Source organism: Talpa europaea (genome assembly GCF_964194135.1).
Source record: "Talpa europaea genome assembly, chromosome: 10".
Lineage (NCBI taxonomy): Eukaryota > Metazoa > Chordata > Mammalia > Eulipotyphla > Talpidae > Talpa > Talpa europaea.
The window spans coordinates 69707602-69778807 of record NC_140077.1 but is presented as its reverse complement, the minus strand read 5'-3'; the positions used below and the strand labels follow the sequence as shown (position 1 = coordinate 69778807).

At 48.4% G+C, this 71206-nt stretch overlaps 1 protein-coding gene across 4 annotated transcripts; it reads left to right on the top strand.

Annotated features, from left to right (window-relative positions):
- Window positions 1–25958: 25958 nt before the first annotated feature.
- RCOR3 (REST corepressor 3) lies at window positions 25959–65086 on the top strand (the record flags this gene model as incomplete). 4 transcript variants are annotated; one of them, XM_084246321.1, is made up of 12 exons in its annotated part: window positions 25959–26115; window positions 26369–26425; window positions 34281–34358; window positions 36698–36750; window positions 38540–38701; window positions 40113–40237; window positions 40920–40998; window positions 46159–46377; window positions 48099–48176; window positions 57117–57174; window positions 63933–64174; window positions 64555–65086. In XM_084246321.1, the coding sequence occupies 12 exons, from the start codon at window positions 25959–25961 to the stop codon at window positions 64897–64899; spliced, it is 1653 nt and encodes a 550-aa protein (XP_084102447.1). The 4 variants fall into 4 exon arrangements, with proteins under 4 accessions (XP_084102447.1, XP_084102446.1, XP_084102448.1 ...); XM_084246320.1 differs by having other exon boundaries at window positions 25959–26118; XM_084246322.1 differs by lacking the exons at window positions 57117–57174; window positions 63933–64174 and having other exon boundaries at window positions 25959–26118.
- Window positions 65087–71206: the final 6120 nt, after the last annotated feature.

Sequence of the window (71206 nt, the reverse complement as noted above, 5' to 3'; positions counted from 1 at the left end):
CTGATCACAACCACAGGACCAGAGAGAGGGCATGGCGGCAGGGCTGTGGGCCTAGGGCTGCGGAGCAGAGAGACTGAGGACTGAGGGGTGGAGGGACTGAGGGCCTGAGGGGCTGAGGGGGTGAGGGGCTGAGGGGCTGAGAGTAGACAGCCCAGCTTGTGGAGGGAAGATGGGCAGGACCACACCAGCTGGCTATGCTTGAGGGGTCCTTCCTCCCCACAGTTCTTACCACCTAGGAACTGGGAGCTGGAGCTGCTAAGTTAAAAAGAACATCAGGCTCATTCTTACTCATATTAGTGTCTTCCCTTAAAATTAAGACCATCCAAAATAGGCCAAAGGCTTACCTTCCCCACAGTTGCCCCCCCTGATGTCTGGACTTGCTCCCCATCATTCATCTGGCCCTTAGACCGCTGGGAGCCTCACCTCTGGAACGTTGGTGAGTATAAAAGGAAACCAAAAGTAAATGCAGCAAGAGTCTGGAGCTAGTTCGAACATCACGTACTTTCTCTCTACCTAGATAGAGAATGTGAAAATTAACATTACACTTAATCCTTACCGGGTTTTCCCTGGCAGCCACACAGGAATGACTGAACAGAGAAAAAAAAAAAAAGTTAAATCATTCTGGCAACTTCTAGAAGTTACCATAGAGAAGAGTGATGCCACTCAGCCCAGCAAACCACACGATTCAGACCCACCACCGGGGAGAAGACAGCACAACTTTGAACTGAGATCCACCAGCAGCCTGGAAAATTCAGGAAAGAAAGCTCGATGTTATCACAGACAGACTGACCAGGTGTCCCGCTACCACTGCGTGCTCAGGGCCTGGAACAAGGCAGCTGTCAGCCAGCGGTTGCAGAGCCCTATGCTAATGCCAAATCACAAAAAATGTAAATAATTATGACAAGTGTGTCCTCGTGGCAAGTGCAGAGATGTGTCAGTTGCATCTTGAGAAGCCGCTATTATGATGCACAACTGTCTGAGGCTGTCCAAGGTGGGGTTGGAGAAGGTGCACCCATGCAGGGGACCACTGATTCTCAGCAGACAAGAAGATTTGGTGACACTATTTGCTGAATGCAGAATAGTGTTTCTGTCTCCACTGATCTATTGGCAGCTTTGTCTGGTTGCTCTTCAGAGGGCCTCTGCTGGGATGGGTGTAGCAGTGGAGATAGATGCATAATGAACAGTGTGACGTGATTCTCCGGGGTGAGAACAGAAGAGATCCACGTGAAATTTTGAGCACCAACTGGTATTGGTGCTAGAAGATGCTTAAAAGAATGTCTAATAAATGGCAAATGGAAATGGTACGGCTCTTAAAATAACAAAAGGCTGATAGGTGTTAGACTTCTACTCTTTAAGTCTAAAGTTAAGCATTTAAAGAGAATCTCTGGTCAAAGTAAGACTTCCATCAAGAACAGCAATAAAGAACAACTATAAAGCTAGATAAAATACCCAGAAGCTCAGTTATTTGAAAATACTGAAGAGCAGCCAGTGTAGCCAGGTCAGGAAGTAAGATCCTAGAGGAAAGGGAGACAGGGTGGAATAAACACTTTCTCCACCAATTTGCCCCCTCAAGGCATTCTCCATGCTGTATCTGGGTGATACAGCAAGAGGCTGCAGCAGAGATTTAATAACCGCCTGGGCTGGGGTGACAAGAGGCGGGATTCAAGTCAAATGGTGGTGCCAGCATCCCGGCAGGGGCGGGGGAGGGGGGAGTTAGAAAGGCATGTGACACTCTGAGAAGATGTTGGCCTCAAAAAAATTCTAATATCTGGGGAGTGGGGGAGGAAGTAACAGTAAAAAAACAAACGAAAACCTTGTGGTTGTAAGATGTTTAAAAGAAAGGCAGAGACTCAGGCAGTCTCATAAAGGTAAAAAGGCAAAAGTAGGAGCTCGGAATCTGCAGTGGAGGAGAGAACCTGCACAACATGCCAGCTTTCAAGCAGAGAGCCCTGAGTGCTGTGCTGTAAGATAAAGGCTACAGCAGCATTTCATCATCCTTCACTAGACTCAGACCCTGCCTCCAGCTGCCCCAAGCTTGACAGAGTCAATGCAATGATGACAAGAAAGCACCATCATCCTCAGAGGGAGATATCTGCCCCCTGTTTCCAGACAGTTCACATGCAATGCCTAGTGTTCAGTTGAAAATTTACTGATCCAAGTCATGACAAGCAAAATAAAAACAGACAGTAGAAATAGACATGCAGATGACCCAAATTTCAGTTATCGGATATGTCATTTAAAATAACTTTATTATATGTCCAAAAATATCATGGGAATGATGGAGAAAACATGAAAGTATGGGGAATTTTACTAGCGAAATGAAGTATATAAAAATAAATTCAGTGGGAATCCTAGAATTTAAAATTAAAATTTCAGAGATAAAGTACTCAATACAGATTAATAACAAATTAGACATATCAGAAGAAAGGATAGTGAATAGATCAGAAGAAATTATACAGTTTGAAATAAAGATAAGGGTAGAAAATAAAGAAAGTCTATTTTACATAGACTTGTAAAACATGGTAAAATAGCCAACATATATTTAAATGAATTTCCAGAGGGAAAAAAAGAAAGATAATGGGCAAAAATAACACACTTGAAAAGATACTGTTTGAAAAATGTTCAAAATTGAAAAATGAAATGTATTTGAAATGAGCAATATTAAGCCACAAATTTATAAAGTTCTAAAAACCTCAAGCATAGAGGCATCCCTGGTGGCACAAAGGGTTAAGTCTCAGCACTGTGAAGCTATCAGCAGCCACTGCAGCACAAGTTTGATCCCTAGCCAGGGAACTGACCCACATGGTGCAACATAACTCTCCCGTCTCCCCGCTGCTCCCCTCAGCAGTGTATTTCAGTAGATCTGTCTCTTCTGCTTCCCACTCTGTGTCTGGGAAATCCTCTCACCCCCTGCACCTCTGGCCTATACCCCAGTTCTTGTGTGCATAAATAAATAGAAATAAATCTTAAAAAAAAAAACTTCAAGCATAATAAATACTAAAAGACATATCTAGATACTTTATAGTAAAATTACTTTAAAAAAATAAGGTAAAAGAGGGCCTCCCCGGTGGGGCAGCGGTAGACTGCTGGGTTGCGAAGCTGCCCGCAGCCTTTGCAGCGCTGGTTCGATCCCCGGCTGCTCCCGGCCACTGGAGGAGGGTCCCACATGGCACACAGACCTCTCCTGCCACCCACTGCTCCCCTCAGCAGTGTACCTCGGTCCTTCTGCCTGCTCTGCTCCCTACTCTGGCTCTGGTGAATTCTCTCACCCTCCCGTGCTTCTGACTGTACCCAGTGCTTGTATAAATAAATAAATAAATCTTTAAAGAAAATAAAGAAAAGGAAAAACTTAAAAGCTGCAAGGGAAGAATTTTAAATGAATACTATAAAGCTTATTGTGGGGTCTTTAAAGTAAGTATAGAATTGAGAAAACAATGGAATAAAATTTTCTAATAGCTGGGAACTAATAGGCAACCTAGAAAGTTATATCCAGTTAAAATACCCTTCAAAGGCGGAAGTTAAATAAAGTCATTTCTTTTTAAAAAAATATTCATTTTATTTATTTATGCATAGAAGAACTAGGGTCTAAATCAGAGGCAGGTGTGTGTGGTAGTGGGTGGGGGGAAGTGAGAGGATTCACCAGAGACAGAGTAGGGAGCAGATCAGATAGATCCACTGAAATACACTGCTGAGGGGAGCAGCGGGGAGAAAGAAGAGTTCTGCTGTACCCTGTGGGTCAGCTGCCTGGCCAGGGATGGAACTCACGCTGCAGTGGTTGGCGATAGTTTGATAGCACTAAGACTTAACCCCTGCGCCACCAGGGAGGCTCTGAAGTCATTTTCTGACACACAAACCTGGGGAATTTAATGTCTGTGCATCTCCACCAAAGAAACATCAAATCAGTTCTCTAAGTGAAGGGAAATTAACCCTGATTAAAGCTCAGTAGCCCAAAGTGCAACAAAAGAACACAGAATGTTAAAACAATATCTTCTTGAGGTTAAAATACGTGTGAAGTATGTGTAGAATTAAAATATATGGCATTGATGATAAAAATAGATGTGGAGCATTTACTATACAGTTTTTAAAAAATAAAGGTAAAGTAATAAAACATGTTCAGTCATTAGTGGGCTATGGAAGTTTAGTACTAAGAAACTTCTGGTGAAAAGACAACTACTGGGTATTACTTTGTGAAACCAAAATGACCCCAGAAAGACATAGTGAACACTATTAGTAAACATTTGGTGACTTTAAACACGTATTGACTGCTAGAAGAAAAGAAATTGGGAGTGGGAAGGATATAAAGTTACTAATTTGAGAGGGTTCAAAGGAAGACAGAACTGGGCCTCCCTGGTGGCACAGCGGTTGAGCGCTTGGTTGCAAAGCTGCCCGCAGCCTCTGCAGCGCCGGTTCGATCCCCAGCTGCTCCCCGGCCACCGGAGGAGGGTCCCACATGGCGCCCAGACCTCTCCTGCCGCCCGCTGCTCCCCTCAGCAGTGTCCTTCGGTCCTTCTGCCTGCTCTGCTCCCCGCTTTGGCTCTGGTGAATTCTCTCACCCTCCCGTGCTTCTGACTGTACCCAGGGCTTATATGTATGTATGTATCAATCAATCAATAAATCTTAAAAAAAAATAAAAGAAAAAATATAAAAGAAGACAGAACCGACATGGAAATGGGCCAAGGTAATTGAAAATTAGAGCATTCTGACTTCTATTTTTTCAGGCTGTTCGTCCTTCTGAAATTTTCTATTTTAATGAAAGCATTATTTTTCTAATTGGGCTAAGCGATAAATGTTGGGGTGTTTCTAATTTTCATTGTTGTTAATGATAGCATTCTACATATGGAGAATGATTTACTGTAAGATTTCAAATAATAGATCTATAACTATAGACAATAAAATTGAGGTTCAAAGAGTCAGGCAAACCAACCATACACCAAGTTTAAGATGAACTGGAGGGGTGGGGAGGGCTCCCTGGTGGCACAAGGGGTTAAGTCTCAGCACTATGAAGCTATCCGCAGCCACTGCAGCATGGGTTCAATCCCCAGCCAGGGAGTTGACCCACATGGTGCAGCAGACCTCTCCTGTCTCCTCGCTGCTCCCTTCAGCAGTGGATTTCAATGGATCTGCCTGTTCTGCTCCCCACTCTGTCTCTGGTGAACTTTCCCACACATACCTCTGGCCTGCACCCCAGCTCTTGTATGCATAAATAAAACGAATATTTTTTTTTAAAAAAAGATGAACTGGAGGGTTTAGGGGCCCTCTCCTCCATTCCCATGCTGGATCAATAAAAACACGTCAGTTCTTCTATCACATAGTTACATTATACACCATAATCAGGATGTGCACTATTTTTAAGTTGATTTTTATTCCTCCCCTCCCCTCAAAATGAAGGGAACTCAAGAAAAAGAGCAATAGGCAAGTTACCTTTTAGATTTTTGTCCATGGTCTATGAAACCAGCTAACAATATTACCTAAGAAAGCTACTCCCACTCTAAGTGGAAACTAATTTTTAAAAGTTCTGTGGAATGATGGCGTTAGGGGGAAAGGATGTCCTGAGCAAACTCCACACAGGTTTGTGGACCCCATCCCCACTCCAGAACCAAGCCATCAAGACACCGAGGACTACAAATCCCATAATGTTGTCACTACTGAGGGGAGGGTGCTGGGAACTGAGGGTGGAGTTAACAGCTAGGCTTGGTATAACCAGACATGTGGGCATTGTGGGCCTTTTGGCTTTTCCCTGTCTTTCAGTGTGCTGTTGGAATTCCACCTAGGGGGAACTGGTAGGATGCATTTGCGAATTTATCTGGCCCTTTCTCCTTGAGATATTCATTTCTTCATTTCCTCTTCTTTTGTAAATAAACCCTTTTGTGTGGCCTACAGTCAAGTCTCATTATAAATCCCTTTTAAATGCACATGTGAGGACCCACAAGTCAGGCCACCCCATTTCACGTCGGGGGTGCCCTGGAACAATACTCCCACCTGAACCTGCATTTTCAGGTCCTTCCACCCTCGAAGACCTCGCCTGTGCCTCCCTCTCCTCCCATCACCATCTTCCAGCGTAGGGTTTGTTTTTGTTCCTGCAACATTCCAACCCCCTTGATAAGGATTCCCCTGTCACCTTATCTAAAATAGCACCCCCACTGACAGCCCTCATCCTAGCTTTCTGTATAGTTCGATCATAACCTGTAAGAAGCCTCATGTATTAAAAACAAGCAAAGCTTTTGTTGTAGAGTAACCCCGATACAAAACGGGGTGCCTGACTGTGGGTCCTCACCGCGCGCTTATCAGTGCTCTATTGATCAGTGCTCTACTGCAGGCACACGCGAAAGGTTAATAAAAGGTTTATTTACAAGGGAAGGGGAAATGAGGAAATGTACAGCTCGGGGAGAAAAGTGGGAGACAGAGTTTTAAATGACTCCTACCCCATCCACCGATCAGGAATCCCAAAATGGCACTCTGAGAGCTGGCCGCCAGCCAGGAGCCGTGAAGCCAGGAGGCAAGCGAGAGAGCGAGCCACCCCAAGGCCCCCGTGTTTGGTTTTTATACCCACCTGGCTGCCCAACTCCACCCTCAGGTCCCAGTCACCTTCCCTTTGGTGGTGACGGGATTTGTCTTTCCCAATGTCTTGATGGCTTTAGTCTGGAGTGGGGGTGGAGTCCACAAAGCCTGTATGGGATTAGCTCAGGACATCATTTCCCCCGAACAATTCCCCCCTTTCACTTCAGCCTCACCCACTAGGACAGGAGCTCCTTTTTTAAAAATCATGCTTGTTGAGGCTATAAATGTTGATTTATAACTCTGTGTATGTTTTAGGGTACAGGTCCCCACCTCTGCAACATACGCGACCACACTGTTACAGGGCAGGGAGAGGGGCACTCCAGACCCCCCCCCCAAACCTGCCTGCTCTAAATGGGTTCTGCCATCTCCCACACCAACACAAAACATGAGACTTTAATGGGAAGCAACTTTAATACAATTAGGAAACAATACAGGAAAGGCAAAGAATATAGTTTCTAAATCAAGCACCCAAAGTTACCCGTCCCCTCGTGGGTAAAAGTCCATCCAAATGGGATTGGCCCAGAGCAAGGCCCCAAAGCCTGCCACAAGTCTAAAGCATCTTCCAGTGGGGACCCACAGAAAAGGGTCAGAAACAAGCAGACACGTCTGGAGGGAAAAGAGCAAAATCAAAACTAAGACACAAACTGCCATTGTCACCTCCCCACGGGTCTCTCACCCACATTTGTGTCACCCAGTCCACGACCAAAAGACAAGTGGTTTCTTCACACATCTTTCGGCTCCATGTGCCTCGTCCAGGTCTCCTTCTGGCTCTCCATCCTGCTTCCTTCCTTTCGCAGTCTCCTCTACAGCTTCTTCTCTCTGCTCAGCTCCACCCTCCCTTGGGTGGTCGAGAAAACCTGAAAGCTCCCCCTTTCCTGGGGACCACGCTATTACAATACCACACTCACCCCATAACTCTCTGCCACAGTCCCCTGGGCCTGGAGTAGGAGCCTCTGTCTGCCCCCAGCCCCTAGCACAGTCTGTGACCCTTAAGAGCGGTCAGCAAGTGTCAGCAAGTGCCCCCCGAGTCAGTGAGTAAAGCTCATGTTACATGACAGTAAGGCCAAGCACCCAGCACTTTGGCATAGCTCATTTATAATTTTTGGATGCCCAAATCTGCTAAATTTGAAAGAGAACTGTCTCAGTGTATGTGCTGTTTGTGTTACTGATGGAAATCTTAAGAGCAGAAGCGCTTAGGGTGGACAGTCTCAGAGGACAAATACCAGAGGCAGGGAGAGGGATGATCAGTGACTCGTAGCCTGAACCTGGCTATGGAACTTTCCAGGAGTCTAAGGTGGGGTCAGAAAAGGTTATCAGCCAGAGGTGGGGGCAGAGAGGATTATCGGTCTTAGAAGAGCGATCTATCCTGACCCCCAGGCGATAACTCCACAATAATTCCTCCCAGAACACTGTGAAAGAGCACCCCGGCCCTGGAGACAAGCAGGTCTTGCCCCTTGAGGCTGCCCGCCCTTGTCTATGCGGGTGTCTCTTTCTTTTCTTCTCCTGAGTAAACTTGCCGTGTGCTAATGCATGGGAACACCTGCTGACTTCTTCCTCAGAGCAGCACCATCATGTCCACACACTGAACCCCATCATCTGAATTCCATCATCAAAAATGGAAAAATAAATTTGCAACAATCTGCTGACCACAGCAACAAGGGAGATTATAATCTTCATCAACCATTTTTTTCCTGGAATGTTTTTCAAAATGTAATACACATTTACTTACTGAGGTCACTGACCATGTTTACTTGCGCAAAAGGGATCACTCTTGCTCCGTTTGATAGGAACAGTATGTCTAAGGTGACCGTCTGCTTAGGGACAGGAGATTCTCCCATTGTTCCAGGGCAACCCGGATATGAAATGGGTGGCCTGCTGTGGGTCAGGCACTAAAAGGGACTTATAAGACTGAACTGTAGGCACACACAAAAGGGTTAATAAATGGTTATTTACAGAAGAAGGGGAAATGAAGAAATGAATAATTCAGGGAGAAAAGGGGAGGTAAATTGGTGACTGTGACTGTGTCCAACTGTTACAGGGCAGCCCCGATACAAAATGAGTTGCCTGACTGTGGGTCCTCACCCGCGCGCTTAAAAGGACTTATTAATACTCTACTGCAGGCACACACGAAAGGTTAATAAAAGGTTTATTTACAAGGGAAGGGCAAATGATGAAATGTACAGCTCAGGGAGAAAAAGTGGGAGACAAAGTTTTAAATGTGTCCTACCTGATCTGCCGATCTGGAATCCCAAATGGCACTCTGAGAGCTGGCCGCCAGCCAGGAGCCGTGAAGCCAGGAGGCGAGCGAGAGAGCGAGCCACCCCAAGGCCCATATGTCTGGTTTTTATACCAAACCTGGCTGCTTAACTCCACCCTCAGGTCCAGCCACCTTCCCTTTGGTGGTGACGGGATTTGTCTTTCCCAATGTCTTGATGGCTTTGGTCTGGAGTGGGGGTGGAGTCCACAAAGCCTGCATGGAATTAGCTCAGGACATCATTTCCCCCTAACAGTACCAGTTATGCTGACCTGGAATCCCAATGGCACGCTGAGAGGTGGTGAAAGACAAGAGCCAAGAGGACCCCCAAGGCCCACATGTCTGGTTTTACACCAAACCTGGCTGCTTAACTTCACGCTCAGGTCCCAGCTACCCTCCCTTTGGGGATGATGGGATTTATAATTCCCTCTCTCTCTCTCTCTCTCTCTCTCTCTCCCCCCTTTCTCCCTGAGTTATTCATTTCTTCATTTCCCCTTCTTGTAAATAAACCCTTTATTAAACTTTTTGTGTGTCCCTGCAGCTGAGTCTCATTATAAGTGCCTTTAAGCGCACAGGTGAGGACCCACAGTCAGGCAACTCACTTCATATCAGGCTTGCCCTGGAGCAATTCCACCCAAGACACTATGAAAAAACACCCCTGGCCCTGGCAACATGAAGCTCTTGTCTTTTCAGACTGCCCACCTGTGTCTACTTAGGCGTCTCTTTCCTTTTTTCTTTTCCTCAGTAAACCTTCTGATGAAGGAATACCTGCTGACCTCTGGATCAGAGGGGCCCTGTGGGTCTGCTAATCCTAAATGGCCAGTTTTGCCACCATTCTGTTCCCTGTGGTTCTGCATTCCTGTACAAGGTCAGAACTGCCCAGTCAGTCACAGGAGCCCAACCCTGTGAGGTGCCTATCAAATCAACCAAGAACAGAAAGCTTGGTCACCCTGGGCAGGGCGTGTATCACAAGGCATGAACAGGAATGTCTGGGGAGCTATTGACTGATGTATGACAAGGGACCCCAAAGCTGATCAGTGGCCACCTTGTTGATAAGATTGAAACCCTGGCTGGGGATCTAGTGCTTGATTGCAATCTCAATAAGAGTCATCAAGCAGTGAGAAGTGCCTGGGGGCAGACTCTCGGCCCCTGACACTACAGCTGACAGAGCATGTTCTAGCTTCACCCTCCCTTTCCTCTCTGTCCTCCTCCCACTCAAAACTGATGTGATTGTTCTAAGAATCAAGAGGCCAGAATCTCGCCCTTCAGCAGTGTCCTGCGCTGTGCAGCCAGCTCCATGCAAAGCCCGAGTAGCAATGTGGTGTTGCCGATGCAACAGGGCCAAGAACCCCACGCACCGAACCCCAACAGAAGCACAGAGAATGAACATTATTTGAGAATAAACATTTTTTCGCTTAACACTTTCACTTGGCATGAGATTTGGGATATTCATTCATGTGGGAAGTATTCTTTTTAATGAATACCCGTGGCCTAAGATAGAAAGACACTAGGTGAAAGAGTTGATTTATATTAATTTTCCTAACAAATATTTCAAATAGAGTATGTGCCTCAGAAATGCTCATTTCCCTACTTAACGCATAATAACATGGGTGCAGTGAAGCGATCATCACCTACCTGCTCCGCAGGATACTACACAGCCACTCACCTTAGCTTCCATGGACTGAGACTAACAGGAAATGCTCACATCCTGATGTGCAGTGAAGTGGAATCCCTTCACCAAGTCTGCTGGTCTAGCAGCCTTCACCACAGCCTCCTCGGTGGCTCCGTGGCCACTCCCGAAGACTAATGGAGAATGCCCCCAGGCCCAGTGCCCTGGGCAGGGCCCTCTGGGGTGGGCGACCAGGGCCAGGGCAGGGGCAGTGTTGCAGTGTGTTCTGCACTGGCCACACTGGGGTGTGACCAGGCAGCCTCAGTGCACCTTCACACACCGCATGTCACTTCAGCATGTGACATCTGCACTCGGGGTGTTTCACGTGCCAGTGGGTCTGCAGGCACCTCCTCACCTCCTGTCACCTGTGTCTATGCAGCTATCAGGACTTACTCAGCTGGTTCTGGAAGCTTCTGCAGGGGAGGGTCTTTTCTCACTGGTAAGAGGCTGGATTCCTATCAGCCTAAGTCAGGAAGCTAGTGTGAGCAGGCAGGGCCCCCTAAACCTGCCGCTCTCAGTGGGCTTTGCCACCCGCTACATCAAGATGAAACATACTCTAGTGAGGAGCCCTTTAAGGGAAAGGAACTTTAATACCATAGTGTGCAATGGAGAGAAAAGAAAGAATAGAGTTAAAATAGTTTCCCCATGAAACACCCAAAGTCACCCATCCCTTGTGGGAAAATGCCCAGCCCAACAGGGTGGCCCAAAGCGGGGCCTCTGAGGCCCGAGAGCCTGCTACAGTCTAAGGACCCTCTGGTGGAGCCCACAGGAACGGGGCAGAAGGCCAGGCGAGTCTGGGAAGAAAAGAGGAAAAATCAAAACCAAGTCAAAGTAAAGTCTGCCACGGGGTCACCCCCGAGGGCCTCTCACCACATCTCTGTCTCTTTCAAGTGTCCCTTCCCTGTCCCCAAGTCCCTGGGGCAAGTCCAACGCTGAGAAACCAGCAAGGCTCCTCCACACGTCTCTGCTCCACGAACCTGCTCCATCCTTCTCCCTCTCTCTCTGCTCCTTCCCTGCTGGCTTCTTGCTCTGATTCTTCTTCCTCAGTCCTCTCCCCAGTCCTCTCCAGCTTCTCCTCCCTGCCCAGCTCCACCCTCCCTTGTGGGGCAGGGAACCTGGAGCCTCCCTCTCCCTGGGGGTTACCCAGTTACACAAGGTCTAGGAAACAGGTGTAGGGGTACAGAAGTAATCTCTCCCCAATATGTCTTTGAATAAAGGTTGATTTCACAGAAGAGGTTCTGGAGGCTGGAGGGAGGGGTAGCTTTTGCAAAAGACATTTCTGTGTAAAATTCTCTCTGGATGGGCCTCTCCCAGACAAGGAAAAGATAACTGAGATCTGTGCCTTTGTCTGCCATGCCTCAGAGGGCCTCCCTAGCAACCACCCCCTTCCCACCAGAGTCCTTCTGTCTCAGCGGACCTATTTAGACAGTGTCTGAGCCCATGTGAGGAGTCACCCAGTCCTGCGGGCCTGCCATGTGTGCAGGAAGTGGACATATTGTTATTAAACTTCTTTTTGACTTTTTCTTGTCTCAATTATGTCTGGTGTGTTTGCTTATTTGCCAGCCTGGAAGAGCCCAGGAGGGCAGGAGGTGGTTTCCTCTGTGCCCCACATGGTCTCTGGTCTTCAGGAAAAAGATCCCTGGGCAGAGAACCTGTAGTTCTTATGCTCCACACAGCCTCCCTCTAAGTTAAAATCGCGTCCACTTTTTTGGTTAAGATTTATTTATTTATGCATACAAGAACTGGGGTACAGGCCAGAGGTGCAGGGGGTGAGAGGATTCACCAGAGACAGAATGGAGAGCAGAACAGGCAGATTGAAATACACTGCTGAGAGGAGCAGCGGGGAGTCAGGAAAGGTCTGCTGCTCCCTGTGGGTCAGCTCCCTGGCTGGGGGTCAAACTCAGGATGCAGTGGCTGTGGATAGCTTCATGGTGCTGTGCTTAACCCCTTGCACCACTAGGGAGGCCCCAACACTGCGTCCTTCTTACCTAGGTACAAGGATGGGCTTGTTAGGCCCACGTGAGAGAATTCTCTGCAGTTACAGGGTAATCGGCCAGGGGGCACTACAGATAATCTGTGTCTAGAAGTGGTAAGGTCTTTTGCAGAATTTCTTTTGCTATTTGAAATGTAAATTTATTCTCTACATGGAGGCAAATTCAATTTCCAATACAAAAATAGAATTATTTCCTAGGTTCAAATCTCCCGTCTCTTTGATGCCCCCCACCGCGTATTCTCTCAGCCACCGAGATACATAAAAACCTGGAAGCAGCCAGTCCACGAGGCTTCAGGTTTTGGAAGAAAGCTTTTCAAAGCCTGAATCATTTTTCTTAAAAAAAAAAAAAAAATCAACCTAATTTAACTCTTTGAGTTATAAAATGTTTTGGTTTTTTTTTGTGAAAAGCACTGCAAAAGAGACTTAATCAAAAGCCAGAAAATTGTTAAACCTCTTTTTCCTCAGCCTTATGCACTGTGCACTAAAATGCCTAAGAACAGGATGGAGCCTTTGTTCTTCAGCGACCCTCGGGGTCACTGCAGACTGGATACTTAAGTCGCCTTAAAGTCAAGGTGGGGAAGAAGTCTCTTCTTGTTTCTAAGCCCTTCCAAATCAGTCTCTTGCCAAAGCCTCTTGAGATAATATGATGATCAATGCAAGAGAAAGTAAAAATGGAGAGCTCATTAGTATTTCAAAAGCATTTTCTCTTTCAAAGGACCCTATTTTTTTTTCAATATTATTTTGAGATGAAGTATTGGGTCCTCATAATGACGTGGTATTGACCAAAAAGGTTACTCTCAAAAAAAATTTTGGGAAAACTTGAGAAAATAATTTTCTTACCTCATTTAAAATGTATTAATTTTTATGTGCCCCCAAACTATCAAGATTTTTAAAAAAATGTATTCATATGGCTAGCCCATGGCTGAGGGCACCCAGGGATCCCAAACTGTTGAGAGGTGCCTGCTCTAAAAAGGATTCAGGGCCTCCCTGGTGGTGCAGGGGCTAAAGACAGTGCTATCAGGCAATAGGCAGGCTCTGTAGCAGGAGTTCTATCCTGGCTGGCCAGGGACCTACCCACAGGGCAAAGCAGACCTCTCCTGTCTCCCTGATGCTCCCCTCAGCAGTGGATTTCTGCCTGTTCAGTCTGCCTGTTCTGATCCCCACTCTGTCTCTGGGGAATCCTCTCAGCCCCCACACCTCTGTCCTGTACCCTAGTTCTTGTATGCATAAATAAAATAAATATTAAATAAATAAATAAATAAATAAATAAACAAAAATAAATAAATAAATGGGATTCAGTAATGTACACACACAGGCCAAGGATGCAGACTCTTAGTATGAAAGATTTTAAATAGAATTGGTGGGCGGGGGGTGGGGTGGGTGGGGGTCACAGGGAGAAGGCGGATGAGGAGAAAGAGGAAGAAAGGATATTCCTAATAAAACTCCCCATATTTCCCATCCCCTCCTGGGCAGACGCCCAAACACATGCAGCCCACACCACAGCCTCTGAGCCAAGGCCTGCCGCCAGTCCACCCGTTTGGCAGGGACACTCATGCACTAGGCAGGTCCCAGCAATCTGGGGCTGAAGGAGAGACTCAAACTTCAAAATCTACTACATCGAGGTAGCAGCCTCCAATGTCTGTCTCTGTCGCGGACCAGGGCAGCCTCCCCAGCGTCACCCGCGAGTCTCTTCCAGGTTTCCCCAGCAGCACCAGGTTCGAGTGGAGGCCAGAAAGGCAAGAGCACAGGCCCTATTTCTACACAAGGAAATATTCACTTTGTTCATGATCCGCTTCCTTGCACACCCCAACTTAGTATTGCTATGTAACATTACATATTGGAAGCCATGATAAGAATTCTTTCCGCAACTTAATTCAACCTAAGACTTCCCTATTGCAGCCATTTCCATCCTAGCTCAATCTAGAAAATAGTGTATGTTTCCCAAAGGCCCCAATTTTGCATCATCAAAGAGCTTTTATTTTCAGGGGCCTCCCTGGTGGCGCAGGGTTAAGTCTCAGTGCTATCAAGCTATCAGCAGCCTCTGTGGCCTGAGTTTGATCCCTGGCCAGGAAGGTGAACCACAGGGCGCAGCCAACCTCTCCTGTCTCCCTGCTGCTCCCCTCAGCAGTGGATTTCAGTGGATCCACCTGTTCTGCTCCCCACTGTGTCTCTGGTGATTCCGCCCACCCACTGCACCTCTGCCTACATCCCAGTTCTTGTATACATTAATAATAAATTTTTTTTTTTTAAGAGCTTTTATTTTCACAATGAGCGTCATGGCTGGGATGTGATGATCCCTAATGATCATCTCCGTGCACAACTCCCACTACTGTTCCTCCGACTCTTGCCCTCTTTAGGGTTCTCCATTTGAGCGGGCTGCCAGTGGGAAGGTCAGAGAGTTGGCGCTGTGTGGTGGGTCACCCTCAGTGATCCCATGTGACAGGAAGGGGGAGGCTTTCTGGGGCCGTGCAGCTGTGTCTGCGCTGAGCAGAAGTGGCCACACAGTGAAGCCCCCACACTGGGGCAAGCGAGGAGAGAAGACATCCTGCCCCAGGCCTGCTCCCCGCTCCCGCCACGGGCGCCCAGCCCGTCTGACACCAGAGTCACGGAATCGGAGCCGTACAGCTAGGGCGCTGTGTCCAGAGGGAAGGGGCATGATAGCGCCCTTGGAACAGTTTCCTGTTTACAGGCTAATAAGTCCAGGTCTTCCGGGAGCCTCTGCCTTGTTACCCCAAGACCATTTTGCCGCACAAGTGGCCATTGAGTGCCTGGGGATGCCACCACGTGGCCAGTTCTGGAAAGGTCTGGTGGCTCCATTTCTGAGCTGAGTTAATAACAACAGCATGGACAGTCGGCCAGGGGCTGTGCTTCCGTCACAATGTCCAAATTCTGAATTTAAAGTTGAGTCCACACATCGTGTTACATTATTTCCAATCTTCAGGAAAACGTCCTAGGAGCGCTCATCTCAGATTTCTGAAACATCTTTAAATTACTCTCCAGGGTTATTTCCACAAATCAATTTAATGTCAGTTTGCTCTCATTTCTGAGTTTGCCAGAACTAGTCGCCAAATGACTTCATCATTTGGCTCCCGAGGCCCCTATAGACTGACCTTAATGAATACGTCCTTGGCACACCTTTCTGAAACAGAACAAACAGTTAACTCTGATTTGTGAGACAGGAGCTGATGAGTAAGGAAAGGCTACAACGGACCGGGATGGAGATAAGATATAAACGTTCATCTTCTCACTGTCTGATCTTTTCTTTCCCTTTCTCCAGCCAAATAAATCATGACAGAATCATATTGATAGGATTTAGAAATTTAGTAAATGGTGTTAATCACCTGCCTGCTTTTAGAAGACTATATACACATTCAAATATAATTCTCCCAGAGGATTAAAATCTTACTATTTTAACAGACAGGGAAATGCCACAGTCTTCTTTCATAACAATTCCAGGGTTTAGGGCCTCCCCTGTGGCGCAGCGGTTGAGTGCTGGGTTGCGAAGCTGCCCGCAGCCTCTGCAGCGTTGCTTCAAGCCCCGGCTGCTCCCCGGCCACCAGAGGAGGGTCCCACATGGCGCACAGACCTCTCCTGCCGCTCGCTGCTCCCCTCAGCAGTGTACTTTGGTCCTTCTGCCTGTTCTGCTCCCCGCTCTGGCTCTGGTGAATTCTCTCGCCTTCCCCACGCTTCTGACTGTACCCAGTGCTTGTATAAATAAATAAATAAATAAACAAACAAATAAATAAATAAATATTAAAAAAAATTCCAGGGTTTAGAAAAAAATCTTTACTTCTAAACAGAATTCATTCACTAGACACATGCACGTGCTAGGCACTGAGCCCAAGGCTGAAGAGGTTGTCCCTGGTCTGGAAGAGAAAGGCAGCTACTCCCAGCGGCAAATGTCTACAGCTGAGTTATAGATGGAGGTGGGTAGGAGAGTGATGCATTATAGATGGATGTCAGGTGGGAAAGTTAGAATTCAAAAAGTTCTCAAAAGACTCAGATAAGGGCCTGCCTGGTGGCACAAGCGGTTAAGACACAACCTATGAATCTGTCTACAGCCTCTGCCACACGAGTTCCATCCCTGGCCAGGAAGCTGAACCACATGGCACAGCAGACCTCTCCTATCTCCCTGCTGCTTCCCTCAGCAGTGGATTTCAGTCTGCTTGTTCTGCTCCCCATTCTGTCTCTGGTGAATCCTCTCACCCCCTGCACCTCTGGCCTGTACCCCAGTTCTTGTATGCATAAATAAATAAATCTTTATTAAAAAGTCTCAGATAAGCTAAGATGAACCCAGTGATATTACAGGGCATGTGTATACACTTATTTGCTGGGAAGGGAGGGAAAAAATAAGGAAACTCAAAACCCACTGAGGTTAATAGAAACTAAGTAGCAATCACCAGGAGGGAAATGCATGTGTTGGGGGTGGGGAACCCCTGAGTGAAAAGCATCAGTGGTGAAGGAAGGAAACCAGACGCAGGGTGGCAAACATGACCTGCTATTGTGGGTATGGGCTTTTTACCTGGGCCCTGACACTCGTGTTCTAATCCAGTGTCACCTCACTGCAAAGACACACAGCCCCAGGGTGCGCAGGACGGAGGTGGGGGGTGGGGTGGGGGGGGTCGGCTAGGAAAGGACACATGGAAAAAAGCCTCAGACAATATGTTGACTCCGACTACTAAGTGTGTATGTTTGTTTCCAAGAAAGCTAGTTGTAGGATGGACTCATCAAAATACGGTGCCAGGAGAGGGGCCAAGATACTTCCAAGGGGCTCACACCAAGAAGTGGCAGGGGCGGAGACCTTATTAAAGTGCAGGCAGAAGTCTATGGTAGGACAGTCGAAAGGGAGCAGGATCTGAAAACAGTATCAGTGAGGATTTGTAAATAATGATGTTTAGTCTGAGAAGCTGAAGCAGGGTCAGCGTGACCAAGCTTGCTGGCTCCCTGCATCATTTCCTCTTCTGTCCTCAGCCACAGAACTCTTTCTTTCGCTCCCTCTCCCCTCCCTCCCACCTCCCCTCCCCCTCCATCCCTCCCCCCTCCCTCCTTCTCTCTCTCTCTCTCTTTCTTTTCTCTCTCTCTCTTTCTTTTTTTGAAGATGTATTTATTTATGTAGACAAGAGCTGGGGTGTAGGCTAGAGGTACGGGGGACAAGGGGGTGAGAGGATTCACCAGAGACAGAGTGGGGAACAGAACAGGTGGTTCTATTGAAATCCACTGCTGAGAGGAGCAGCGGGGAGACAGGAGAGGTCTGCTGTGCCATGTGGGTCACCTCCCTGGTCAGCTGGGGATCAAACTCAAGCCTCAGTGGCTGGTGATAGTTAGATAGCACTGAGACTCTAGCGCTGACTGTTCCAGGGAGGCCCGTAACTGTGATTTTTTAACAGGGCCTTTTGACACTTTTCTCTGCTGCCACTGAGTTGGTGGCAGGGAGACAGAGAGCAGGGCGTGGTTGTGGCAGTGTGCACCGCTTCCAGAGAGCCTCCGCAAGTCGATGTGCCTGCCTTTCTTCTTCCATCCAAATGCATGGAGCGAGACCATGAAGGCCAGGCCCGTTAGCAGCCGCCTTCCTTACATCACAAGGGCAAATGTGTCAACCCTGGAGGGGTGGACAGAGGGGCAGGGTCACTGGTGCACTTGTCACTCCAGCACAGGACTGTCTACCTCTGGATACATTTTACATAAAAAGAAATTTGTGGGCTCCCCTCGTGGCACAAGGGTTAAAGACAGTGCTATCAAGCTATCACCGGCCACTGCAGCAGAGTTCGATCCCCCATCTGGCAGGGAGCAACCCATATGTGCAGCAGACCTCTCCTGTCTCCCCGCTGCTCCCCTCAGCAGTGGATTTTAGTCACTCTGCCTGTTCTGTTCCCCACTCTGTCTCTGGTGAATCCTCTCACCCCCACACCTCTGGCTTACACCCCAGTTCTTGTATGCATAAATAAACAAATCTTTAAAAAAATTTTACTTTGCTTAAGACATTGTTATTTGGGATTTCTCTTATATGTAGTTGAACCCGAGAGAGAGAGACTGAGACTGAGAGAGAGAAGCTTTTCTCAGCTCTAGACATCTTAAAAAACAAAACATGTTCTGGGGTGCATGCTTAACTGTCTTGGCATATGTTTAAGTGGCAGTTCAAGACCAGCTTCGGAAATGGCTGGCATTGCAGGTGTGAAGACAAAGCATCTTCCAGACCCACAAAGTTGCTTTCAGCATTTAAATCATGCAAGTCCCCACCCCACCCTTGGGGATCAGCAACTCTAAAACACAAAACCAAAGCAAAAGACAAATGCCTCCCTGCTGTAAATATGTCTCCGCCCCCCTGCCCCGGCCCCCATATCCCCCCAGGAGTGTCCGTGCTGAATGGGCTCCTGGACTTGGTTCAGAGTTAAACTTCTAAAGTTCTGACCTCCCAGATAATGCCAGCCAAGCCAAGAGCAAACTGATAAGCCTATTAGCAGTAGCGGCATCCTCACATCAGTCAGGACAGATGAACCCCAGGGGGCTGGGCCCAGGTCCTCTGGGTGTCCAGCGAAGTCAGCGAATCGGGGTGTAGCCCCAGGAGACCGTCCCGCTGGGATCTTGGTCTCTTTAGTAAAATAAGGATAATAGGTCTTTTGTCCCCAGCTTTTCTCTTCCATTCTGCCTCCTGACCTCTCTTAGCTGCCACTTTGCTGTTACATTATTTTAATATTGCTGTTGCATAAACAATTCTCTGTTTTGCCTATTAGTGAAGCCTGTCTTTCCTTGAAACACTAATGCACACACACGGCCATGGTTGAAACACACAAGGGAACCCAGAAGAGCAAGTTCCATCCCAGAGGCAGATGTGAACCCCCAAAACTGTTCTTGCAAAATCTTTTCAGAAATACTGAGCACACGCAGGCAGCTGAGCACGTGCGTGTGTGAGGAAGGGCACACTGTGTAGTCTGAGTGCTTGCCCCCAGGACTTGCTGAGGTCCTAGCCCTCAGAGTGGGTGGCATTCATAGGTGGGCTCCGGGAGGTGCTGAGTCTGGTGTGCAGCCGCCCTGGATAGGGTTACTGCCTTCCGGAAGAGGCTCTAAGGGACCCCAAGCCCCTTCCTCTGCGTGAGGACATTAGCAAGAGACTTCAAGCTGGAAGAGGGCCACACCCCGCCACCTCCAGCCTCCCGAGCTGTGAGCGAACATCTCTGCTGTCCTACCAGATGGTATGATATTTGTCACAGGAACCCCAGTGGACTAAGTTTCACACCCCCAAACACACAAATACGTAAATATAGAAGGAGTGTTAATACACTGGCATCCCACACTTCAAATCTTCAACAGGCTCTCTGTTGGCACACACAGGCTTTATTCTTTGAAAAGTTCTCATTTATTGTCCATTGTGTGTATGTGTATTGATTTCAAAGGCTAAAAACCAACAGAATTAACATTTAAAAAATACAGATGGAAAAATAATTTTATTACAGAAAAAGTTCTCGGAAAGCTTCAATTTAGAGCTCAGAACATTTTGTTCAGATCAACAGTCACTCATTAAGCATCTACATGTCTGTGGTCCTTGGCAGAACCTGGCAGCTTGAACTATCCATCTGACGAGAGGGGACGTAGAAGCATTTGGTACTTGACCCTCTGAAATAGCACACTCCTGACACCTGCCTCTAGCTCCCCACTTGGCTGTAGACACAGCAAGCACCTGTAGTTCCTCCTCTGCTCACCCGCACAGCTGGCTGCGCTCTGGGCAGCTCATTGTTTCCAGCTCCTTCTTACTTCACTTCCCAGGCCACAGCGGGTGGCTTCAGCCATAGGACACTCCTAGCCTGACTCTTCAAGCCACTGACCTCGACCCCTGCCCTGCCCATCCTGGTTCTAAGCCTTTGCCTTCAGTAAGTCACATTCCCCAGTGCCCTTGCTCTGCTATGTCTTCTCAGCCTCACAGATTTCTCTCTCTTTTTTTTTTTAAGGTTTATTTATTTATGCATACAAGAGCTGGGGTACAGGCCAGAGGTGTGGGGGTGAGAGGATTCCCCAGAGACAGAGTGGGGAACAGAACAGGCAGACTGGCTGAAATACACTGCTGAGGGGAGCAGTGGGTGAGTCAGGAGAGGTCTGCTGTGCCCTGTGGGTAGCTCCCTGGGCGGGGATTGAACTCATGCTGCAGTGGCTGTGGATAGCTTCATAGGTTGCCTCTTAACCTCTTGGGCCACCAGGGAGGCCTGGATTTCTCTTACTTGTGACCTGCAGGTCTGACTTCTGCTTTTCAGCCTCTGCCACCCTTCTCATCTCACTGGCTCTTCCTGTGTGATCCAGTTAGTCTCCTGACCTTCATCAACTGCAATCAACTGGTAATGAACCCCTCTCCTGTCCTGATGGTAAACACAAAGCTCAGTCTCAGTGTCTCCCCACGAGGGCCCAGCGCATGGAGAAATGAGTTCATCCTCCGTGGCCCGAAACTGGCAAGTCTGCAGGCTTCATTGAGGTTTTGAAGGTTGTTGGCACAGAAACCCAGAAATCCTGGCACCAACTCAGACCTCTCCTTCCCTTTTCCTTTCCATAGTCAACCTCCCAATTTTGTCAGTCACCTACTAGTTACTTCTGTCCCTGTTGTCATTACCAAAGCCTCCTAATTTCTTCTTTGTAAATTTGTTAAATTATGCTTATTGAGGTAACATGGATTTATAACATTGTGTTTTAGGGGTACAGGTTCACACCCCTACATATGTGTTACCACAACACACCCACTACCAAAGCCCCAGCAACATCCACCATCATCCATTGGTCCCTGCTTCCTCTCTCCCAACTCCCTCTGGTACCTCATTATCTCTTGGTTACTACATCAATACCCTCCTAATTGATTTATTCCCATATTTAATTTCCACCTAAAATGGGCCTCCCTAATGGTGCAAGGGGTTAAGACACAACCTATGAAGCTATCCACAGCCACTGCAGCATGAGTTCTATCTCCCACCAGGTAGCTACCCACATGGTGCAGCAGACCTCTCTTGTGTCCCCTCAGCAGTGGATTTCAGTGGATCCACCTGTTCTGTTCCCCACTCTGACTCTGGTGAGTCCTCTCACCCCCGCACCTCTGGCCTGTTCCCCAGCTTTTGCATGCATAAATAAATCTTCAAAAAAAAAAAAATGGAACCAAAGCACTCTTGCTTAGGACCTTTTAATCCCTTGCCATTATCTATAAATTGCTCAACCCTTTGAATGCTAAAGAGAACTTTAAAAGTACAGTCCTGTCTGCCTCTCCAGCCTCATTCATGCTCCAGGAGCACAAGATGATTTGTAATTTCCTGAAAAAAAAAATGTTAATTCAAGATTCTTGGGATTTCCCATACTATTATTTGTACCTGGAATGTTCAATATTTGCCTTTATAACTAAAGTTTTATGTCCAGTTTAAGAAATATTTAACTATCCGAAGCTATAAAAAACCTATAGAAAAAAAAAACCAAACCTATAGTACCTTCTAGAAGCAATGTTTTAGATTTTTGCATTTAGGTCCACAGTCATTCAGAACTAATATTGTTTAAAACATATGAGCAAGTTTCAGGTTTCTTTCTTTCCACATGGATTTTAACTTGGGCCCAGTACCATTAATTGAAACAACCATTGCCCCCACATCACTACCGGATCACTCTTACAGAAATACAAAGTTCTCATACACATCTGTTTGTGGACACTATTCAGTTCTGTAACAGGGTGGACCACAGGAAAGGAGGGGGGGGGTTGTGTTCCAGGTTCCCTGCCCCACCCAAGGAAGGATGAAGCTGAGCAGGGAGAAGCTGGAGAGGAGCCTGGGGCAGGAAGGAGAGGATGGGGAACAGGAAGAGCCTGGAAGAGGTGCAGGGGGCAGAGACATGTGAAGAAGCTGCACCTGCTTCTTGGTCCTGGACGGGATGAAACAGATGTGGGGGAGGCACCCATTGGGAAGTGACAGTGGCAGCTTTGATCTTGATTTTGCTCTTTTCCTCTCAGACTTGTCTGATGTTTCTGCCCCTTTCCTATGGGTTCCCGCCAGAACGTGTCTTAGACGTGACAGTCTTCCAGGCCTCAGAGGCCCTGCTTTGGCGGACATTTACCCATGAGGGGATGGGTAACTGTGGGTGCTTGATTTAGGAACTCTATTCTTCCCCTTGTCTACATTGCACACTAATTTTATTCAAGCTCCTTTCCATTAAAGGCCCTACACCCTAGAGAACGTTTTGTCTTGATGTGGCAGATGGCAGAACCTATTTAGAATGGGCAGGTTTTGGGGTTCTGGGGTGCCTCTCTCCCTGCCCTGTAACAGTTCCCTTGGGCTACTTTCTAATATCTATTAGTATAAATCCTCCAACTTTGTCTTCCAGATTGCCTTCGCTGTTCTTCACCATTTGTATTTCCAAGTAAATTTAGAATCAATTTTGTCACTGTGCACATATCCGCACAATCTGCTGGAATTCTAGTTGAGGAAAACAATTTTACAATATTCAATCTTCTGACCCATGAGTGGAGTTCATCTATCTGTCCAGTTACTTGGGTCTTTTCTAATTTCTCCCGATGAAATAATTTTCAGCATAGAGTTTCCACATCTTTGATTAAGATTTATTCCCAGGTGTAATAGGCTGGACAGTGTCCCAAAGATATCAGATCCTAATCCCTGGAATCTTCCATGTTACCTCATTTGGAAAAAGGGTCTTTGCAGATGTGATTAAGGATCTTGAGAAAAGGAGAAAATTCTGGATTATCTAGGTGGTCCTGGATGTTACCAGTGTTTATAGGAGAGAGGGAAACCCAGGCAGAGGACCCAGCCCTGTAAAGATGAGGCAGAAGCTGGAGTGACGGGCAACAATGCCACACGCCCAGACATCAGGAGGGAGCGCATCCTCCCTAGGTCCTCTGGAGGAAGTGAGGCCCAGCGGACACCTTGACTTTGGACCTCTGCTCTCCAGAACTGGAGGAGCATGCACTGGATTTGAATCACAGAGTTTATGGTAATTTGTTACAGTAGCCATAGGAAATATACTAGGTAATTGATATTTTTGATACATTTGATTATGGCCTCAGTTTCAAAACTAATTCAAATTGTTTCTAATTGTTTATTGCTGGTATGCATGTGTGTTTATAGATAGATAGGTAGATAGAGATATACACACACTAATAACTGATTTTTAAATACAGTTTCCTGCAATTTGCAAATTCTCTCATTAATACCAAAAGGTTATAGATAATTATAATTTTATATGTACACTATCCGTGTTAGATATGATACACCATCTATGCTTTATCCAAATAACAGATGTATATATTTCTTTCCAATCCTTCCATTTTTTCCCTTGCCTTTTTGGGATTGCTGGGATGCCCGACACAATATTGAGGTCCATGCTCTAAAATCTTGATTCCAGAACTCTCAGAATCTATTTTCTGCTCCAAATTTTAAATACAGTGAAAATACTAAAAAAAAAAAAAAAAAAAAAAAAAAAAATTTAAAGCAGTCAAAGTAACCAACATCTTCCTAGTTAATGAATCCAAAGCCCTTTAAAATTCATTCTCATAACCTGCATCACTAGACACTGCTCCTTAGCCCTTTCTTAAGATTTCTTCTTCCTGTTCCAGATTCTTCCTTCTTGCTCACTCCTGAGAGATGCAGGCGTCCCCAAGACGGTCTTCTTCGGCCTTTTCTCTTTCTTAACTGTCTGGTAACTGCTGGGAAATCATATTCAAGTACACTATGGCTCCTCAGAAGCAGGACAGCTTTGGGGGCTTCCTTCTTTCAGGGTTACAGCAGAAACTTGTTCTTTCCTCTCTGGAAACACCCCAACCCTCCCTCCCCTTGGTTCTTCTCCCCCAAGGGAATGTGGGCTCCTCTCTCTGCCTTCTTTGCTGTACTCAAGAAAATCTTGGACACTTCGCTTTTTTTAGGGTTTCACTAGTAAATAGAAATTAAAGTCCCTGAGTCTTCACAGCGTGTGGCCTAACTCTGTAGGCAGAAGTTCCCTTCTGGAGAAAAGTAAGGGGAAGGCTTTGCAAAGCTGGGAGCTTTGGAAGCTGGCTGCCCTGAGGCCTCTTTGCCAATTCCCTCAATTCAGGTGCTGGCTGCCCTGTGTGTCCCAGGACCAGAATCGCTGACTCACATCCACTAGCAGCGTGTGTATAAAAACCAAAAAACCAATGCATTAATTCACAAGGGGCGATGTAACTGTCAAGGGAAATGGTTTCTCACTTCATTTGGCCAGGACCTTCCCTCCTTGTAGAAAAAATATTAAGATCATATTCAGAACTGTACTTGCTCAGAGGGAGTAGAAAAGGTTCGGTTGGGCGGTGCTACGTTTAAACGCATCATAGCAGGTTTTCCAGGAGAGGAAACGACCAGAGGCAGACAAGCCCTTTACCTGCCGGGAGACTCCCCCTGCGGGCGGCCCTGCCAGGTCTGTGCTCCCCGGCGCTCCTCGGCTGCGCTCCCGATGGAGACATCCCCGCTCGCCCTCACGGAAGGCCCGCGCTGGCGAGGCGGCTCCTGTCAGCTCTCGCCCACTGTGTGCCGAGCGGCCAGAGTTCTTCCAGGACCGCCTGGGCATCCGCGGATGACCCCACCTCGGCGCCCACCTCAGGCTCTGCAAGCGAGAGGCCTCACTCAGTCGTGAGGAAAAGAGATCCTGATTAGAGAAGAAAACCACACACAGCGCCCCGTGCCAGGCGGCCTGGCACACAACAGACGTCCTCAAATCTGGTGAAGGAAAAATGCAGCCCCTGTCCCTTCCCCCAAGGCGAGGAGAGGAGTCGCAGGCCCACCTCCCCCCGCCCCGGAGCGGGTCTGCGCCCGGGCGGGGGCCGCGTCCCGACCCGCCTCCCCACAGCAGCGCCCGCTCCCCAGGAGAACCCCAGAAACTCAATAAACAAACACAAGAGAGAGAGCACAGGTGAGAGGAGGAGGGGGGGAGAGGGAGAGGGTGTGGGTTCTGAGAGACCTTTTGGCCTATGGCGGCCACCGCCAGCCCCTGAGCGCGCGCCCCGCGGCCCCCGCGGAACGAGGCCCCGTTCAGGTTCGGACGCAGGAAACGCAGCTCAGGCGCCCGCGAGGCGCGCTCCGGCCCGCCCCCTCCGCCCCCTCCGCCCCCCCGCCCCCCCGCGGCCCCGCCCCCAGGGCCCCGGCAGCGCCGACCGCGCGGAATCGGAGCCGGTCCCGCCGCCGCCGCCGTGCTCGCGCCGCGCGCGCCCCGGAGCGCGTTCCCGGGGGACCCCGGCCCTGGGCGGCCCCGGGCGGCGCGGCGCGCGGGCGGGCGGGCTCGGGCCGGGCGGGGGGTTCCGGGCGCGGCGAGGGCGCCCCCCCGCGGGGCGGGGAGAGCGGCGGCGGGGCGGGGCCGGCGGCGGCGGCTGCGCGGCCCGGGCGGCGGTGATGGCGGCGCCGCGCTGACACCTCCTCCTCCGCCGCCGCCTCGTCCCCGCCCGCCGCCCGCGCGCCGAGCCCGCTCCGGCCTGACGCCGCCCTCGCCCGCGCCCCCGCCGCCCCGCCCGCCGCACCATGCCCGGCATGATGGAGAAGGGGCCCGAGTTCCTGGGCAAGCACCGGGCGGGCCCCGGCGGCGCCAAGAGCCCGGCGGGCGGCGGCGCGGCGGCCACCAACGGCGGGCTGCCCGCGTCCGAGCCCGAGAGCGGCGGCAGCAGCGACGACGAGCACGGTGGTAGCTCCGCGCCCGCCTCCGCGCCTCCGCGCCCCCGCCCGCCGCCGCCCCTCCCCCGCCGCCCCCTCCCCGCCCGCCGCCCGCCGCCCGCGCGCCGCCCGCCGCCGCCTCCCGCGCGCCCGCGCCGCGGTGGCCGCCACTCGGCGCCGCGCGACCCCCGCCGCCCGCCCGCCGCGCCGCGGCTCGGGGCTGAGCGTCCCCCTCCTCTCTCTCGCCCCCCTTTTCTTTCCTTTTTTGCATTGCTTTGCAGATGTTGGGATGAGAGTCGGCGCCGAATACCAAGCCCGGATCCCCGAATTCGATCCAGGTAGCTGTGTCCGTCGGCGCCGGTCTCCCGGCCGGGCGCGGGTCGGGGCGCGGGGCCGGCCGGGCGCTGGCCCCGACCCGGGCGGGTGGGCGGAGGCGCGCCCCGCAAGGTGAACCCCGTGCCCCGGGGGGCCGGGGCGAGGCCGGGGGCCGCCGGGGAGCCGGCCCTCGGCGGATTTGGGGCCCGTCCGCGGCGGTGGGGGGGGGGCGGGCGGGTGCGGGCCCGGGAGCGGGCGAGGCCGTGCGGCCGGGGGAGAGGAGAGGGGGCGCGGGCCGCCGGGGGCGGAGGCCCGGGGCGGCGGGCCCGGCCACGCCGCGCCCGGCCCAGCCCGCGCTCCTGGCCCCGGCGGCTCTGGGCGGCTCGGCGGGGTCGCGCTGGCGGCGCGGGCCCGGGTGGGCCGGCGGGGGCGAGCGCGGGGAGGCCGGGGCGCGGCGCTCGCTCGCCCGCCCGCCCGCCCTCGAGCCCGCCCTCGAGCCCTCCCGCGGCCGCGGCCGCCAGGGAGACATTTGCCGCGGGCCCGGGCTCCGCGCCCTCCGCGGCCGGCTGCGGGCTCCCTGTCTACTTTTCTCCAAACAGGCTCCCCGGCGGTCACGGGATTTCAGCCCCGACGCGGATTGGGCCAGAGTTCCGCATATGGAGGCGCCCTTGCCGGAGCCTCCGGGCCCAGCGGAGCCTTCTCCGCACCCCAGCCCGGCCCCTGCGGCGCAGCCTGCGCCCGGAGACGCAGACAGGGGCTCGCCCGCGCGCTCTCTGCTTTCTCCCTCTCTCTCGGGGCGGCTCGGCTCTGGCCCGCGCGGAGGACGCGTGTCCGGGTCGGGCTCGGAATTCGCTTTGCTGCTGCCAGGGCTGACGGGTTTGCTAGGGTAGAAGCCGTGCCTTTGATGACGGGGTGCAGACGGGGAGGTTGGCTCCCCCCGCCCCCCGCGGCAGCGCAGAATGACATTTACCGGCTGGGTCGGGGCGGGGGGAGCGGGGGGGGGGGCGGCGCGTGGTGGCCGGAGACTCCAGGTTCCCTTGAGTACAAAGGAGCCGAGCTCACTAGATGGAGTTGTCTTCGCAGGGACGCGGCTGCGCCTCCCCTTTACTCACACGCTGCCGGGGCGGGCGCCGCTGGGCTGCAGAGCCCCCGCAGTGTTTGTCACCTCTGCCCGGTGCAGGGCCGAGCTGGGCGGTGGCGGGCACGGCCCGGCTGCCCGGTGCAGCTCCGCATTTGGAAGCTTTGGCGGGAGATAACGCATTGAGTGCCCAGCGTCTAGCTTTGCTCCGCGCATGGCACGGGACATTCTTGAGCCTCAGTTTCCCTGGCTGTAAAGTAGACTTAACAGCTCATGGAATTCCTGCCGTGTGACAATCCTGGGCTAAGGGCAGCTGCTCTTGTCTTAATACGAAGAATGACTGTGTACTTGCCCGCCTTTCTCATGGGGGCTTTCAGCACAGCTCTACTTTGGGGGGCATTGATGACGTTTCCATATCGGAACTCAGCAGCAGAAACCATTCCAGAAGTTAGTGCCACCCTTGTCCCCACCCAGTAGGTCCGGATTTCACAGGCAGCCGGCCCGCGTGGGTGCGGGAGGCTGTGCAGGAAGAAACTGACCGTGCCTGGCTGCTCGCTGCCCCCGGCCCCCCACGTTTGGTTTCACGATAAACTAAACGCAAACAAATTTCAAAAAGAATTAAAAGCGCCAAATACTTTTGAGGTGGTTTCCCACAGCAACGGTGTGTTGCCCATTGTCATCAGATGTTGCTCATTTTGAACTTACGCAAAATATTTGTTGGGGAATCACGAAAGTACCATTATATTTAAAATAAAATTATATTTGCAGCTTCTTTACTCTGACCATAATTGACACTCTGAGAGTAAGGACAAGCGCCACTTCCTGAAAGTCCCCCTATTCACTTTCACCTTCATAATCTTCCCCCAGAACATACAGAAACCACAACACACTGAGCCAGTTGCGGGGTAAGCTTAGGTGGGCTTTTCTAGAACAGATATAATTCTCTATTAGCCAGGATTTATAGGAAAACTGAGCCTCAGCACCCTTGGGCTTGGTAGCACTGTGCTGTTTTACTGGAACTGTTAGCAATGTTGTGTGAATTTTTTACTTCCCGTCAACTCAGTGTAATTGGGTGATGATTTAAACACATTTCCTAGGAAAAGATAAAAGAGCAAAGGAGATGCTAATGATAGAAACTGAGAAAGAGGCCCTCTCTGTCCTTTTTCTTCCCAGTGTTTAATAATCCCCCAAACCTGTGTTCATGGAGATTGTTCACCTGAGGCCATGCAGCCCATCTGTAAGAGAAAATCCTGGGATGCAGCATTACTCTCAGGGTGTAGGGGAGTTAAAAGAGGTTTTTATTGGGGGAGAGAGTGATGATAGAAATTAAGCACAGGAATTACTAAAATTTTTAGAAAACATGAGAATTGGGGTTTATGTTGGAATTAGAAACAGTTTATCTTAATTAAGGAGCCAGTTGCTAATTTATAATTGACTGGCTGGATTTCTGTTTGTTTTCTTAGGTACCTTTTCACAATTGATTCTTAACAGGGCCTCCAGCTCGTAGGTAGGTAGGTAGGTAGGTAGGTAGGGCCTCCAGACAAGGCCTGACACCCCAGCAGCTGGTGCCTCTTCTCCTGGCCCTCTGAGCCCCCAGGGCAGTGACCTCCAGTGAACTCCCCAGTTCATCAGGCTTTCATTTTCTTGTGAAAGGAAGCTACAGGTTTCTGCAATCAGTGAAAGTACAACTTTTCCTGTGAAACCATTTGCATCTAAATGGCCTGAGTGAAGAATTCTTATTCATGTATATGGAAATTTTTTGAGCATTCCCAGATCTGAAAATTAACCTACCAGATTATACCAAATGACATTTAAAACCCAAAACCGCACTTGATCTGGTGAGACAGAAATGATCTGATAAAGTGGAAATAAAGTCTGTCCCAACTGTGGTCCACTTACCTGGTCAGGAAGATGAGCACACTGAGCCCTGGGGCTCGGGGACGCTGGGATGTAGAGCGACAACGCCTCACCTATTGATCCCTAGTCCTTGCCTGATTCCATCAGGGCAGGTGGGTCACCAACGTCCACACCATCTTTCTGTCTGTGACCTGCCCAGGCCAGAGGAGGAGGAGCTGCCACTGTGCAGGCTTGAAATAGGGCCACAGACTTCCCTGCTTAGCAGCCTGCCTTTTTCTGTCATGCACTTCTCTGTAAGCCTCAAAACATCTTGCAAACCTGCCTGGAAACTCCATGCCCTTCAGAATCAAGGTCACGCTTGTCTGCCATCATTGCAGCGCTGTCTCTCGGCTGCTGCGCATCAGTGCCTGGGCCACCTCACAGTGGGCCTGTGCTCTCCCTGTGCATTCCCGCTGGCATCCTTCTCTTTGGCAGTTGTACCAGCTCTTTGTCGGCATGCCAGATTCACATATTTTAAATTTGATCTCTGTTATTTATGACTGAGTTTAAGTAGTTGAAAATGTTCTCTCCAGTGTGTGAGAAATATTAACGCTCTGAAATAAAGCTGGAATATCCCTGCTTTGAGTGCATTCGATTAAATCATGATAGTAATAGCATCTGCTATATAGTATTGAGTAGGCTCCTAACACTAACATTAACTTTGTTTCTTTTGTCTTTGAATTCACCTGTGCGCATCTCACCTGCTTGCATCCCTCCCCTCCGATTGTATATGTTTTGTCTTTGAAAGTGCTTTCTCACTTAGATACTAACTAGGTGCCCATTTTCTCCACCATCATAATAGTATTTTTGTGAACGTAAGAGTCTAGGTTTTAAATGTCTTCTGGCTGGAGTTACCACGGTTGACACCTGATTGGTCAACGGTACACTAGCCTGGTGCCTTGAGGGATAGAGACTCTCTGCTGCCTTTGGTTATTGGCCACTTTTGGGGCATTGCCCTCCAGAGGGGGAGACCCACTGTTTTGTTTTGAGTTGGGAGAAGGGCGTTTGTGGAGCAGGATGTCAGAGGTGGACGGCATGTGTAGCTTATATATGCAGAGGAGTTCTCAGCAGTCCTGAAAAGTCTTTCCCTTGAGACTGATTCCTGCTTCTGGGCCCTGTGGGCAGTTTTTGTCACCACAGCTTGAAGTTCATGAATTAAGTATATAATTTAGAGCCTAGTTTACAAATAGCAGGATTTTGAAAATATTTGGAGCATCTTAATATTGTCAGTATTTAAGTTCTTTACATAGTATATTTATTCAGTGATCGCCATCAAAGTCCTTCCCTTAAATGCCTGAAACAGATTTTTGCTTCTGTGCTTATTTTACTGATACTATAGAATCCCTGGTTTATCAAAATTTATATTTTGGTTTTTGTGGTTGGTTTTCCCCATCATCATTATAAAGTGCATAGATATCAACTACAGTTAAGATGGTCTAAAAGATTTTGGAGAGATTAAGCTTTCGGTATTTCATTGGATAGTTTTAAAAATGGATTATTGATTAATTTCACTTTCAAAACTCACGTGTCCTTTAAAATTCTGTAACTTGCTATGTGATTTTGGTTGATTGGTTTTTAAAATCCATTCAGAAGATAGGATACCTGTACGCCTTGGTTATTCTGTTGGCTACTCCAGTTTGAGTCTCAGTTTTATTTTTGAGTAGGAGATACTTTTACTGTTACAGATGACAAAAATATTGTTGCAGATGAAATAATAAAATAAAATAAACCACAGATCTGTGTCATTTAAATATTTCAGTTCATCTCAACGTATTAATAGCTAGACTTTATTGGATGCAAAGCCTCCTGAGGAGTAAATTGTTTAAATAATACAAGTAACTTTCTCCTTTTAGAGGTGAAGAATCAGGTCTGTGTTGTCAGCTCTTCAATCTCATTTTCAAAGGGCTGGTGAGAGTATCAGCCCTCAAGTTAGTATCCATGAGGATTTGTTCATCTATAATTTTAGCTGACTGATTAGGTCAGAAAGGTCAGCTTTGATGAGCCTATCCAGAGAGGAGTAAGAAGGGAACTTAAGAAGGAACTTCAGTGAACTGTACTAGTAACAACTGTAAGTCTTAGCGCTTTACATAATTCATTCATTTTTAATAACTATTCATTGATTTCCCTATTTCATGAATTCATTTAGTCTTTGATCAGCTCTCATCACCCCTGTTTTTTTTAAAGATGAGTTCATGTGCGCCCAGGAAGGTTAAGTCAGTGTGCCCAGGGTGACAGCTGAGGTTGTGGCTGGAGTGCGGCTCCCCTGTGGTGACACTCTTCACCATCATGCCAAGTCTCTCTCAATTCCTGAGACCAGGCCATCTTGCACGCAGAGGACACGTCCATGGTTGAAAATGGTGCCGTTGCTCAAGGGTTAAGGACTGATCACTGAGCTGTCTCATTCCCTGCAGCCAGCAAGGGCTTGCTGTACGCCCACCTGCCGCAGTCCCACCCAAGGGTGCCTGTTCGTGTCAGATCGGGCCCTTAATTACAGTGCTAACAGTGCTTTTGGAAACTTACAGTTATTCTTCATGGGGAAGAATACAAAAAACAAATTTATATTTGTTAAAGAAGAGACATTTGATGAAAACTTTTTAATTCAGATTTTCCGTAATGCAAGAGTCAGTTAAAAGGAAATATGTTTAAATGTGAATTGAAGCCTGCTATGCTATTAAGACTTGACACTTACTGGAAACCTTTCTCTGTTGCAGTATACAGTCTATTAAGTGGGATGTCACTGTTAAAAAGCATCCTCATGTTAAAGGATGGAAGTTTAGGATACTTACTAGAAATAGTAATAGATTTCATTAATTAAGTAAAGGCTCCTGACCAACTGTGATTGGTTGTTTTATTTCCATTGAGTGGTTTGACTCTGTTGCTTCTGTGTTTTTATTTTATGTGGTTAAAAATTAAATATCTATCTTAATATTGAGTAGATAACTTAACATTTATTTTCGTCAAATACAAATTTCAGTATTTTACTCCATTTGTGCCCCCAAAGATCCATGTGTTGGCATGCAGTAGGTTTTGCTTTTAGACTTATTTTGTAATTATGGTTTTTCTACTACTTGGATGGTATTTTTTTTCATATCTTTTTTCTTTACCCTTAATTTTTCCTTGTAATAAAACACATAATTTTAAAACAATTTTAGTGTCAGGTTTTACTGACAGTGTATTATTCACTAAAAGTTGTGGATTGAATATACAGTAGTGATGTGTGATGATTCTCAAAAAAAACCCCAGGATGACACTAAATTGTTATTTGATAGCCAACTTCCCTAGATGGAGATTATTACCCTGGAAATGAATGTTCTTTATTTCATATGTCTTATAATTTCATTCATAAATGATAGTACTTTAACTTCAGAATTCTGATAACATGAGACTAATTTGTGTGTGTGTGTGTATATATAGAAGAACTAGGGTGTAGGTCAGAGATGTGGGGGAGGGAGGGGGTGAGAGGATTCACCAGAGACAGAGTGGGGAGCAGAACAGGCAGATCTACTGAATGTACTGCTAAGGGGAGCAGCTGGCAAGACAGGAGAGGTCTGCTGTGCCATGTGGGTCAGCTCCCTGGCTGGGATCGAACTCAGGCCAAAGGTGATAGTCTGAGACTTAGTCCCTCGGCCACCCGGGAGGCCCATGACTCATTTTGGAAGTCTAACCATTCGTTGTGGCTTTTAACCCCTCCTAAAAGTGAATCATGAGATATTCATAGACAGAGGTTCTCAAAACAGGTGCCAACACTGCTTCATTTGTTGATAGTTTTAATTAACTTGAAGGTGCCCAAGAATTAGGAAGAAGCCAGAGAAAGACCACGGAGTAATTAAAAGGAAGAGCCAACACACGTGTCCTTGGCTCTGGGACAGCCGTGTCGCTTTTTGCTCATTCTGCTCACTCATTTACATGCGGTTTTAATGAGCTTGATTTTTCTGACGTTTTAGATCATAACAGGAATGCATTTGAGTGAATTGGGATAGTGTGTTTCTAGATTACAGGTCAGCTCTCATATTAATAGTGTTCTGTTGTTTTCTTACATGGAACACATACTTTTAGAAATATAAAATGTAATAAGTGAAATGAAGTCTGAAAAGGAATAGCTGGCACATTCCTAGCAAGGAACAAGGTGACATAAAAACCATCTGAAAGCAAGTGTGACTATTTAAAAATGAAATACAATTAAAAAAATTTAAACAGTAATTTGGGCCAAACATATTGGGCAAAAGAGCATTAACCTGCCACCTGAGGTCTTCTCCCTAGTTTTCAAAGTCAGAATTTTTAATGACTCCTAAATAATGTATAGAAGGTTAAATCAGGTTTATTAAAATTATTTTAAAGTTTATTTATGCATTCAAGAGTTGGGGTGTAGGCTAGAGGCATGGGAAGTGAGAGGATTCACCAGAGACAGAGTGGGGAGCAGAACAGGCAGATCCACTGAGATCCATTGCTGAGGGGAGCAGCAGGAGACAGGAGAGGTCTGCTGCACCATGTGGGTAGCTCCCTGGCAGGGATCAAACTCATGCTGCAGTGGCTGCCGATAGTTTCATAGTGCTGTGTTTAACCCCTGCACCATCAGGGAGGCCCCTGTGGTTAAGTCAGATTTATTCCCGTCAGGGTTATGCATATATTTAAGAAAGCCTTTATTTTTATTTATTTTTATTTTTTGAAAGCCTTTATTTTTAAAGGGGAAAGCTTCAGTTTTTGTGAAATTCTCTTCATGTCCATGAGCTGCTTATTTGCTGTATTTAATATAAATCTCTCTTTGTTTGCCTTGTTTCCTGTACTTTCTTTGTCTTTTTTGGGTTTGGGCAGATACTGGACTAAGCTAGAAATAAAGCTTACTGTGTTCATACTGTGTGGATGTAAGTCAGGTCCCTCCTCCTCACAGCTGTTGCTCTCCCCAGGTGCCACCAAGTACTCGGACAAGGACAATGGAGGCATGCTCGTCTGGTCCCCCTACCACAGCATCCCCGACGCTAAGTGTAAGTCCCCAGACTGGTCACGTGGGCGGGGCCAGCGCCTCTCGAAACGTCCATCCCCATGATTTCCGGTCTCTTACATTCTCTTAAGAAAGCAGTTTGTTTTGTTGTCTTCTTGATGGAGGTTGTTCTTGTAGAATGTTCTTCCTTTAGAAAGAGCAGAGGGCTGAGCCTCGGGTTCGTGTCAGACCCAGACCCAGGAAGACTGGGGAGCCTGGGAGGTGATGTGCTGCACAGACCCTGCAGCAGGGAGGGCATTCACCACTTAGACGCCCCTCAAGCTCTCCTCAGTGTTGGTGCCAGACGCCAGTGCCGCCGTCCTTACCATTGCAAAGAGGAAGGTGAGAGCTGAGGGCAGCAGCTGTGTCTGGGCCACCTCTGTGCTCTTGGGACAGACCCCCTGGGTGACCGGCCATGGTGTGACTCAGACCTTGGTGTGACATAGCCAGCCCAACCCTTTGCAGCTGTCAGATGTAGGAAGCTCTCAGGTGACAAGAACAGGATTCCCACCCCGTCAGGTAGTCTAGAATGGCCTCTCTGAACCGTTTGGCAGCTGTTCCTGCAGCTGTGAGACCAGCTTGTCTTTTCAAAATACCAACTAAATCTTGAAAGTACCGGCGATGGTTTGTTTTATCCCATGATGATGAATGGCTGGTCACACCGGTGCCATAGGAGAGCCAAAGATTGGACATGGCTCCTTCCTCAGGCCCGCTGGCCTCCCTTCTCCAGCAGCAGGAGGGCTCCTGGTGACCTTGAGCCCCTTGCCCTTGAGGTGCTCTTCCCAGGAGACACCACGTTCATTGTCCATTCAGCCTGCAATGCGACAGTCGGCGGCCATTGGGTGTGTACGGTACACACAGCCTGGGTCCTATCACAGCCTGAACATGGGGTGGGGGCATGGCTTTCACTCTGGAAGCCTCGTATACAGAAAAGAAAGCCAGAAAGCTGGCACATTAAGGTGTGGGGTGTCCGTGTGGGCTGTCCCATGGAGGCTGACACTGTGTTTCTTAACCCTGGCTGTGCCTGCAATCACTTACTCCTCAAACCAGCTAACGCAGAATCTCAGGGTGGGGTGTGGACCCATTTGAAGGCCCCTCCTATGGTCCCAGTGAGTGGCCAGGGTTGAGGGCCCCAAGCCATGCATGCTGTCCAGCCTTCTGTCCACAGCTCAAGGCACTTGTTGAAGTCAGGCAGCTTCCACTTAGTCCTGCCTGCCTTCGTGTTGCGGGTTCTAAGTAAGATGCACTGTTTGGATTTTCTGCAAGAAGCTTAGGGAGATATAACAGGATCCATAACCATAAGAAAGCTCTCCTGCTGGCGTTACAGTGGTGTATTTCTGTATTAGACCGTGCTGTCCTGCTCATCAGATAGCAGACTCTTGCCAAGCACTTAGGATGTGGTTCGTAAGATACTGTTCAAAGCACTTTACAAACATTAGCTCATCTGCTCCCAGGAGGAAGGTCCTGCTGCCATCTCCAATTTAGAGCGAGGAGACTGAGGGCCGAAAAGGCCAAGTTACTTGCTGAAAGTGAGGAAACTGGTGGCAAGGCTGAGGGTCAAGCCCAGCCAGGCTAACTAATGGCGACCAGCCAGGTCGCCATTCTTAATCGCCACTTCTCAGAGATGTGCTTGAGGAATTAAGCAAAATAAGTGTTTAGTGTGAGGTGTCTGGAAGGTGACGCAATGAATCCCATGTAAGCCTGAGTTTCAATGCATGTGGGGTGGGGACGACCTGGCTGCAAGGCCTGGAGAGAACCGGGCATCTGGCCTTCAGCTGCCCTGACTGGTCATGCCTGGGCATGATGGCCTGGGAGGGTGGGCTACGATGCCGACTTCAGACAGCTTTTTGTGTAGCAAGTGGAAAGAACTGGAGAGACACCAGGGGCCCCAAAGTCATGTGTGTTGATCTTATGTGGAGCTGCAGAATCACACATGAGCCCCTTTCAGCAGGTAGAAGTGGGAAGGGGATGTGCTAAGGTGAGCATGTGCCTTATGCACCTATGTCTCCTGAAATAGCACAACCTCAAAGCCCAGCCACCTGCTGTTTCACACGGTGTCGGGCTTTGTTGGCCTCTCGGGTTAATTTTTTTGGTACAAAAGTAATTACACGCGTGACACCATATGGTGTAGAGCCCGTGAGTATGGCACTGTGGGCCCAAGGACATGCCACTAGGTGACACTTGGCACCCAGCGGGCTCGCGGCCCTGCCCCTGTGAGTCTTTTTGTCACCTTCACTGGAAAATGGCTTTGGCTGGTTTTTTTTCACCCCTGGAGTTACAAGGTTTTATTTTGCTCTGGCACATTAAGAGGGTGAGAGTCACTGATGCACCCCTTCCTTGCAGTGGACGAGTACATCGCCATCGCCAAGGAGAAACATGGCTACAACGTGGAGCAGGTGCGTAGGAGGCTCGCGTGGGCACGGGCTCCATGGGAAAACCACCCCATCTGGCTTCTGCCCTAAGAGAGCCCCTCACAGCGTCCCAAGGCAGCCTTGCCTGACCGCTTGGCACGAGGATGTTGCTTCTATAAACGTTCTCTGTCTCGAGGGCTCCAACACTTGGCTCTTGATGCCTCTGTAAGCCCTAGGATTAAGGCTTACAAAGAGAGAAACATTCTTTGAGCACAAGTAATTCCCTTGACTTTTTTTTTTTTAAAGACTTATTCATTTATGCACACAAGAACTGGGGTATAGGCCAGAGCTACAGGGAGTGAGAGGACCCACCTGAGACAGAGCAGGGAACAGAACAAGCGGACCAACCGAAATCCACTACTGAGGGGAGCAGCGGGGAGACAGGAGAGGTCTGCTGCGCCACGTTGGTAGCTCCCCAGCTGGCCAGGGATCGAACCTGCGCTATAAAGGCTGCAGACAGCCTCACAGTGCTGCTCAACCCCCTGCGCCACCAGGGAGGTCCCCCCTTGACTTTTTAATCTTAAAAATCCAAGAGACTTTTTGTTTAAAGAGATATTTAAGACTTAGATGTTCCAAATGGAATAATTCACAGAGGACTTTTATTAAATAACTTTAGGAGATAAGTATTTAACATACACATATTTAACACACACATAAAATATCTATGGCATATGGTTCATATCCCTAGTAATGAGGGACTGGTGATAATGGAAATATGAAAATGACATACTGTTAAATCTCATTTCAACTAAGTTTCACATCAACCTTTATCAGATCAGAATTAATATTAAAGTACGTGAATCACCCGGAACCTGGATTTTTAAGTGCTAAAGTCATATGGTTAAATCATGAAAAGTTGTGTCTGTGAAATTTGAGGTGTTACTTTATTTCTAAGTAGATTTTCGTGGATTTTGAAGCCTTGGATGATGAATTTTGTTTTTTAGCCTTGACTTTCTATTTAATATTCGTGTGAGAAAGTTTAATCTTTTAAAATGTGACTGCATTCATTTCAATGGACATATTGGAGAAATTAGCAAAAACTCACTATTTACAAAATTACTTTATCTCTTCTTTTTTTTTTAAAGTGTCCCCTAAATATTCTCAGTCCCTTGCAGTAAAAAAGGCTCGTTAGTTACAATGGAAGGGAAAGTGGTAGCAGTGTTGGAAGTTGTCTATTTCAGGCTTTCTTATGATTAAAGTGGTGATAAGTCATTCTTAATTCTTGGTGTGTTATGACATTTAAAAACCTGCCACAACACCTGTGGTTAAACACACCTGCAGAGTGAAGCACTTCATCTCCATAGCATGCTCAGCCCAGGGTAACACCCAAAAGGTTCACACTTAAATATTTCTCTCCTGCGTCTCAACCGAGTCCTCTAGTTTTGTGTTAGAATTGATAGTTTCACCCAAGTATTGATGACTAGATTTTTTCTGCTTAGCCTTTCTCTCTCCCCACATTGACAAATGAGTAAACGGGGTGAAAATCTCCATCTGAGCTTCCGAACAGGCTTTAGCCATTAAGTCAGTCTCCCCAGCTCTCTGCTCCCTGGATCGTGCAGCAAATCTGGTAGGTGAGATTTTTTTCGCTGTCCCAAGGCCCCCGTTTAAAGGGAAGAAAGAAATGAGGCCCGTTGCTTGCCTCTGCTAAAGAGCCCCAGACTGTGAGTGTGTCATGAAGTCATAGGTTTAAGGTTTCAAACTAACTTGTGTTTGACTTTTTAAGTGTGGTGGGACCTGAGTCCACTAAAACCAAAGGGGATGGTTTCTCTTCAAGGCGCTTGGCATGTTGTTCTGGCATAAACATAACATTGAGAAGTCCCTTGCTGACCTCCCTAATTTCACTCCCTTTCCGGATGAGTGGACCGTGGAAGATAAAGTCCTATTTGAACAAGCCTTTAGTTTTCACGGGAAGAGCTTTCACAGGATTCAGCAAATGGTATGGTGATTTTGGTCTCCCGCTAATTCCTACCTAAATGTATCTTATGCTTTTACTAAACACTTGTGATTATAGGAACAGAAAGACTTTCCAATCTAATTTTACTGTTTAAAAGTAGTTTGAAATTTATGTATTTGCATACAGTGCTATTTTCACAACAATGCCTGATAGTTAAATGCAGTTTCGTTGTAATAAGTTAATTTTTATTTTGACTTAAATATATTTAATAGAACTTTAAATGTTTGTTGTTCCAGGAAAGAAATCATAATTTTGGTTTTAGTTTTAAACACTGCATTTTTTTTAACATTGGGATTTTATTTTCCAATTTATATTCCTTTGGATATAAAAACCAATTTTTCAGAATTCTGTGTTATTTCTGTATTATTTAAGTATTGTTCAGATGCTGATGTCTTTTAGAGGAGAAAAACTGCTCTTTATTTCTGGCTCTTACATTTTTATAATAGCCTGAAAATAAAATAATCCGGAAACAGGTCTGCATTAAGCTCTTGTAACCTAAATGGAGGAAGATCAGACAATGTTTACAAACATGCTAAGTGTCTTCCATAATTAGAGAACCATTTTGGTGGGGAGCGTGGTCCTTGCTTCCCTGCAGGACAAATCAGTGCATGACCATTAGTCATTTTCATGCCCTGAGACTTTATTTGGTAGCTAAAGTCTGCTTGCATTCTTTATCATTTTAAAACCCGGATTAAAACAAAATGACTTAAAGAATCCACCATTAAGGACTGAATAGTTTTTCTTCAAAGCATTAAGTGAAAGAAACCAGACATAGACGGCCACGTGGGGTGTGATTCCATTTATATGAGGTATCCAGGACAGGCCAGTCGCAGAGGGGAGGAGATGAGCTTTCGGCAGGACGGGGATGAGAGGGGGTGGGGGGTTGGGGGTGGGGGGACGTGGCGGTGGCTATGGTCTCTGAGGTGCCTGGCACCAAGGACAGAGGGCAGAACCTCTTAGTGAAAAAATGCTGAATTGTACACTTTCAGCAGGTGAATTATATATGAAATAAATTACATATGAATAAAAAATTTCTCATTCTCAGAAGTGAAAAAAACTGAGCAACTCTTTAAGGAAAGCACATATTGACCTCCCAGTGACGGAGCCTGGAGCGTCTGGGCCATTCTTCCCCCATTAGCTGGTGCCCTGGCAGCCTTCCTGCCCTCCTCTACCTCAGAGCAAATAGGAATATTCTTCAGGGGTGTCAGTAATGTAGGTGTGACGGTCGCTGTGGCTGGAACGTGCTTTTTAGCACTCTGATTGGTACAGGTGACTGTGACAGCATTTTTCACCTGTGCCTTTGTGTGCTAAGCTTCAGAGAATGTCAGAAAGAGCATTCATCCTGTTATCAGAGCTTGTGATTAAACTATTAACCTGCTGTTTCTTTTTCAAGCTTCCAGATAAGACAATTGCTAGCCTTGTAAAATATTACTATTCCTGGAAAAAGACTCGATCAAGGACAAGCCTGATGGACCGCCAGGCTCGCAAACTAGCAAACAGGCACAACCAGGGCGACAGGTAGGTTGGCGTTTGCATGGTGTGTGCTCGGACCCTGAGCTGGGCTCATGCTCTTGAGTCAGCACGGTGATCCCTGCATGCCGTGAGTGCTCCTGGGTCCGCATCCCTAGCGCTGCCCTGACAGGCAGAGCGGAGAGAGCCAAAACCTTAACGGGAGGATCTCTCTGCCCCTTCCCTGCTCATCGGCCTCAGACATTGTGTCTGGAGATGTCTGAGCCGGGCAGAGGGCTCACCTGGGCTTCCTGTTCTGCTACCTGTGCTCCAAGGGCATCCTCTAGGGGGCCTTCCGGCTGCCACTGGCTTAGCAGCTGGGGCCACTTCACCCTCTCTCTGGTATCACATCACTTTCCTTCCTGGTTTTATTCTGTTTTTACCCCTCACTGGAGAACTGGCATGATAACAATCTATCAAATGTATCCTCTTGTCCAAGTGCTGCTTCTTTTTAAATATCTTTGCTATTGGGAGTCTTACTCTTAAGCTGGAAATGTTGCTAAAGTGACTCTATATGCCCAAAAGGATAAATGTTTCTCCACACCCCAGATCTCTGCTAGTCTTCCCTAAGACAGCTCTTATTCTGTGGGGGAACATTCAGCAAAACGATACACAGGGTTTGTCATAGGTTGACATGACACGCTCTGGAATAGACAAGGGAAGTAAATTTGCTGTGTTTGTTTCTTCTCAGCGATGATGATGTGGAAGAAACACACCCAATGGATGGAAATGATAGTGATTATGACCCCAAAAAAGAAGCCAAGAAAGAGGTAATGCTGGTCCTCCTCTATGCTTATTCTGCAAACCCACACAGAAGCTGGGTGGCGGGAGCAGCGCTCGTGGAGAAAAGCATTTTGATAGAGGGATTTATGAGCTGGCAAGTCTCAGTGTTAACGGGAGGCTTTTAGGAAATAGTAATTCCTGAAACTTCTGTTAGCCCAGGGTTTAAGTGATTTGGGAGTTATCTTATCTGCTCAGAAGTTTAGAAGTCTTCGTTTTTAATCCATACACAAGAAATAAAACCCCCTTCAGAGGATGGAGCATTAAGTGTAAAATTAAGCTTTCTGGGTTTGCAGCCTCATTTTTCTGAAAACATTTCATGTGTTCCATGTTGCAGCAAATTAGAAGTTAGCTCCACTTCTAACAGCAGGTATACCGGCAGGCTAGGTCTGGTGTACCTAAAAGTTGGAGGCTGCCTGGGCGGGAGAAATGGGTGAGGCACTGGGGACAGCAGTGCCCATGGGCTCCGAGACCACATGAGGAGCTGGCCAGGTTGCTGCAGGCGTGCTTCTGAGGCCAGGAAGTAGGCCTCATGGCTGGCAGCTGTGGTAGTAGAAGTGACTGTGTCATCAGAGACTGACTAGCTCCTTTTCTTGTTGAATGAGTCCCCATCCTCATAGGAAACGTCAGGCCCTTGACCACCTGGCCCTACCACTTAAGCTCTTTCAGCAGTGAAAGTCCTTACTATCCTCCTCTTAACCTCCCCCAGACACTTGACTCTTTTACCCTGCTCACTGTCCTTGCGCTCTGTCCCCAAACTGCCCGTCCCCAGAGCTCAAGGCCAGCAGCCCACCCCAAAGATGCCCTCCTCCCAGCCCAGGGCCCCATTCCCTACAGTGAGTTTCCTGCTCCCTCTCCACAGCCCCAAAGAACACGGGCACAACTTCCCCTCCTACTAAGCGGGCACATGTCAAGCTGGGACCCTCAGCTTCCCAGCCCTGCACTGCTTCAGCCCCTCCCTGGACTGCTCCGTGGAGGTCACTCTCCCACCCAGCCCACTCAACCTGGGCTCTGAGAAGGCCAGAAGGGCCACAGCCCAGCTTGTGTGCCCTGGCTGCTGGCACAAGCAGGTGTCACCAGCGTGGTGACAGGAACGGTGCTCTGGGGGTCCTGGTGGGACAGTCTCCCGCCCTGTTCTGTGTCGCTCTGGGCTGATTGGCGCCCCTGCCCCAGCCCTACGTCTGGGGCCCCTGCCCCCCATCTGGGGCCTTCTCCATCAGTTCTCTCTGTGCATTTTCATCCTTCCTGTTGCCTCCCAAACGTGTGTCCAGGCTGAAAGCATGGCCCTCTCATCCTGGCTGGAAACCCAGGCCTCACCAGCCCTGCAGCCCCATGTCAGACTCAGGCACCATGTCCACTCCTGGCCTTGGGCATTTTAAGCTATGTGCCCTGGTTCCCGAGAAGCCCGGGAGTGGTGCCGCCCTCTGGCCCTGTGTAGAGCTGCCTCTGGAAGGCCTGAGCCTTCCAGTGGGACTGCTGACCGAGGTATAGTCCACAGGTGATGCTCATGGCAGTACAGCGTGGCCACCTTCATCCTCCCTGCACAGTGACCATGGCCAGTCGAGACAGCATCCGTTAATTTACTCTCCCGACAGCACCAAGTGTGCAGCGGGCGCCTTGAACCCCTCCTGGGACATCCTCCTGACCCTCCCTCGCTGTCGCTCTGTACTTGGCATCACTGGTTTTGATTCTCTTAAATAGCTGTAAAGTCTGCCCTTTGCTTCGTCATCCTCTGTGGCCGCCTAGGTTTTAGGCCCTCACATCTGTCCTTGTCTGCGCACTGCACCTGCCGGCCTGACCCAAGTCGCGAAACAATCTTATCTCCACATTAATTTGCATTTCCTTTGTAGAAATTTCTATCACCTGAGCTCCTCGCCATCCTGTTTCCTTTGGGCCCTCAGCTCCTTTTCTTTCTTCCCTTAGCCTCGGCAGGGCAGTGAAGAGTTGTCCTGATGTAGATAATCCTGCTCCTGGTTTGGGGGGGTCAGGTTTGTTTCAGCATCAAGCAGGGTGTTCATGAAAGTGTCCAGTTCCCTTTGGTGGGCTGTGGTGAGCCAGCGTGCGCCCTGTGGACCTGTGGGGTTCTGGCTTTTCAGCAGGGGCTGTTAACCGGGTCACCACCCCCAAGCTCAGTGCGAGCTCGGTCCTCGGCTGTTTCCCAGCCTCAATGCTACGTTCTGTTGCCTAAGCTGGTCCAGAATCGAGGGGGAATATTGCCCCGACCCCCTACTTCTCAATGGCTGGCACACTGAGGAATTTGAGGGCTTGTCTTTAAGCCTCCAGGCCTCTGTATGGCATTTTCCAGTATTTTCTTCATGAGTGCTCAGGAGGACAGACACTGGTTTTGGGTTTTGGGGCCTCAGATGCGCTAGTGATCTCTGGCTGAGCCCTGCACTCTTGCTGGCGGCTGCTTATCCAATCCTCTGACTGATGGGGGAGCGGCAAGGTAAAGATGTTGGGAAGCTGCTGTTCTAGGTGCCCAAAGTCACAGGCGTTGTCTGTTGCAACCAAATCAAAACTAATTATTGGTATGAACGACCCTCACACTCCTGCTTCAAAGGTTGTCTTGTCCGGCATCCTCTGCATCTGCTATTGTGAAGTATTGGCCTGAGTGTCTCAACTGGAAGGTCTGGGCCTTCCCCTTTGGGGGAAGTTACATTTTGTCTGTTCATCCCCTTTATAGTGATCTCCGTGTGTATTTTCATCTTTTGTTTGTTTAGCTTTTTCTAGTTTCTTTCCCCTCCTTCATGGTCCCTCTTCCCACACACACTTTTTTTTTTCTTTTTTGGATTAAGAAATCGCCTCTCATTTCATTGTTCATGCTCTGGGGTTGAGCTGTTTCTGTATTTCTGTTCTTATTGTGTACTCTGGAAGTTTCATCCTGCGTTTTTAACTTAGATTCTGGTGTGGGTGTCTGGAAGGAAAGTCTGAATGTCTGTTAGTGCAAGGTCCTACAGATAGTTGACTTCACCCTCACCACCCTGATTTATATACCATTTGTCCAGTTTTAGTTATACCTTAGTTTTTTTAACTCTCTCCAATTTAAGCATAGAGTATTTGTTTAGAGTTACCCACATGTTTAAATTTCACTTTGCTCACCATTCTTTCTTGAATATTAGACCTTCCTTTGAAAATAATTTCCCTTTTTCAGAGGTGTATCCTTTGTAGGTCAGTGTAGTGAGAATCATTATAAAGCAGTCCTTGGTTGTGTTTAACATCCCTTTCTCCCTTGTTTTTTTTTTTGTTTGTTTTTTTTTTTAAGATTTATTTATGTATGCATTCAAGAACTGGGGTACAGGCCAGAGGTGCAGGGGTGGTGAGAGGACACACCAGAGATGGAGTGGGGAGCAGAACAGGTGGATCCACGGAAATCCACTGCTGAGGGGAGCAGAAAGGAGACAGGAGAGGTCTGCTGTGTCGTGTGGGTAGCTCCCTGGCCAGCTGGGATCAAACTCATGCTGCAGAGGCTGCAGATAGCTTCGTAGTTCTGTGCTTAACCCTTTGTGCCACCAGGGAGGCCCTCTCCCTTGTTCTTAAAAGCTCAGTTTTGCTGGGGTCAGACTCCTTGCTTGATTTCTGATGTCTGGTGTCTGCTGCTTGTAGAAGTCTGCTGGGAGCTAATGCTGTTCCCTAGAGACAGTCTGTCTTTACTCTCTGCTTGCTTTTCTGGTCTTGTCTTTATCTTTAGTGTCCTCTAATTTCTCATTGATGTATCTGAGTATGGTTTTTTTGTTGAACTCGCTTTGGCTTCATTGTACTTCCTGAATCCTTTGTCTGAAGTTCTGTCCATTTCTCATATGCCTCCTCTTTGTGAGTATTGCTTCTCCCTAATTCTGTTCTTACCTTGGAACATTCTTTTTTTATTGAAAGATTTAGTTTATTTATGCATACAAGAGTTGAGTGCAGGCCAGAGGTGCAGGAGGTAAGAGGATTCACTGGAGACAGAGTGGGGAGCAGGGCAGGCAGATCCACTGAGGGAGCAGCAGGGAAACAGGAGAGATCTGCTGTACCATGTGGGTAGCTCCCTGGCCATGGCTCGAACTCATGCTGCAGTAGCTGCCAGTAACTTCATAGTGCTGAGACTTCACCCCTGCGCCACCAGGGAGGCCCCAGAACATTCTCTTTAGATGGACCTTCCTCATCTCTTACCCCCTCGTTGTACCCTCTACCCACCTGTTCTGCCTGGGGCATCTCTCTTCTCAGCATTCTTTTTTTTTTTTTTCTTTAAAGATTTATTTATTTATGCATACAAGAGCTGGGGTACAGACCAGAGATGCTGGGGGGGAGGTGAGAGGATCCACCAGAGACAGAGTGGGGAACAGAACAGTCAGACTGACTGAAATACACTGCTGAGGGGAGCAGTGGGCGAGACAGGGGAGGTCTGCCTCGCCATGTGGGTTTCTCCTGGCTGGCCGGGGATCGAACGCGTGATGCAGAAGCTGTGGATTGCTTCATAGTGCAGTGCTTAACTCCTTGCACCACCAGGGAGGCCCTCTTCTCAGCATTCTGACTCTCTGGTCTCCTCTGGAGCTCTGTCCATCCTGCGAGGGACAATCCACAGTATCACTAGCCTGTGTGTGTCTTTATTTCGGGGTATTCTTTGTGGCCCTTCTGCGAGCCCCATCTGCTTGTTGTGGTACTCCCCTCGACACTTTCTCAGTTCTGTATTTCCCTTCTCTGCAGATTGATGCCTTTCTTGCTGGTGCTGTCAGAACTTCTGATGTGCCCTGTGAGGGCCGAACTGCCCTTTGGGCTCACCGGCTCTTAAGGGTCTCAGGAGCTCATTTTCCTTGTTCATGTGGTAACTCTTTGAGACCCAGATTTAATAGACATACATTATTCTGCACACAGTTTGCATATGCTTCTGCAGAGTATCTGAAGACCCTACCGAAATGACATGTATTACACTAAGTTTTTGATTTTGGGTTTTAGATTTTAGATAGGTGATAGAAATATAACCCCCAAACCTGCCTGAATATGGGCCCCTAGGGGTAGGGAATCTGGGGAGATGTTTTGGGTTCTGTCCGCTCAGCTGAAGCCGTGGAAGGCAGGGCTCCCGAGGGAGGGTGCTCACACCCCCTCGTGCCCAGGGGTCCCCTGCCGCCCTGGTATTGTCGTCTGCTCCTGTGACTCCATCTTGGTCCTTCCAGGGCAGCACAGAGCCACCTGTGCAAACCAGCAAGATCGGGCTGGGGCGCAGGGAGTACCAGAGCCTGCAACACCGCCACCACGCACAGCGGTCCCGGTGCCGCCCACCTAAGGGCATGTACCTGACCCAGGAGGACGTGCTTGCCGTCTCCTGCAGTCCCAATGCTGCCAACACCATCCTGAGGCAGCTGGACGTGGAGCTCATCTCCCTGAAACGCCAGGTATTTATAGACACGGGTTTCTGGGGATGCTGGCATCTCACTCCCCTGTCCTCCTCAGCACCCAGGGGTGCTGAGCCACCGCTCACGCCTCCCTCCCACAGGCCTCATTGAGTGGGTTAAGTCCCAGCACCGCTACCCTTAGCTCTGTGGCCAGGGGAAGAGCAGCTGCTCCCTGAGCCTCAGGCCGTGTCTGTGAGGCTGGGGTCATGCTGGCCTTGTGGGGGTCAGCGATAGGTGAGGTGGTGACGAGCTGAGGCTGGCACACTGGGATGTGAGTGCCAGCTGCTGCCTGTCTTTAGTGGCACCAGCCGCCCCACAGCAAGAGCATCATCTCCTAAACAGGTGGCAGCTGCGTCTGCCCCTGGGGATCCAGAGCTGCTGGGCCAGGGACCCTGAGTAGCTGGACCTGAGCTCCAGCTGGGCCCCACCAGGCACTTCCTCTGTAACCTTGGAAGAATGTACTTCTCTCAGTAGTTTCCACAACATAAAATGCAGGCGGTGATGTGGTGGTTGGAAGGGATTAAAGAAGAGGCTGCACTGACGTGTGGTCTCACACTAGCCCCTCATACACAGCAGGTGCTCAGCCCGTGGCCCCTGCCCAGCCTCTCCCTCTCCCTGTCGTTTCTGCCCCTGCTCACCTCCGCCCGACTCCTCCTCAGTCTTCTGAGTCTGCTTTCTTGATCCCTCTTGCCTGACCTTGCGCTCTGCCAGTGGTTCTGAGCCTGCTCCACTAGCGGAGCCTTTTCTCCTAGGCTCCATGAATCCAGCTACCTGCTGGGCAGCACGCCCTGCTATCCCTCACTCACGTACACATATCACATAATGTGCTGGTGACCTCAGTTCACTATCATGAGCCAGCCACAGCCATGTCCACAGCATAGCCACAGCTACATCTGCAGCCCATGCACGGCATGCCCATGTCTACAGCCATGTCCACAGCCGCATCCACAGCGTGCCCACAGCCACTGCTGTGAAAACTTCCCATCTGACTCAAGCAGCCTCCCGCTCCTTCCCAGTAACTCAGGAGCTGCGCCTGCTTGGTGCCCACTGCACTCAGCGGCCTTCAGATGTCCCCTGGGGGATGTCGCATCTTTCTGGTGGCACTTTAGGACTTCTTGCCCCATGCTTTCTTCCTATCGTTCTCACTCCCACTGTGAAGGGTTGTGGCCCTTGTCTCGGGCTCCTTTTCCTCGGTGCCCCGGGTTTATTGCACGATTCTCATGGCATCATGAGCCTGCCCACCTATCAGGCCCAGCACAGCTGATCCTCCTTGCTCCCAAGAGTGTTGTGGGCTTGAGCATTGTGATTTGTTCCCTGTGAAACACCACGAGTGGCATTTTGTACCCAGTTAACACCAGCAAACATTATCCATCCTCGTCATTATTATTACTGGAGTAATTGTTATTTGATCAAAACACGATAGTAATGCCAAAGATTGATGGAATTTAATTCCTACATGTACTAATAGCATTTGGTTTTAAGGGATATTTATAGAAGATATTCAAGTATATGACTTGTGAACTGTGTCTTTAACCCATGAAATACACACTTCTATAAATGGGTGTGACAGTTGGTATCCCGACCATGCATGGTACAGTGGGGTGGCTCTGTCCTCCTGCACTGGAGCTGCAGAGGGTCTGACACTGTCCATCTCTTGTTGAGTGCTCTGGCAGTCTACTGTGTGTATGATCTGATTCATGTTTTGGGTTATTTTCTTGAAGGTTCAGAATGCTAAGCAAGTAAACAGTGCACTTAAACAGAAAATGGAAGGTGGCATCGAAGAATTCAAGCCCCCTGAGGTATGTTGCCGAGGAGAGACTGTGGCTGAGTGCAGGGGGCTTGTTCTGTGGGTTACCAGTATCAACTGCTACTTTGGTTAATGCTTGGAAGCACTGTGATGTGGGTGATTTGTTGTGTGCTTTGGCATGCACGTAGTTGGTCTTCGATTTAAGCTAAATGACTAGTGATTGAAGTTAAATCATTTCTCTCCTGCCCTCAGCAATTCATGCCAAGCAGAGTCATTAGGAAAAATAGCTCTGTCCCAGCCAGTGCCTGGAAACCAGAAGACCACAGACACACCAGACTTTCCTGGGTCTAGAACAGTGTGCAGGGCCTTTCCTTCCTGTGTAAACAGCACGATCAAGACCCCAAGAAAAGGGGCTTGCTTTAACAATTCTGATTTTAAGATATTGGTCTCTTGGTTGAGATTTCCACCTAGGACCTTATTATCAGGACATCCGTTCTTGTACTTACAGCCCTGAAAATGCGAAATTCTAAAAATCAAGATCGAGATTGACCATTTCCTCAAGGCTTACTTGTATGTCAGCTGAAATCGAATGTTTTGATATCTGTGATGACACAGGAGCTAACATGCCCTTAATGTTCAATCAAGTCTTCTTTATAGAAGCTTCTATCTTAAGCCTTTTCTCGCTCTCTCTAAGGCTGCTGTGTTTGCTTCTCGTCCTGGGCTTGCCTGTCTGGGATGCAGTGATCCAATGATCTTATCAGACCCTAATGGGGTGTCCCTCTCCCCCTCAGATCCCAGGCTGACAGGTATCTACAGATGAGACTTTGTGTGAGGGGCTCAGGATGAGGGCGGGGTGGACACAGGTATCTACAGATGAGACTTTGTGTGAGGGGCTCAGGATGAGGGCGGGGTGGACAGGCCAGATCCCTCTTGAGGGCCTTTCTAAGGATAAAAGTTGTTTTTGTTTTGAATAATCTCTTTCAAAAAGGACAGGAAATGGAACAGAGTGAATTAAGTTAATACATCTCATTCAGGCCCATGGGTAAACTGACAGACATTCCAAAACATTTATTTATTTGAAGATATTATAGTACAAAAAAATACCACTTTATGTAAATTATTACGATAGTTGTTTAAAATTTTGTACTGAAGTTGTTTTTAGTTGCTATTTAATTATGCAGAAAGCTGCATAAAGGCAAAATTTCCTAAGTGCAGCAGATAGTGAAATCAGGATCATAAAGAGCTTTATGCCAGTAAATTTGCAAATTTAAACAAAACTATGAAATTCCTAGGAAAATGACCAAAATTGTCTCAAAAAAAGAAAACTGGAATAAGTCATAATCATTAAGGAATCAGTAACATATTTGCCCCCAGAAAATTCCCAATGTTGCAGAAAAAAAGTCTATCAAATCTTCAAGGATATAATTCTAATCTTAATTTTTCCAGAAAATTACGAGATAGTCTCAGCCATGAACATTATAGTAACTAAGATGTAAGGGGCTGTGATATTTATAATTTGCCTCTGACTGCCTCACCTGCTGCTCATATACATCCCAGAAGTAGTCGGTCCACACCAGCCCACACTGGACACCAGGCCCCAGGGCCCTGGCCATGGCCACACAGCCAGTGAGCCTGGGGCTTGGGCTTCGTTTCAGAATCTTGGGGTTCTAGGTTAGAAGATGCCTCTTACTTTGGGATGTTCTCATATAGTAACAAAATTGTATGTTAGAGTCTCACATTGAAATGTGATTATCCGGTTAGGAGTTATCAAGCGTGTTACCTCTTTTGGTTTATTTTAACAAGACTGATCAAAACAAGACAAGCAGAGTCTTAACGCTGCCATCCACATGCTGGAATCTGAATCCATGTTAATGATTATTCAACACACATGACTTGAAAAATGTATGAATGTTTTATCATCTCCAAAATGCCCAGAATGTATGTCACTTTAATTGACTATTTATTTATATTAGTCCCCTTCAATTCCTTTGCAGGGGAGGGCAGGCTGGATAGATATATTTCAAAACACTAGATCAACAATTGCAGTAAAGGCCTGTACAGACTGTGTACTCCACCTCCTTACCTTCCGGCTAGCTCACCCTTGCCTAGAGAAGCTCTCCAGTGCCCACCCAAAGGGCTTCCTTAGCTTTTGAAGCAATAGCTCACTGGGTGATGTGACAGCTGCAAGCCCGCACTCTGAGAGGCTTCACCTACTCATTTGCTTCTGGTTATTTCACTCAGGAAATTTGCAGAAGTCAGTTCATGCACCCCCACAAGTATTCACTGACCACTTCTTTCGGGTGAGGTGCTGTGTGAGGCATTATGGGAAGTGTGTACCTGGGGGTGGGGGGCACAAAATGAGGAAGAGATGGATTTTCCATCTTCTTTAAAAAACAAGAATTTACCATCGAGATGTCTTAAGACAGACTGATATAAAAGTTTTATGATAGATTTATAAGCACTATAGGAAAACAAATCATGAGTCATGCTGATTTGGAGAATCAGGGAAGGCTTCCTAGTGGAGGTGTTTCCATTGAAGATTGAAGGGTGAGTGGGTCTCCACATGCAGAAGGGCAGAGGAATAATCCATGGCAGGTGCTGAATGACCTCCCCGAAAAGTGAGAACACATAAAAGTGCTTTCAAGGCCCGTCACGAGGCGTCCCCAAGCACTGTCCCACAGTCGCCGTGGTGCTGGTTCTGGAAAGGACAGCGGAGGGCAGTTTTCAGAAAGTATACTGTCCACTCATCAGGCAGGCCCTGGGCGGAGGGAGAGCATGTGGTGGCCAAGGCCGTGGGCAAGGACGGGCGCAGAAGCATTCGGGGGAAGCTGGGAAGAGAAGTCACCTTCATTAGATCAAGCCCGCTAGTTTCTTCCATGTCGGGAGGATGTGATGAAAAATTTTAACTTCAGGGAAATTTAGCAGCACAACACCAGAGAAGTTAGAAACCTGACAGACCAGACACCAAGTCACTGAGTCAGGATGAGGGGGGTTGGGGAGGGTTGGAGTTTGCTGTAGGAATGGACAGCAAATGACAAATTCAGAGAACCTTCAAAGTGGGGAATTACGCATCTCCTTGAACATATGGGGGGGCCCCTGCTGAGGTGGGTGGGGGGTGGAGGTGGGCAGGGCAGCCCAGGAGGGGCGCGTACCCAGGAAAGACAAGTCCTAACCGAAAGGGCTGCATGCTGTAGCGAGACACCTCCACCTGTGGGTGGGCCCACACAGGTGGGTCATAGTCTTCCCTGAGGAGCCTTGCGTGGGCTTCTCAGCCCTGGGCAGAGGGTTTGACTCCATGAGCTTTTCTAACTCTTCCAGCTCAGAGATAGTGGGAATCTACTAATAAAAATGGGCAAGATATGCAGACAAATTACGTCCTCAGGGAAGGGGCCAGTGAAGATGCTGACTGCATGAAGGAGGTGACACTGCCCCCAAGGCCCTTGTGGACCTTTATGTTACTGTTATGGTCACTAATCTTGATCAGTGTCTTCTGAGTTTTTAAATAACAGTTTCCGTATGGGGCTGCTGTAGAAAGGTCTACCCCATGGCCTGCGCAGCTGACCCCAGCTGCCTCACAGCCCCCTCTGCCCCCACATATATTCAAGCTGGCCTTGAATTACATCAAACAAATCTACCAATGTTTCTTGGACTTAAAAAAATCAGTAATTTCAAGGAATCTTAGGTGTTTAAAGTTTTTAAACTGTCTCTCCCTGCCCCCCGCTTTGGCATGGCATCCAGTGGGGGCTCAGCCCACCTGCAGCCCCGCATCCTGGGAGCTGCTGCTTCAAGGTCACCTTGGTGCTCAGACGATCCCATAGCTCCTCCGCCCCTTGCTTTCCCGAGCCTGAGGCCTAAGATGGCTGCTCCTGTCACCTCTGAGAGGGCATGTTCTCGTCATCACTTCATACCCCTGTGTCCACTGTAATTCAGCCCTTCTGCATTTATCTTCAGATTTATTTCTCTCAGGAAATACCGCCAGTCCCATTATGTCCCCGGTTAAAGCCACATCACATGTACATTTAAATGACACAAACTCAACCCTTGGTGTCCAGTGAAGTAGGGAGAGGGGAGCCTCTGCTCTGTCACAGCAGGGTCCCCCAGTTGGCCCCCACCTGGACCCTTCCCTGGGACACCCCCAAGTCAGCAGGGGCCCCACTTCCCTTACTCAGGCGTGGCCTCCACAGCCCCCCCTTCCCAGAGCCCCCTGGAACCCTTGCCACAGAGGAGCTTCCCAGTGGATACTGCCCTGGGCGGAGCTGGAGCCTGCACCCAAGACCCAGCTGGACGCTCATGGGTCTTCGGCAGTGGAAGTGCCTGGACACAGGGAGAGCTTGGGTGCCTGTGAAGAGCACGTCCAGAGTAACTTGGGGGAAAAACAAACTTAAAAATTCATACATTGACTTTAGAATTGCACATTCTGTTCGCCCTCATCAACATTTTCCAGGCCCTTGAAAATGTGTTTGAATGAATGAACCAGTTTTACCCTCAGCGGCCCTGCCCGCCGCCTGGACGTCCTGCTCATCACCTGGTTCTTCCTATTTCCCGGCCAGGGCTGGAACTTGCTTCCCACATCCCCGAGTCAGCACTTATTACCTTTCTAGCTTCTAACATCATCCTTCTCCCAGCTTTCTAGGCTTAAAGTCTTATTCAAGCCGCCCCTTTCCTTATTCTAATCATTGTGTCTTTCCCACATCTTGGAATACCCAGTGCCCTTTCTCCTATTTTACTGATAGTTGGGGGTGATCGTCACCTCCTTCTTCACGTGTGAGGGGAGTTGGTGTTCATACTCCTGCTTCACGTGTGAGGAGAGTTGGTGTTCACAGTGCGTGGTCTTTTGTCTTTTGTTCCCTTTTTCTTAGCATCTGCCCTTGAGATTCACACACCCATCAATCACTTCTGTTTGCCCAGGCGCCATGTAGATGCTTTCTTCCTGCCCTCATCTGTCCCCTTCCCTCCCTCTTACCCTCAGGGCCCTCAGGATGTGCCTTTGATGTCTAGGAGTTCGTGAAGGTGTTTTACGTTGTTGAAGTGTCTGGTGTATGAATGTCCAGTATTTGTTTTTATTATTCTGACTTGTTTTGCTCCACATAATTCTGTCAGATTCCCCCCATTTTGTTGAAAATGGTGGCACTTCATGCATTTTTGTGGGTGTGTAATATTCCTTAGGGTGTGTGGACCATGTCCTTTGGATCCATTCACCCACAGGAAGAAATTTAGGCTGCTTCCTTGTCCTAGCTATGTGAATGATGCTGCAGTATGTAGAATGTAAACTTTTTTTGTTAAATGGTTTTTCATATTCTGTGGGTAGATGCCCAAGAGCGGGATTGTCAGGCCCAGTGGTATTTCTGTCTTTAATTTTAGGTAAATCCAGATCGCTTTCCATAATCACTGTACCAGTTTACCTTCCCACCAGCATGTAAAAGGGTTCCTCCCCTCCTTCCCCCGACATCTTCTCCAGCACTTGTTGGGGGGTCTTTTTAATATGTGCCACTCTCACAGGTGAGAGGTGGTCTCTCATTGTGATTTAATCCTCATCTCTCTCATTAGGAGCGATGATGAACATTTTTTTCAATGTCTTTGACCTTCTGAGATCCTCTTTAGTGAATTGTCTGTTCATGTCTGCTATCCATTTTTTAACTGGACTGTTTGGTTTTGTGGTTGAACTGTATGAGTTTTTGTACATCTTGGGTATTCATCTGTATCCATTATATACTATGTAAATATTTTTTCCCATGTGATAGGGTGTCTAACTGTCTTGTATTCTCTTTTGCTGTAGAGAAGCCTTTTAACTTGAGGTAATCCCAATTGTTTATTTTTGTTTTTAATTCCTTTGCCATGGGATTGAGTCACCAGAAATGTTGATTGTTGATAAGGTGGAGGGTGTCAACATTGTTTCCATGTGTGTTTTTTAATGTTGCAGGTCTGATATCTAAAGCTTTCATCCATCTTGAGTTTACTTATGTGTATGGTGTTAGTGAGTAATCCATCTTCATCCTTTTATGTGCAGTTTCCCTATTTTCCCAGCACCATTTATTTAAGAGCCTCATCCCCATCATATGGTCATGGATCTTTTATCATAGATTAAATACTGGTATATGTGTGGATTTATTTCTGGACTTTCAATTCTGTTCCATTGGTTCATGAAGCTAGAAGCTTCCTTGCGTGTATTTAGCACATACCGTTCATCCAGAACAGCTGGCACTGTAGTATCACAGATCTTCAGTATCCAAATGCTTCTTAATATGAGGGAGGGATGGAGAAGCACAGGTTGTCAGCGAGGAAATAATCACCGGTGAATGGATCATTTATAGGAGTAGACTTGGCTCTCCCCATAGCTCTACCCCTCCCACCCACCACATCAGACCCTAGGCACTCTGGCAAATAGGGTGCAAATGCCGCATGATCCGGGCACAGTTGTGAACCCTGCAAAAGACGCAAAACCCCAGGAAGCTATGAAAGTTCAGGGAAGGGCTTCTTTGCTTGCTGAGTGTTGGCAGCTGAGGCTCCCAACAGAATTAATAATTGAAGACGAAAAGGATAATGTCTCACAGACACGCACTCCAAAAGAGAAGAATGTGAGTCACAATGAATTAAAAAGAGGCCCTTGAGAAAATCGTTGAGGGCGTCCAAACAAAAATGACCCATTGTATACTCATCAGTGAGCTGGAGACTGTTGTTCCGTTGCAGTCAGAAATGGTTCACCAGAAAACGGGGTCAAAGTATGTGAGTGAGGTCATTTCCGTTGGCCCTTTCCCAAGGAGGTGGGGGTGCTGAGTCTGGAGAGTTGGCAATTTGAGTGTAGCTTGTAGATGGGCCTTCCTCCTGCACAGTCCCTGGTCACCCCATGTCTGTTGAGCCCGTGAATGTGAAACCCTAGAGAGAAATCTGCACAGGTGAGGCCAAGGCAGGAGGGCGAGAGGATTCACCAGAGACAGAGCAGGGACTAGAACAGACAGACTGACGAAACACACTGCTGAGGGGAGCAGCGGGCGAGACAGGCAAGGTCCACCTCGCCATGTGGGCATCTCTTCTGCTGGTGGGGATCAAATCAGCACTGCAGAGGCTGCAGACAGCTTCACAGCGTGGTGCTCAAGCGCCTGTGCCACCAGGGAGGCCCTCCACTGGCACTACTTTTTTTTTTTTTTTTTTTTTAAGGTTTATTATTTATAAAAGCACTGGGTACAGTCAGAAGCGCAGGAGGGTGAGAGAATTCACCAGAGCCAGAGCGGGGAACAGAGCAGGCAGACTGATGAAATACACTGCTGAGGGGAGCAGTGGGAGCGGCAGGAGAGGTCTGTTGCACCGTGTGGGACCCGTGCCAGCGACTGGGGATCGAACCGGTGCTGCAGAGGCTGAGGGCAGCTTCGCAGCCCATTGCTCAACCGCAGCACCACCAGGGAGGCCCTTTTTTTTTTTTTTTTTTAAAGATTTACTTATTTATTCATATAAGCACTGGGTACAGTCAGAAGCGCGGGAGGGTGAGAGAATTCACCAGAGCTAAAGCAGAGAGCAGAACAGGCAGAAGGACCAAAGTACACTGCTGAGGGGAGCAGCGGGCAGCAGGAGAGGTCTGCGCGCCATGTGGAACCCTTGCCCAGCGGCCGGGGATCGAACCGGTGCTGCAGAGGCTGCGGGCAGCTTCACAGCCCAGTGCTCAACTGCTGCGCCACCAGGGGAGGCCCATCCACTGGAACTACTTTTAATGGACTCGTTTTCATAAATTTCATGTTAGGTACAATCGACCCTTTATTTTTTTCCCCATTTACTCAGCAATATTTGGACCAGCTGTGCTTGGGTGCCAAGGACTTCCACCTGCGGGGGCTCAGATGGCCTGAGCACCCCTCAGGTAGTGCTCCTCCTCCTCTTTGTGGGGAACCTGTTTAAAATTTCACATTTTTCCTCTGTCATCACCTGTTGCTTTTTATCTGTTTCTTTTCACTCTTTAAGATCCAGTTTACTTTTTCTTCCACCTTCTCTTGCCCCCTCCCCCCTTTCCAATTTTACTGCCATTCCCCAGGTCCTCCCAGCCCCTTACTTTGGGGCGCATCTGCTGTGGCCGCCCGCCTCCTTGCTGTCCCCTTTTAAGTATCGTCTAGAATTCACTGCTTGTGTTTCAGGTTTTTCCCTCCATACTGTCCTTTTTCCCCCTTTCTCACCTAATAATTTTCTTCTTTCTTCCGACTGCCTACTTGTTCCTCTGGCTCACGGTGAGGAAGGTGGTGCTGCCTCAAACCCTATCCTGGAGGGACTTTGCTGCTCAGCCGCGGACGAGGCGCGGCCTCCAAGGGCCCCACCCCATGTCACTCTGAGCACTTTGCCTGGGCCATTCCTTCTGCAAACCTCTGTCACTACTGAGTCTGTCCCTCCAGCCATGGCCAAAGCCCTCAACTTCCTGAACGAGGGTTACACTAATGAAGTTCCACTAGGTGTTGAATATTATATTGTTGCTATAATAGAAATCTTAGGTTTTGTTCAAGAAAATATTGGGAGAAATATGGGTGGTCTTGGGGGGAAGGAATCTTTCTGCTTCAAAAATTTAAAGAAATATTTTAGGACTTAGGTCTAGTCTACAGTTCAGGGTTAATTTATGCAACACTTTCTGGTGGGATAAGTTTAATCTAAATTTGAAGATATTTTAGAGAGTCACAGATCCTCTGAAGAAACTAAAGCCTTACACATTTAAAAGCAGGCTAAGTTAACATTTGCAGCGTGTGGCGGGAACAGTGTGCATGGAAGTGGGAGGCCAGGGGACTCTCTAGCTTTAATCTCTGACAAGTGTAAATGCTGATGTTCATCTGCCCCCTTCCATGATGTTTTATGTGGGTAAAAGGTAACTCAATATGTATTTTAATCCTTATAAAAATGGAATCTTCATGAATCAGTTTTAGTAATCTTATGTCTGTGATTTGGTGAAAAGTTAAAAAAGAAATAAGCACTTTGGAAATTGTCTGTCTTCATATCCTCATTAGGAAACTTCTCTTTAATTTTGTAGTCAAATCAGAAAATTAATGCCCGTTGGACCACAGAGGAGCAGCTTCTAGCAGTGCAAGGTATACTGAAGATACGCAGTTCTTGTTGTTAATCATTGAACTTGTCATGAAAGGTGCCACCCGAGTCCTCCCCTTCCTATAGGGATGACGGAGAAGGCCTTTGTGCTCCCCAAAAGGTGCTGGCCCCCCAGGAACCTGGTGTGGACCATGGGCCTGAGCCCCCAGCCCGCGACATCAGGGCTGGAACAGCACCCCGAGGCCTTGGCACCCACTGCCCGTGGTATCCCGCCTTGTTTCAAGGCCCTGCCCCGGCACCATTCCCTGCTGGGCTCCACTCATCGTTAAGCCTCCGTGACTGATGACCTGTGTCTGGCTTCTCTGAACACGCATTCAAAGTGTTTATTTGATAAATGTCAGATGCTGAAAATATCAGTGACATGCTTGCCTGCCAGCCTGCCCCAGCTTGCGTAAGAGATGGGCCCCCAATGCTTACAGATGCAACTTTAAAAATATGCGTGTTACCAAAGATACTGAAGGGATGCAAAGCATGTGCCTGTAACGTTTTAAAGTTTCCAGAACGCCTTTCTGAACTGTATGATAGAATACTTCTTATGACGAGTGCCCGTGGCACGCTGGAAACCGCAAACTTGGGTTTCGTCCTGTTTGAAGTATTCTGAGAAGGGCAGACGGTCTACTTTATTAGCGTTGTAGACTTTTGCTCCCCTTAGGATGAACTCGCTGTAGGCCAGACCACACTGCAGCCTGGCCTGTGGTCTGCATTGGGTGCTGGCACCCCCTGCACTCAGCACCAGGGTGGGCCGGGAACACGTGCTCGCCTTTAAAAGTACGAGTGCTTGAGGGCAGAGCACACCTGACTCAGCAGGGCCACACAGCCATCACATGGGAGTGAGAATAATGCCATAACACACGAGCAGGAACTTGCCAGCCAGCCCTGTAGTGGCACAGGCGTCCTCGCCGCTGGGCCCGCACCACCTCCGCAGAGGGTACCCAGGCCTGAGCGGTGCCACTGTGATTGTGGCACTAAGGGTCTGAGAGTTCAGCAAAGTTGAACTCCTTGAGAATGTTCAATAACTTAAGTAATAGCTCAGATTAGAAAGGAACAGTTTCAGTTCTTGCTAGCAGACAGCATTGGCAGGGCTGCTGGGTGCTCACTTAGAACCGTGGCTCAGGGCTCTAGCAGAGCTGCTTGAGCAGACATGGCCTTTACTGTCAAAGCCTGTTTCCCCCTCCTGACCCACAGCCTCGGTGGCTAACCCCTGGCTCCCAGAATCCATGCTCCAGGGCGGCCTGCTAGTCCCGTGCTCTGGTGCAAGGTTGTCCCTGAGAACGGGTTTCCTGAAGAGACCACCTGGCAGATCTAGGCCGGTGTTTCTCTGCACAGGGTCTCTGCTGTGCCAGCCTTGGAAGCTGCAGCTGAGCTGGCACCACACACAGCACATCGGGGAGGGCAGTGCTAGAGGGACGGCACGTTAGGGCTGCCTGTGGCAAAAGCCCCGCTAAGACGCCTCAGAATAGGTTCTTCATAGACCCGACCAGATGTTCCCTCTGTCTGGGGTTTCTGTGAGTCTCTATTCTTCAACATGCCTAAAAAGTACCCCTTAAATAAATTACATGATGCAGGGATTCTCATGAAAATACGCATGTTCTTAGGATTTTGAAGACACTTTCTTACTATGTGATATCTTTGTTTTTATTTATTTCATCCCTGGAGTTTTTGTTTTCACTTTGGAGCTTTTAGGGCTTTTTGTTTTGGGACTTGGTTTAATCTATTTATTATAGGTCACATAAAATAAAACAACCTAAAGTTATTGGTGTCCAAAATAGTTACTTTAGGGAGCATTAAAAAGTGCCATTTATGCCTCATGTGCTCACACATTTATGTCCTATTCAGAGGCGTGGCTTAGTGTAATCACGTGACAGTGCCACCTCTACCCCAGTCTCAGCATGGTTGAGGTTGCAATGGCAATCGTTATTTTACCAAGTTTAAGCTGCTGTCCTAGAAGACAATTGTTTTGTTTTCCTAACCTTTATGCTAAACCTTTCTGTGGCATTATTCCTTTAATGCATCTCAGTTACACAAAGTAATAATCATTTCTGTTTTGATAGCAACATGTTTTAATTTATGTAGCTTAACATTTAAGTCATTAACACATGTGCACACACGTGTCCTGATTGACATTTACTAAGTAGTTTGTTTTATCTTGCTGGTCAGTGACTAGCAGAGTGACTGAGGGCAAGACACACCTACTCCAGTGTCACTGCTGAGATTTATCACCTTTATTCCTACTATTTAAATAAACCTTTTTGTTGTGACTCTTGTAAAGCCAAGAGTCCTAGGGCTCAGCTAAATATTTCCTGCTTTATTTTCCATCTTCTCCCTTTCCTACGCAGCCCCTACAGGGGTGTCTGTGTATACTGGGGTATACCCAGTTCTCCAGGTGTCCCCAGGTGGGGTGTTACAAATGGCGCTAGTTTAATCCTTTTAAAATACCTGCCAAGAATGGCTTTTCTGTAGCTTTGTCATCTGTTGTAACCTTAAGTATCTAAATTTGCTATTACAACAAACTAGTTAATGACAAGACCGATTATCCTCTTTCCCTGCATTAATGGCGAAATAGTCTTGTTCGTAGCTTGTATCATATAACTGTAGATAAGAATCTATAGTACATTTAGAAATTACCTAAAATCAATCTTGACATAGATGTGATAAACATTACATAGCAAGAATAAAGAAAGGAATTAGATTCTAGGTATATTTTTTCAGTGTAAAATGCAATAGTTAGCTGTTTTCAAAAAATAGCAGTACATTTAAACTGTAGTATGAAATGTAGGGCATAGAGGGGCCAGAAACATTGTATATAAAACTTGCTATTTTTATTTGAGGGCTCCTCTTTAATTTCATAATCATAACTCTGGAAAAAATATGCCCCCTAAAAATATTTGTGCAATTTTAAGATAAACAGCAAAATCTTTCTGCTTTTATCAAGATGTCAACTTTAATTCTTAGTTTTGTTTTTTCCCTCATATTGCCGCCTTCTCATATAAATCAGGAAATGACAGAACTGTATTCCAGCAGCTTTGCTGACAGTTAAATGTTACCCCCTTCCCTCTAGTTCACACATTCGTTCCTTTATAGCAGAAATGAAGCTGCAAGTCTAGAAACTGGCTTCTTGCTAATTTGTCCATACTTAAGAGACGTCAGGAAGGCTCCTGGAGTAGGAGAGAGACCCTGTAGTTGCCTGAGACTGAAGATTGGAGCCTGCATCGATGATCAGCAGGACGTGGAGACAGAGATTCAGACCTTTCCCTCTCCACGGCACCCCTTGGCTTCAGTGTCCAACCCAAAGGTGCGAGTTTAAAATCAACCTCTTATTGATAGGAAAGAGCCCCCATCCCTGGAGTTTCTAGATAGCACTGGGTTCTATCACTTCAAAAATAATTTGCTGAAAAAATATTTCCCAATTATAAGCAAGACATGCTCACTTTAAGAATTTCTCTTATAAGAAGCAGGAAAAAATATCTCCCAAATTTCCCTACCCAGGAACAACTTGCCATGATCATATTTGGGCTTTATTTTTAGTAGCCCAAACGCAGACTTTTAAAATACCTTTTTAAAACAAACGAAAAGCAGATTCACAGTATCGCTTCTACCTAAGGAAAAATTCCACAGTTCCATGCCCATGGATGGGAAACACCACGTTAGAGATGCCCCTGGTTACCTTATCAGCCAAAGCGTAGACTCTACGAGCATTTTTTGGTTTTTGTTGCTAGCAGAACACTGGTTGGAAACTGTGGGTTCCCCAAACATGGTGATGGCACAGTGTCTTGAGTTCTATTTTGTTAACTCCCAAGGAAGAATTGAAAGCACGCATTATATTCTAGGTTGCAAGAGACCGTCCACTTCCCTCCACTCAAAAGGTCTTATATTATTTCAGATGAAATTCAGAAATTTGAGTGAAAACAAGTTTTCCCCACTCCCTGGGAACTTTCTACTTTACCTATCCCAGGTACTTGTATGCTTCATCCCTCTAACCTTAGAATACTGACTTGCCTTAAAGGTGAGAAGTTTAATTAAAACTGTGGTTCAAATGGGCCTCAGCCTTGTCCATCTTCAAAAAGAGCCTTTGTCACTGCACTCACTCCCTGCTGATGACCAGCCCGTTGTCTTGTTACCATGACCTGTGTGGGAGACAGGCTACCGTCCCCCCGTACCTCTTACCTGTGCTGACACCGTGTGGCTGCTGGCGGAGCAGCTTGAGTGCCCCACAGGAGCGTCCTCACAGCCAGTGGACAGGCTTCCTTGGGGCTGCCCAGCTCTCAGCTGGGCACAGGCACAGCAACTGGCCTTGCCAGAGCTGATGCCGAGCACCGCGCTAGGGCGCAGGGGCCAGGAAGCCGCCAGAATGGCCCCTGTGGTCAAGGGCAGGAGACGGCCCTCTCCTGAGTGCTCCAGGCCTCAGTGAGAGGCAGTAATGGGGCTGACTGCAGGGACGGCACCCCCAGTCCCTTCAGAGTGGCCCACGGACAGGCTTATGGCCTTGGTCACAACACACTGGGGCAGGCATACGAGGCTGCTCCCCAGGGGTGGGGGGTCCTCAGGGAGCGCTAGCTGTGGCAGACCCCGCCAGCCCACCCCAGGGTACCCCTGTTCTCAGGAGGCCCCAGGGTGGCCGGTGCCACGGGCCGTGGAAGCAGGTTGTAGTCAGCACACCAGGGTGCTTGGGAAAAGTCCCACCATTCCGAGTGTCTGGGGACCCAGATGGCCTGTAGGAAGGGGTGGGCCTGGCGTCACTGACGCTGGAGGGCAGCACTGCGGTGGCAGGAGGAGCCCCCTGAGTGAGAGCAGATGAAAGGACCTGTCTGAAAAACGGAGTCAGCAGAGGAGGGACAACCACGTGAGGGCTTCAGGTCAAGCTTGGAAGTGCATTTGCTGGGTGTCCTGAGGCTGTAACATGTCCAAATGGGGACAGAGTTAGTCGTAATGCGACTCCCTGTAGGAATACAGAAGATCCAGAAATCCCAGGTTGAAGGGAGGTTTCACTTCTAAGCTCCTGTACCCAGCAGGGCTGGGCATTTCCAGGATGTACATTTGATAGCCCTCATGGAGACTCTGCCTTCCCCCAAGCAGCGTCTCCCCCTTGCGGCCACCCCATCTCCCAAAATACAAGCTGTGGCTATTTCCCAAAATACAAGCAGCAGAGAAACTCCGAGAATGAAGTGAGAATCCCTGACGTGAAATCACCTTCGATTTTATCACCAAATAAATCCTCAGAGGGGCGATCATCCCCAGGGAGCTTACATTTCATGAGGAAGGCCACGCTGGGAGTCAGCGCGTGCATTTAGGGAGCACAAAAGCTCATTTCCATTGCTGAACCACTGGGAAGGACAGCATTGTCACTTTATTGGCATGTCTCTGTCTCTCCCACTGAGAACTGAGGAGTCAGCAGAGTGTATGAGTCCAAAATTCTGATTTCAAAACAGGATGTGGTTGTAGCTTGAGCCTGTCAGCCCTCCTGCCCAAGGTGCCCTGGGGGAAGGGACGCCCGCACCGTGCGGCCAGTTGGTAGAGCGCGAGGGACTCATGCCCAAGTTCTCAATCTGAAATACAGGCAGAACTTAGAGCAAGAATCCTGCCACAGGGTACTTGAAGGTACTTGGATACATCGGGCCAATAGGCACCAGTTTCTGCGGGCCATTAACATGCCCCATTACAGTATTATGTCATACCATGTCATGTCATGTGTGATCATATGTGTTACTGGACCCCCCCCCCCAGCTGCTCAGGTTAAATCACAGACTTCTCTATTGTAAGCGTCAGTATTTTTCTCCTTTCGCATCTCTGTAATTCATGAGCTGCTGTTTTCTGGCATTTTTAGACAGTTACCCAATGGTAAAATGTTGACAGCCTTTCTATCTTGAGATAAGTGCATCTCGAGCAAGTCAGTGAACTTTTAGAATTCCCTTAAGAGCAAATGATTAGCCATTCGATTGTAGAGTCGTTTGCAATTCCATAGCATGATTGGTTCCTGGTGTCCATAGATCAATTCATAGCCGTCATTATTTCAAGATGTCCTTAAGTAACCGCAGGCGGGGTCCTCCCTGACTTCAGGGCTGCGATGGCACAGACCCGCTAGCTATCCCACAGAGGGAGGCACCCCTATACTCTCTAGCTCAGGCAGTGAATTCAGAGCCCCCTGAAAAATAGCGCCCCTTTCTTTGGTCCATCAGATTGTGATGATTCTCCTGTTTGTTAACATTTCAGTTCTTACCTCCTCTCTGTTGGCACCCAGGTGAGAGGGGCAAGGGGTCGCGTGGAATTCAGCTAGTCAGCATCCAGAGCAGAACCCTAATGTTTTCCTTAATGGGGCCCCGAGGTGACGCGTCCGCAGCCCTCGGAGGGGGTGAGGCGACGGCGCTTTACCCAGCTCTGTTTACAGCCGGTGTTGCTCAAATTTAGGTGGCTGGCTACTAGGGAAATAAATGAATGTGGAATTGAGGATGGAACAGACAATTCAGTGCTTTACAATAAATGGATGTATTTGAGATTCCAGAGAGGACTGGAGAAAGTAACTGAGTATGTCCAAAATGGTAAGTTCCCGACTGCCAGTGGAAGGCGGTGGCCGGCACGACGCCGCGACCCAGTGAGGCCGGCGCTGCAGCCCCGCGCCTCGGCCGCGTCTCAGCACTGAGAAGCGAGCGGTTCGCCAGCCAGGGCGTCCTGGGGGGGTGCGCCGCGGCGTGTGGGACCCGCTCTCCTGCCCCTCCTTCACAGGTGTGTTATTTACTTTGCCTTCCAGGTGTCCGCAAATATGGTAAAGATTTTCAAGCTATTGCAGATGTAATTGGCAACAAGACTGTTGGCCAAGTGAAGAACTTCTTTGTAAACTACAGGCGTCGGTTTAACTTAGAGGAGGTGTTACAGGAGTGGGAAGCAGAACAAGGAACCCGGGCTCCCAATGGTGATGCCTCCGCTTTAGGGGAGGAGACAAACAGTGCTTCCAATGCGCCAGCAGGGAAGAGCGCTGAGGAGGAAGAGGAGGTGTGTGTGTGTGTGGGGCTGGAGCGGCTGTAGCGGCCGCGCAGGAAGCCGACCTGACCGCGCGCGAGCTCGGGTCTCCGGCACCTGCTCGGGGCGGGCCCTCGGGAGCGAGCGTGCCCCGCGCTTTCGTGGTCTTACTTTTATTTCCAGTGTTAAGCTGTTTACTAATAAAGATGCCTGTCTGGTAGCTTCGTGGCTTTTTCAGTTTTTGGTTTTGTTTCATTTAAAATAAAAGAAGCTTGTGCTTCCAAAAAACACTGGTGTTACTGTTTTTGTTTTGTTTTGGTTTGTTTTGGTTTTCCTGTGCCAGCCCGAGCTGTGTTGTCTGGGCCCACGAGGAACCGTCCGCTCACGCCGTGTTTTTGTCTCCTCACCTCTAGGCACAGACCCCACAGGCTCCTCGGACTCTGGGTCCATCACCTCCCGCCCCATCGTCCACTCCAACACCGCCCGTTCCCGTGGCAACTCTGAACCAGCCTCCTCCGCTGCTGCGCCCAACGCTGCCCGCGGCCCCCGCTCTCCACCGGCAGCCGCCGCCGCTGCAGCAGCAGGCTCGGTTCATCCAGCCCCGGGCAACCTTGAACCAGCCGCCACCACCTCTCATCCGCCCTGCTAACTCTCTGCCGCCCCGTCTGAACCCCAGGCCGGTGCTGTCCGCAGCCGCTGGTCAACAGCCACCGTCGCTTGTCGGCATTCAGGCAGACGTGCAGTCCTCGGGGCACTAGACTCGGGGGCCCCTCACCCCAGCGCTCAGCCGGCTGGCCCAGGGGAGCCCCCTCGCCCGGACGCCTGGACGCGGACCAGCGCGGGGGCGTGGGCCCCCGAGCGGCTGCAGAAATCCTTTAGTTCACGCGACTGAGGTGTCACCCAGCTAAAAGCCTGCCGTCCACTCCCGTCTAGAATGTCCATGCAGCGACATGGTCTCATACCAGGAGAAAAAAAAAAAGATCCAGTATTCTATATACCAAGGGTTTTTTGGTTTTATTTTGAACTGTATTTATTTTCTTGCAAGTCTCTATTCCTGCCTCTTCTTAGTCAAGGCTCTTAATATAGGAAGATCGAGTTAGGGATTGAGACGACTCCTTACGTTTCTCGAGTTAAGGATGTTTGACTTTTCCCCTTTAATTTAATTTTAAACAACATTTTCCTATGTTAGGAGTGCAAGAGTAAATAGCCTGCATTTAGATTTGACATGTTCATTTGATGCATATTTAAGCAATCATCGCTGCATATCCCTTTTTTCAAAAACACGTTGCTTTTTTTCTAAAGGAATTGTAATATGTTCCTTTAAAAGAAAGCAATTTAATCAATTGCAAAGCAATTATATGAAACCACAGAGAATGTACTGAACCCCCAACCCTTCGTGCACTTAGGGTCCTCGCCAGAGCCATCACCTGTGGGCGAGGTGGGGTGGCGTGCGTCTGGATGAGGACTTGGCTTGAAGTGCGACATCTTCAAGGTCCTGGAAGTGGAGTTCATTTTGATTTTTTTAAATGTTTCTAAATGCTATCTGCTTTGAACTAGTACTCGCCTATCTTTGGGGACTTAGAAGAGATTCCGTTTTGTCAGTTACGTGGAGCTAGTGGTTAGGGAAGCATTTATTTACAATACCCTTTTCATGTTTAGGTTCTGAATTTAAAACCACCCTCCTCCTTCTGACTATGGTCTGCATTTACATAAAGAACGTCTTCTTGATTCGTCTCTATTGTGCTATTTGGATACACTTGCGTATTCCCAGCAGCCAACTTGGACCCATGGGTTTGCTTTAGGGGTAAATCACGACATTATCTCATAAAATAAATTTAAGAATTTGTTCTGTGTTATCTAAAGATGCATCAGTATGTTGTCGCAATTGTGCTGTTAAAATGCTGAGACCCCTTTTCATAGAGAAGCAAAACCTTTCAAGCCTTTGAACACATAACCACGAAGTCCCACAAAGCCCGTTTTACACGTGCTAGTGTTTCAAAAATGTGTCACCGAACCCTCTGATACAGGGTTTCCTGCTAGAGTCCTGGCCCGTGCAGCAGGACGGATGTGCAGGTGGCTATCCAGCAGGACAGAGGGCTGACCACTCACAGCTGTGCCAGCTCACCACCTGACGCCCTGCTTTATGTTTGGAGAGGTGATGTGTTCCCAGCACCTTGGAAACACTGGCCGTGCTGTAGGCTCTAAAGCCATCAGAGCCATAGACTTGAGCGCACCGATCAGTTTGGGTTTGGGAGTTGAGAGCTCTCCTCTTCATGAGACCCTGTAGGCTGGCACAGCGCGAACTACCCCTAGGGACTACCTAGTTGCTATCTCTAGGGAGCACCCCCTTCTCACTGGTCATCTTATACCATCACCAGAAAAAAACACTCTAAGTTCTGAGGACACAAGAATGTATACTTATCTTTAACAGCCCTGGGGGACAGTCACATATACTAAGACATCTAGGGCGTTTTGAGAAGCCCCTCGACTGCCTTGCATTTGTACCCAGTGTGCAGCTTGCTGTCTTGTCTCGTCAGTGGGCCTCCCCATCGCTGTGTGGGGTCGTCGGCCACAGTGGTCAGCACCAGCATCTGTCCAGCTGTCCCGTATATTGTGATTCACTTAAAAGCCGTCCTATCCCAGCCCTGGGCCCTGGTGCTGCATTTGGGGCACATGCCTGGAGCGCACAGTAGGACAATCGTAGCTTCATTTGTAATATGACACATGTACCTGGTGAGATGTCTTTATCGTGTGCTTCGCGTAGTTTGTAAATATTTTGCACGGCATTCTTTTTCTTTTTTGTTGAAGCAGTGTTTGGCCTGGAAGAGTGATATGCTTGCTGCTTACTCAAAGGATTAAAGAGTTAAAGATGTCTATGTCTTCTATTTTTATATAATTTCATGTTGTATGAGGAACTTAGGACCTCTTCACTGTGAATTCTTAAGACTGATTTTTATAAAAAAGCAAAACCGAGAAATCTTTCAATGACCATTTCTTAATTTCAGGGTTGGCACTTTTGAAAAGTCTACACAAGAGTATTTCTTCCATCACATCACTAAAAATAAATCATACTTGATCCATCTGGTGATAGCAATGAAAAAAAAATTTTTCTCTATGATTTCATTCTGGTGTAATATGGATGGAGGGAAAGGTAAGTTATGATCAGAACATTTTTCTTAATAATCTTACCATTGTGTGAGTAAAATAGAAGGGCCTGCCCTCACAGACCTGCCCATTCTTTTAGAGGTAAATGCAAGGAACAAGCAAAACCACGTGTCAGTCACCATTTTCATAAATAGTACAAGTGTTGCAAGTACTTTGGTGAAAGACCAAGTTTAGTTCCTAAATGTGTTGTATCATCTTCATGTTTCTTCCTGCTATCAGAACGTTCCCCATACAAATCAGTAACTGCTGATTACTTAACAAGACTAGGGCGTTAGGGTCTCTCCACTGCGAATAACCATACCTAGGACTCAAAACAGGATCTTTCTCTCTGTGATTCCCCAAAATAAGCCTGAATACATTGTGATTGTAAGAAGCACCTGAAAAGGAAACAACATGGTGTGTGTGTGTGTTAACTGAGTTATTCGCTACCCATCACGTCTGTTTCCAGAGGAGGAAACAGAGAAAGTGAATGCATACAGAGCACAAGAATCATGTGTGAAAAATAATACTATTAAAACATCTACAAGAAAATAGCTCTATTTCTGTCTCATTTAAGGGCGTGTATGTGACAGCTTAGGAAAAATAAATGGGTCACATATAACTCTTCCCAACTAAAATACTTGGAAGTTTAGCTGCCATAGTTAGGAAGATTCTGTGGCAATAGATTTTTGGCCACAGTGGGGTTTGGGAATTAGACCAGAAAAGGGGTGCTCCTGGGGGATGGGCGGACTTTGTTTTTAATCCTGCTCTCCCTGAAGTCCCACTCGCCAGGAGAAGCAATGTTGCTGAGATATTTGTGGTCACCAGTTCTTGAGGGGACCGTGGTCTGCTGCAGAGGGAATGTGTGTACAGCATGGCAATTTCAACTTTAGAGCCCCAAACTGCGATTTGGGGGAGAAGGTTGAGAAAGGAGGAGATGCAAGTGGTTGGAATGGAAGGTCCAGGAGACATCTTCACCTTGCACAGGGCATTCGGCTCCCAAGTTGCTTTATGTGATGTCTTTTTCTCTGGATCACTTGAAGAAAAATGATGTTTTTATACTGTATTGTGGCGTAATCACATTTAGAATAAGGCACAATTGCCAGTGACCTCAGACCCGGGACCATACCACAGCAGGAAACATCTCTCCTAGGGTCTAACCCACTGCCAGAGCAGCTTTCTTGATTGGCAGGACGGGGCTTCAAGAGCCTGTTGCTCCCAAGTCAACTTTTGTCTCCGCACTGCTGTGTTATAAACAGGCCCTTTCAGGATGGGGTTCTGGAAACATCCCGACTGCCGAGGGGCCTGTTGTGGGCGCCTGTGACTCTGCCCTGATGGGACTCCTAGCCCAGTGAGCATCTCCTCTTCCCTCCCATATCTCACCCGTGGTTCCCCAGGCCCTCTGATTCTCCGGGTATTGTCTTGGCACCTAGAGTTCCTGCTGGTCAAGCTAAGACACAGAGTCAGACAGAGGGCCTTTCACCAGATAAACAGTCTTAGTTTGAGGAACATACTGGACAACCAGTATCTGCTGAGACAGCTGGCAGACATTTTGACCAGACTAGCATAACCATCTAGACACCCTGGCAGAAGTTAAGAGTAAACAGGAACTAGAGATAGCATGTTTTGATGGGGGAGGGGGGACAATGGAGCCCCCAGGCAACAGCCCCTACTCACTCCCCCTAGCTTGTGCCAGACATTGGTACAATGTCATGCACCCCCAATCCACATCCCCACCACCCACATTCCTCAGGGACTTGCCCACCTTCCTTGAGCCTGATTCCCAGGAAATGTGAGACCCCCTGGAAAAGGGGCTGCACTCTCTGAAGCACGAACCCCTCTAGGTCTCTCTTTCTGATTGGCCTTTGAGTTGTATTTCCGCCCCATGCAGCCCCAATGCTGCCATCCTGAGAGGGACACTTACCCCAGAGAGAAAGAAACAACATGCCCCCTTGGCAGTGCAGGGAAGGCAGGTTGAGGGCAGCCGCAGGTGGAAACAGATGCAAAACCCCCAGAATGGAGGGAACCCCCCCACTCCATGAAGCAGAGACAGGGCAGGAAAGCAGTAACATAGGAGAGATATAGAGCAGACATTGTGTTGCAGGGCAGGAAGAGGGGAACCTCAGACCCCACAAACCTGCCTACTCTAAATAGTTTCTGCCATCCGTGGCATCAACACAAAACATATGAGACTTTAATAGGAAGGAACTTTAATACAATTAGTAAATAACACAGGAAAGGCAAAGAATAGTTTCTAAATCAAGTACCCAAAGTTACCTATTCCCTCATGGGTAAAAGTCCACCCAAGCAGGATTGGCCCAGAGCAAGGCCCCAAAGCCCGCCTCAAGTCTGAAGCACTTTCCAGTGGGGACCCACAGAAAAGGATCAGAAACAACCAGACAAGTCTGGGAGGAAAAGACCAAAATCAAAATCAAGACAAAAACCACCATTGTCACCTCCCCATGGGTCTCTCACCCACATCTGTGTCACCCAGTCCACGACCAAAAGGCAAGCACAGTTTCTTCACGTGTCTCTCAGCTCCATGTTCCTCCTCCAGGTCTCCTTCTGGCTCCATCCTGCTTCCTTCCTTCCTCAGTCTCCTCTGCAGCTTCTTCTCTCCCTGCTCAGCTCCACCCTCCTTTTGGGTGGGGCAGGAAACCTGGGACCTCCCCCTTTCCTGGGGACCACCCTGTTACAATGGGAGTGATAGAGGAAAGAACAGAAAACCTGAAGGAGCCCTCATAAGACTAAAACCTGGGGCCTCCCTGGTGGCGCAGTGGTTGAGCGCTGAGTTGCAAAGCTGCCTGCAGCCTCTGCAGCGCCGGTTCAATCCCCAGCCACTGGGCGAGGGTCCCACATGGTGCGCAGACCTCTCCTGCCACCCGCTGCTCCCCTCAGCAGTGTACTTCAGTCCTTCTGCCTGTTCTGCTCCCCACTCTGGCTCTGGTAAATTCTCTCACCCTCCCACGCTACTGACTGTACCCAGTGCTTGTGTAAATAAATAAATAAATCTTAAAAAAAAAAAACAAACAAAAAACCTGGCTCACACAAAGCCAAGAGCTCAAGGTGGGGGTAGAGGGATTAACGTGACCATTAACCCAGCTATAGAAACCAAGATCCTCAGGTGCCAGGGCCTTATCACAAATCCTAAGACCCAAGCAGGTATCAGACATTGTAGGGAGGGTCTGGAGCACAGACACTGACCTGAGTGTAAAGATGTGGAGATTGGGCCCTTTGTAGGATCTCCAGTCTGTCTCAGGTCTCTGAAATCAGCAGCAAACAGGCCACCCCACGAAGGAGTGAGCCCCTCCCAGAGAGAAGAAGACTGTATCAGTACAGTCTCTTCCCTGGCACGGGGCAGCACTCCCTCTGCCCACCTGTGCCTATGCAGGTGCTTCTTTTCACCAACTCTCTCCCTCTGCAGGGCAGCAGCCTCCTGCCTGCCCGTGACCTGTACCTGCCGGGGCTTCTCCTCACTGACCTCCCTCAGCAGAGTCAGCTCTCCTCAGGGCCGCCCACCTGCGACCATGCAGGCCTCTCCCAGCAAACCTGTCCCTCTCAGGACAGCTCTTCCTGCCTGCTGGTGTCTATGCAAGTGTCCTTCATTCTTTTGTCCTTCCCTAATAAACCTGCCCTTTAACTATAACTAATGTCTCTGCTTCGTGGAGAAACTCGCCTGGGAAACTCACCACATGCCACTGAAAGGAGAGTCCTGGGGAAACTTTTCCCAGAGTGAACTCAAGGACCCCGCACCCCAAACCCTCCTACCTGTAACAGGATGGTCCCCAGGAAAGGGGGAGGTCCCAGGTTCCCTGCCCCACCCAAGGGAGGGTGGAGCTGAGCAGAGAGAGAAGAAGCTGCAGAGGAGACTGAGGAAGGAAGGAAGCAGGATGGAGCCAGAAGGAGACCTGGAGGAGGCAC